The sequence below is a fragment of the Paralichthys olivaceus genome, chromosome 2 (assembly GCF_024713975.1).
Source record: "Paralichthys olivaceus isolate ysfri-2021 chromosome 2, ASM2471397v2, whole genome shotgun sequence".
Lineage (NCBI taxonomy): Eukaryota > Metazoa > Chordata > Actinopteri > Pleuronectiformes > Paralichthyidae > Paralichthys > Paralichthys olivaceus.
Genome location: NC_091094.1, coordinates 29,190,342 through 29,244,255, shown reverse-complemented (window position 1 = coordinate 29,244,255; position 53,914 = coordinate 29,190,342). Strand labels below are relative to the sequence as shown.

Below are 53,914 nucleotides of genomic sequence, written 5' to 3'. Positions count from 1 at the left end.
CTTGTATCCCTTTGTCCTGTTCCAGTTCGTCTTGTGCCTTGTGCCAGAGTTCCAGCGTCACCGGTCATAGTAAGAAGTCAAGTTAAGTAAGTTTAGAGAATTCCATAGACGGTAAAGTATAGTTCTAGGTAGGTTCAGGTTAGTGTGTGATATAGTGTTTTGAAGTCCTTGTACATGTGTTTATTTGTGTTTTTGACTGTGTGTAAACCCATTTTCTCATCTGTAAACTTTTGTTTTGTCCACTTTACTGTGTCCCGAGTCGTGCATTTTGGTCCTGGGTTTAAGAGATCGTGACAGGAACCCGGACTTAACTCCAATGATTTAAAACATTTAACACCCATCTCTTAACTTCCCTTTTAGCTTTTATATCAGAAAACTCATTGTTTGAATCCCTTCAGTCTGGTTTCAGAGCCCACCACAGCACCACAACTGCACTTTTGAAAGTAATGAAGGACTTTTAGCTTTTAGCTGCTGATGCTGGTTGCTCCTCCATTTTAATACTCCTGGATCTTAGTGCAGCATTCGATACAGTCGATCACACCACCCTCTTGTCCCGTTTAGAGGAGTGGGTGGGCATCAGTGATACAGTCCTTAAATTTCAAGTCTACTTCAGTTATAACCCTAATAACTCAAATTAAATCTCTTAACTTCTAATCTGTTCACAGATATTCAACACTGGATAGCACAATTTCCTTCAGCTGAACCCCAAAAAGACAGAAATACTTCTGATCGCTACCAACTCCTCACACAACGAACTTACAAACATGCTATGTCCCTATTCACATATTATTACGCCTCAGTGTAGAAACCTTAGAAACCTCACTTCAAATCTATCACAGAGTTATGCTTCTTTCAACTCCGGAAGATTTCTAAAATGAAGCTTTTCTCCCTGCCAAAAACCTAGAAATGCATGCATTTATATCAACATGGTTAGGGGATCTGCATCTCTAAGGGATCAGACAACTGAGGTTGGCTTGCAGAGGACTAGGGGAGAAAAAAAAATGCTTTTGTGTGTAAAAGCAAATGCAGTACTGTGCCAGTAGTGAGGGAGGTGACTGTAATTTAAAAAGATGAAGTTGGTTCTTAAACTCTTCAATCTGTTCAGGCAGATTTGCCAAAGTTGCAACCTTACTGGCCACCTTTCTCCCTCAGAAATTCTTCATATATCTGGGTACAGTTCCTTCACAATTTTTGTCTATATGCTTCTTACTCTTACTTATAAGAACGGAGGACAGTGGCTTTCACATTGCCGTAATTGAAGTTGCCTTCAATTGTCAAAGCAGTGCACACTTCTTGAGCATTTCTCACAAATTCACAATGGATTGGAAGAGGCTGCACACTCTTTGGCCAGTGTAATATGGCAGCAACATGTTCAAATGTCTTGAAATATGAATCTACATCAGATTCTCTGAATGGTGGGACTAGTGCAATGTGCCTTCTCACATCAAATCTATTTTAGAGATTAGGAGTGTGCTTGTGTATTTGTAGGACCAGTAGCTGCAGCGCCTCTGTGCTTTATCTCCAGCGCTTTTACCCTTAAATACCTGGCTTCCAACTCATGGTGTCTCACCTCCACTGACTTTATGCGCATGCCTGCTTGAAATAGGAGGTCCTATTATAATAATTATATAACTTGGCGCCGAGGATGGCTGCCGTGTCTCGAGCTCCTCACCAACTCCTCATTTCTAGTGTCGTTATGTTGTACTTTTTCAGTCTATTTTTACCGGCAGAGACTGAAAAGAGACCGACCTGTGATACGAACAGTCCAGCGCTGGACCGAGCAGTCAGACTCTGCTCTCCAACACTGCTTCAGCACCAAGGAGTGGTGTGTGTTTGAGGAGGAGGACATAAACACACACACAGACGCGGTCATTTGCTACATCAGCAAATGCATCGATGACGTCGTACAGCGGATTACTGTACAAACATTCCCAAATCAGAAGCCCTGGATAAATGGCGAGGTCCGAGCCAAACTCAAAGCTCGGGCTGTCACGCACAGTGCTGGTGATTTGGATGAATACAGGAACTCCAGGTATGCGCTCCGGAGAGCTATTAGCAGTGCTAAAAGACAATACAAGAACAAAGTGGAGTCTGACTACAAGGGCTCCAACGCTAGAAACATGTGGTCTGGACTAAAAACTATAACAGACTATAAAAGAACAACAAGTGGTGCCGAGGAAGTGTGTGCATCTCTCCCAGATGAACTGAACACCTTTTATGCACGCTTTGAGAGACCCCCGGCTGTGGAGGTACACTACCGCCCAGTTGCACTCACCCCCATCATCATGAAGTGCTTTGAGCGGTTAGTCAACAGTTCATCACCTCCTCCCTCCCCAACTCACTGGACCCCCTACAGTTTGCTTACAGAGAGAACAGGTCCACAGCCAACGCCATCACCCTCACCCTCCACACTGCCCTCTCCCACCTGGACCAGAGGAACAAGTATGTGAGGATGCTGTTCATTGACTACAGTTCAGCATTCAACACCATTGTGCCCTCCAAGCTCGTCATCAAGCTCAGGGACCTCGGGCTCAACAGCGCCCTCTGTGACTGGATCCTGAACTTCCTGACGGGCAGACGCCAGGCAGTGCGGATGGGGAACATCACATCCTCCAGCCGGACCCTCAACACCGGAGCCCCCCAGGGTTGCGTGCTCAGCCTTGTCCTCTACTCCCTGTTCACGCACGACTGCGTGGCCACATACAGCTCCAACACCATCATCAAGTTTGCTGACGACACAACCGTCATCGGCCTGATCACAGACGGCGACGAGACGGCCTACAGAGAGGAGGTCAGAGCCCTGACATCTTGGTGCCAGGACAACAACCTCCATCTCAACGTCAGCAAAACCAAGGAGCTGATTGTGGATTACAGGAAGAAGCAGAGAGAGGGACACGCCCCCATCACCATCAACAGGACTCCTGTGGAGAGAGTCAGCAGCTTCAGGTTCCTCGGGGTTCACATCACTGAGAACCTGACATGGACTCATCACACCAGAGTTATCACAAAGATAGCTCGTCAGCGGCTCTTCTTCCTCCGCAGGCTGTGGAGGTTCAACATGGACGCCAGGATACTCTGCAACTTCTACAGGTGCACCATCGAGAGTATCCTGACCGGCTGCATCACGGCCTGGTACGGCAGTTGCACCGCACTCAACCGTAAGACTCTACAGAGGGTGGTGAAAACTGCTCAGCACATCACCAGGACGGAGCTACCATCCATGGAGGACCTCTACATCCAGCGTTGTAGGAAGAAGGCTTACAAGATACTAAAAGACCCCCATCACCCCAGCAACAAACTGTTCTCTCTGCTGCCGTCTGGCAGACGGTACCGCAGCATCCGGACCAAGACCACAAGACTCAGGGACAGTTTTATCCCACAGGCTGTAAGACTGCTGAACTCCTGAGCTCTTTGAAGGTCACTACATCTGTTTATAGCAACATATTTATTTACACATTATATTATTCATAAGAAAAATTTATATTTATTTATTTAGTTTACAATAATTCTCATTCTGTCATTATCATTTCTATTCATCATATTTACAACCAATATAAACTTAGTAAACACTACTACTGACATTTGTACTTATTGTTTCATTTGCACTAGTGTATGTTATTTGTATTTTTAGTCTTATTTTATGACACTTGCATGTTGAGTTGCTTGAGGTGCCTGGGATTTAAGATTTTCATTGCCAACATGTACGCTGTATCTGTTGTGCAGATGACAAATAAAACCTTTGAAACCTTGAAACCTAGGGTGGGGCAGGAATACCAACCAGATCACCTAGCTAATAACCCTTAGAAGTTGGGTCAAACAAAGTTCTTTCACACAGCTTATCAAACAGGAGCTTTTATATCTCCTTTTTTCTTTGCATCTAGTTGCATTTGCTCCTCAAAAATTAACCATCAAGATCAGATCAGCTTTTCTGCATCTTTTTAATTTTTCCACCATTGGATCAAAAGTACATTTATCTAACTCCAGAGGAGGCTATCAGGATGTGATTTTTTTTTTCTTTTTTCGTTTGAAGAATGGGTTACCATTAACTTGGATTTGGCTGCAATGCTGTTTACCCCTGAAGCTCCTAAAGTGTTTTTGGACTCAACCACTTCACCCACTCCTCCATCAGCAAAGTGCTGAGTAAACAATGAGTGCATTTTCATTTTTTGGTGAACTATCTCTTTAAAAGAATGCATAACAAAAGAGACAGGTTTAGAGCACTCAAGCTCAGTCTATCTAAACACAATTGGTCCTCACACCATCTGCAAACACCTGCTACTTACAACACTGACATGGCTGTCAGCTATGGTGTAAGAAGTGTGGTGAAAAACTAAGTTTCAAAGTTCCAATCGTGGTCCAAAAAAGTGAAGTCGAATAAAAAGCAGGAGAAGTCAACTTAAAGGCAACAGAGTTTATTGTATACAAAAAACCTGAGAGCATTCAGTAGTGAGCCTGGAGCAGCACCAGAGAAAATCTCAGACTAACAGTGGTGTTGTTCCGCTTTATATATCCTTAAGGACCACACCTGCTACTCATCTTACTGGTCTATCATTACGTCTATCATTTATGGTCTGACATTGTGACCTAAGCTTATTGGTTATTGTGGATGGTCTGACATCGTGAACTTCCCCCTGGAAAGTCTCCAAGCACCGGGGTTACTTTGGTACTTTGGATGGCCTTGGACTTGAGTTTACCCCTGGAAAGCCTCCAAACACCTGGGTTGCTTTGGACGGCCTTGGAACTGGGACTTTCCCTCTATCTTGCCCTGACATGTCTCTTTTTCTTTTAAACAGTTTTTCTTACTCTTGACACCATTATATTCTGTCCAAACCGTTTACTATTTTTTACTGAGATATTTGTCTCTGATTTGACACCATTATGTTTCCCTTTTGTCAGATTGCCTTTTTTTTTTAAAGATTACTATTCTTAACACAAGTTATACATACACATCATACTGCTTGAAACACACTGAGTATATTGTTTGATCCGTCATTATTGTGTTAAACTTGTTGTAATCATCAGTAAATTATGTTTCTCTTTAACTTCAACACACATTAGATTGTTGTGCAGATTAATGGTATATAGTGACATACATATGTGACATTGTATAGTGACCAGAAATTACACTACAGAAGGCTACTGTCCTTGATTAGTCTTATCCCACAGCCAACACTTCCTTGCATTGGCCAATCACAGGGTCCCACCTGTTTCCTAATCAGCCCAAACACACACACACACACACACACACACACACACACATTCTCTCGTCAAGTTTGTCTTTATAGATGCCAGCGTTTGCATGAAAAGTGGCGTATGCCAAAATAGGGTCTGAAAGATGCATATGCAACATTTATAAATGAGGCCCCAGATCATTAGTTTGACAGGGATAATGGACTAATCGCTCATCTTGCTTCAGTTTTTGGACCTGCTAGGAGTCTTTGAGACTAGCGACAGGCTTTTTATAGATTTCACACAGAGATTAAAAATAATTTCATCAAATGGAGTTATGTAATTATAAATATCACAGCTATGATTAAGGTGTCCTGCACCTTATGCAGGTTTTCTTTGGGAGGTGTACATTTTACTTGTGTTGGTTGGGGGCATGTGGCAAAACTAACAAATGACTGACTAAGTATATTTATTTTAATTAGGTATGGCTCACTAGAGGCTACCTACTGGCTTATGCTATTGCTAGGCCTGGGCCGATAATCAATAAATCAATTAATCGCACGATAAATTAAAATGAACTCGATAATTTTTCTGGCCTCGATATATTGCCATGTGCATGCGTGTTTGTTTTCCTCGTCTCTCGCCTCCAAGCAGGCTGGATGACAAGAGTGTTCACTCTGTGCTCGGTCTCAGCACCTGGGGGCGTTTGTTGCGGAATGAACGGAGTGAACCCTCTTGTCAGTCATCCAGCCTCTTTGTCTCTGTGGGGAGAGGCGGGGCCACTAGCATTAGCTACACATGCTACACACACAGAGTGCAGCGAGTGAGCGTTGTGCGGAGCAACGCGAGGAGAAAAGATGATTGCTAAGTCAAATGCCACAGCCCCGGTGTGGGAATATTTCGGCTTAAAACCGAATGAGCAAGGTGAGCCCATCAACACGGACGAGCCAGTTCAAAAGTGGTGGCAACGAAAAAAGGCAACACAATAAAGTTGCGTGCCCACCTAAAGCATCACCACCCAACCCAGTTTAACCAGCTGGGGAAACAAAGTGCAGCTCGAGATGCAGAGCCTTCGTCCCAACAGTCAACACTCACTGAGGCGTTCGGTCGACAAAGTAAATATAAACGGAACAGTGCAAAATGTTGTGCGCTCATTGAAAGTTAAGTTTGCTACATCGCAAAAGGTAAAAAACACTGAGAAATAAAAGTGTATTGTTTTTGAAAGGGTGTGCATTATTATTATATATTATCATGTTGACAATAATATCGTTTATCAGCAATAATTCGTGTGACAATATATCGTCCAGCAAAATTTGTTATCGTCCCAGGCCTAGCTATTGCCAGTCTAAACAACATACCGATCTCTTACCCATGAGACTTTGCTCTATTCCAGCACACATACTAAACAACAGGTCTATAGTGACCTCTTGCTGTTTTGAATCTCGCATAGGTTTGCCACCGCCAGTCTCTGAGTCTAGGAGTAGAAGCACTCTAGAAAAAAAGAGACTGATCATTTAAAATATGTGGAAAAGATTTTTCAGAAGCAGGACTATTTGCATATACTCCCACTAAGTCAATCTGTGGAATTGTCTTTTATATTTCCTCTCCTCGTTTTGTCCGATTGATCTCCCTTTAGATCCTGTTTCTGACTGGCTTGACATTCATCATTGGCTTTAGAAGAATGGCCTGCTTCTTCTGCCAAAGACACAAGTTTCGAGGTTCTTTTTTCTTCCTAGGAGGTGTGTCTCTGGTGCTGTGCCATTGGCCAGTCATTGGAATGCTGGTGGAGAGTTACGGCTTTGTGCTATTATTCAGGTGAGTTCAAGTAGGAATTTTGTCAAATACAAAACAAGGCTGCAAATTAATCTTTGTCCCTAATAATTGTGATGATGCTGCTGCTTTAATGCAACACTATTTGTTTCCCGCTTTAGGTCCTTCTTCCCAATGGCCTTGGGACTTGTGCTGTCAGCTGTAAATATCCCTTACCTCAGAGCAGTATGTTTTGTTCTTTCCTCGGTATATTAACACTTGAACATTTTGAAATACCTCATGGATGCCACTGCTGAAATTTGACAAATAATGTCAAATTTTATTTTTCTTTCAGTTCTTTTCCAGCAGCTTCTCCATGGTTTGAGCAGAATTAAGCAACAATGGAGTGTGTGTGGGGTGAATTATTTTGTTGATAACCAGCAAGAATATTGTTTTTACAATATACTGTATCTTGTACCCTTTAGGGTTACAATTAATACGCTGCTTAAAGGTCCAGTGTGTGAGATTTAGGGGAAAGGGAACTATTGGCAGGAATTTAATGTAGAATAATTCTCATGATGTTTTCTCTAGTTCATTTTATCTAAATTGTATGAATTGTAGTTTTCTTTACCCCAGAAAAGGCCCTTTATATTCAACTACTTTATATTTACATCAAGGGGACCCTCTCTACAGAGGCTGCCATGTTTTTTACATTAGTCCAGACTGGACAAACTAAACACCTTTTTAGTTTTTATGACAACTGAAGGCTGCCACAGTTTATTTTTCATGTTTGGAAGGAGACGGTCAGGTGAGGGGTGTTCAGCTGCAACATGCAATTTCAACATTAGATATCACAAAATTCTACACACTGTATCTTTAAAGCTACTGTAACTTAAAACCCTATCAAATTGTATGGGATCTATTTATAATGTTTTTTTGCAATCACTTACTGTTTTTCAACCTCTTAATATCTTGTTGTTTTGCTTTATTGAGAAATTAACTTTATTGTACTTGTACTTTTATTGTTAAATTTTCATTAGAAAACACAATCTTACTCCATTTTTACCATTTAATGAGTTTTACACTTATAACACAGCAGTGCAATGACAGTCACTTAATTATAGAGATTACATATGTTGGGATAAAAGCCAGGTAAAGAGAACAATGGAGGGGCCTACATGTAACCCCAGATTCCTGAGCCAGAGTTTTTAGCAGTCAAAAGTGTGCCAGAATTCCTTTGTAGACCCCTGAGTTGCAAACCGCTGTCTGAATTCAAACTCTTGCCTCTCATTGGCTGAAAGCCAACAGACTCCCCGTGACCCCCCAGGACCTGCCTGTGATCTGTCTCCGCAGCTTTGTGCTTTTCTGGTGACCAGATAGTGTGATTGAGTGATGTCCCCTCATAAATTTTCATTCTGTGACTAGAGCCACGACTTAGGTCACATTGTCCTTTGTTCTCAACCTCCCTTTGATTAAATCATGCAGTTCAGCTGTCATATTGAATTTGGTGACACAACATCACCAAGGTGACCTTGTGCGCCATCTTTAATCCCACCTCCTCTCTCTCCCCCTTCACACACACACACACACACACACACACACACACACACACATACACACATACCAGCATATTCACATGTGTGTTACAATCGTTATAATTGCTTGTGATAGTAGTGTCTTTAGTATAGTGGACCTTTGTTGAGATAGTATTATTGATTTGAATTGATGTTACTATGTTTAATCAATTCTATTTGTAATTAAAGAAGTAGCAATTATAATAATTAGCCAATTATCAAATCTGCCACCTCATGTGCACAACACATAAGTGAGGAACACTCAGTGCCGGGTAAAATGTCACATTGCCTGTGGTGAGTTGCCCTTTAGCTCCCTGCATTGAAGATGAGTTCAAAAAAAGATCTACAAACAGACTTTAGATCCTGTGTCAAGCAGATCCTTTGGTTCAGCTAACCATAGCTTTGTGATTACAGATAAGAGCCATGATTTTCAGCAGGATCTTACTCATTAAATAAGAATAATAATAAAAGTTGAAATCAATAAATGTAAAAATATCTAAATACTTGAATGAATAAATGTAGAAAATACATAAATGTAGAAATACATCAAAAGCCTTGTGGCATCACACACATATTATTTCTTGTGTATATTTGTGTACATATTATTATCTCGCAAGTTAATTATAATTATGTTTTCGCACTGTTTACTTATTATTGTGTGTGCAAGCACCACTAGGCAATGCATCGCACACATACTATAATTGCTTGTGTTTATTTGCATGTGGAGTTTTTACTGCTGAAATGCCGTCCCTACTATCTACCAAAGGAATTCACTGCTGTGTTTTTGGCCGCTGTTTACATCCCCCCGCGAGCCGACTCCACAGCAGCGCTCAGCAAACTCCATGACGTCATCAGTGTGCTAGAGACGGCTCACCCTGATGCCGTCCTTATCACCACTGGAGACTTCAACCAGTGTAATTTACGGACTGTATTTCCCAAATATTACCAACATACGCAGTGCATACAGGGCAGCCCCCACTTCGGACCACATCTCATTGTTCCTGTATCCAGCTTACAGACAAAAACTGAAACAATCAAACCCTATCACAAAGTCAGTTAAGCTTTGGAGCACAGAGACTGAGGGCATCCTGCAGGACTGTTTTGCTCAAACAGACTGGGATGTGTTCAAAGCTGCAGCCACAAGGGAGGACTCTTCTTTCAGCATACAGGAGTATGCTGCTGAGTATGTGACTGGGTACATAAGCACTTGTGTAGACAACATTGTGCCCGCCAAGTCAGGAAGTTCCCAAACCAGAAGCCCTGGATTAACAGTCAGGTACGTCAGATGCTGCATGCTCGCTCTACTGCATTCAGATCAGGCAATGAGACTGAGTACAAAGCTACAAAGTACCGACTGAGAAAAGCCATCACAGCGGCAAAGAAGCAGTACAGAGAGAAGCTGTATGGCTTCTACTCCACTGCTGACTCCGGGCGGATGTGGCAAGGCCTACAGCACATCACAGACTACAGGACCACCACCAGCACCATCAGCTCCACAGACAGCCTACCAGATGACCTCAACATCTTCTACTCCCGCTTCGAGACCTCCAGCTCCAGCACAGAGAGGCACACACACACAACAGGTCCACCTCAGACACCACAGCTGCTGCCCTCAACTACTCCCTCTCTCACCTAGAAAACAAGGACTCCTACATAAGGATGCTCTTTGTCGACTACAGCTCCGCTTTCAACATGGTCGTCCCCCACAAACTCATCATTACACTCTCCACACTCGGTCTGCACCCCACCCTCTGTGACTGGCTGTTTGACTTTCTGACTGGCAGGCCTCAGTCTGTCAGGGTTGGAAACAGGACTTCAGCCAGCATTATCACCAACATTGGCACCCCACAGGGTTGTGTCCTCAGCCCCGTTCTTTACACCCTGTTTACCCACGACTGTGTCACCTCCCATAAAGACAACATTGTCCTGAAGTTTGCGGATTACACCGCAGTGATAGGACGCATCACTGGGGAAGACGAAGCGGCCTACAGGAGGGAGGTGGCCAGTTTGGTGTCATGGTGCGAGGATATCAACCTCACCCTCAACACTGACAAGACCAAGGAGCTGATAGTGGACATGAGGAAGGAGAGGAGACCTCATCAACTCCTTTTCATCCAGGAGCTTGAAGTTGAGAGGGTGAGCAGCTTTAAATACCTCGGGGTCCACTTCAGTGAGGACCTCACCTGGGCATTAACCACAACCCAGCTAGTCAAGAAGGCTCAACAGCGGCTGTACTCCCTGAGGAGGCTGAGGAAGTTTGGGATGACTCCTAAGATCCTCAGCAACTCCTACAGCTGCATCATCGAGAGCATATTGACCAGCTGCTTCACCGTGTGGTATGGCAGCACACCTACGATGGGCCACAAACGCCTGCAGAGAGTGGTGAGGAGAGCAGAAAAAGTCATCAAGACCTCACTGCCCTCTCTGCAGAGCATTTACCACCGCAGGGTTCACAGGAGAGCTGCCTCCATTTTTAAAGACCCCACCCACCCCCAACATGGACTGTTCACACTACCCTCAGGCAGGAGGTATAGAAGTGTTAAATGTAGGACCACCAGACTTAAAAACAATTTCTTCCCCACTGCCATTAGACTCCTAAACAGCTGACAGGAGTCTACAACCTACCTCACAAACTGCAACACTGGTCTGCACTTTAACATAAAGTATTCCATTTGTACTGTTTAAATTTATATTACATTTTTATTCAATTTTTTACTGTTACTGTTCAATTTGCACTGCTCAGTTTTGCACAATCCTCACCTTATTCACCTCATTTGCCTTGTTTCTGTCTTACTTTTAACATGTTCATATCCTTATTGTATTTTATGTAAATATTGTATTCTAATGTAAATTTTAGTCGGCTGGTATTCCAGAAAGGACAGCACAAGAATTTCAATTCACAGGGAAACGTGTGTTCTCTTGTGTATTTGACAATAAAAATCTTTGAATCTTGAATCTTATTTTCATTATGTGTGCCTAGTACAAGCACTGCAATGCATTGCTAACATTATTATTGCTTGAAACATCTTCCATAAATGTTCAGTTTGCCACAGACACAACAAACAAAAACATGCAGAATTATGGTGAATGGTGTGCTATGACTTTTCTAAGACTTTTGTCAAATAACTTTCGTCAAATGATCAATGGGATTTTCAGCTACTTTTTGTGTGCTTAAACTGCTCTCATAGCCACAAATGGAAAATGGAGGAAAACATGTTGGCTTCACAGAAATGTCACTATGAAATCTATCAGAGGTAAACTTTTGGCTGTATCAATTTTTATAACTGTAGTTTTCCATTGGCTCTCTTCATTGGGTCTAATTTTAATTTTGAGAGAACATCTCTGGAAGGAGCCCCAAAGTCAAAAAATATCTGTGTGTTCAGCAAAGTCTTGGGAATAATCAGAAAAACCCTGTCTTAAACGGATGCTGAGAAATTAGTTCATGCTTTTGTTACCTGTCCAAGTAAGTCTTTGAAAATCCCCCCAGTTAAACACTGTAGCATGAGTACTCATAGGAACTGGAAGAAGAGATCATATTATGCCTGACTTGGCTTCTCAGCATTGGCTCCCTGTAAAATTTAGAATAGAATTTAAAATCCTGCTCCTCACATACAAAGCCCTTAATAATCAAGCCACGTCATATACAGTATCAAAGAGCTGATGGCACCAGATTATCCCCAGAGATCACTTTGCTCTGAAAATACAGGTTTACTTGTGGTATCCAGAGTCTGTAAGAGGTGAATGGGAGGTAGAAACTTCACCTAAAGGCTCCACTCCTCAAATCAAATCTTATTCCTGTAGCCTGTGTTACCGCCTGGCTCAAGGCCGGCAACAGAAAGGGAGGCCACACACAGAAATAACAAGCAAAAAATAGTTTATTTAAGTAACTAATGGATGGGGTGTGTAAGTAGGAAGGTCATCAGTCATGTTAGGAGTGTGTGGATGGGTGAGAACATGGTGTAGTGTGTGTTGTAAGGTGCAACAAACCAAACAAAGGACATGTGGCTGCAGCAGGCCCAGCTGAGAGAGACCTGTCACTCCCTCCCGGCTCCTCCTACCAGCCAACTCCCAGCAACTGCAAGAGAGCAGAATGAGACAGGCAGGCATACTGGAAAGGGTCATCACACCCCCTCCCTTAGAATAGGGGCCTAACAAGGATTCCCAAAATTCTGCTACAGCCACTAAACAACAACCAACTTCCAAATAAATAATTAGCTCAAACAGCTGAAGACATCAAAACACTCTGGTATATTAACATCAACATGTAAACAACCTTTCAACCCATGTTAACTGGTGAATATCCATATAACTCATGTAAAAATCCTTACAACCTGCAGGTGAACTACTTCCTTGACCGTTGAAGCCACCTCCCTCGGCAACCTTGGTACCTAGGAAGCAGTTTAAGAGAGAGGAAAGCCAGACAGGACAGGAAGAGACACTGCAGGGAGGAAGCACACAAGTGAATTTAAACAGGCATAGCTCGAAAGATGGCATCAGCCACCGTGTTCTCAGTTCCCTGTTTATGACGAACGTCTAAATGGAATGGCTGAAGGAACAAACACCAATGCATAAGGAGCTGATTTGAGTTTTGGAGTGAATGGAGAAACGTTAGAGGATTATGGTCCTTGTACACCACTAAAGGACTTACTCCACCCCCCACATAAACCTCAAAATGTTTCAGTGCCCAGATGAGTGCCAATGCTTCCTTTTCAATGATGGAATAATTTAACTGGTGTGAGTTGAACTTTTTAGAGAGGAAACTCACCAGGCAATCAACACCATTTTCATTCGTCTGCATAAGTACAGCCCCAGCTCCCACCTTACTAGTATCCACATAGAGAGAGAAAAGCTGGGATTCACAAATTAGTGCTTAACAAGGTGCAACATCCTCTACCCTTAACCCTCAACAAGATTAAGGAAAAACTATCAATGTAGGAACCTCAGAGAGAGCCACGCATGAGGAATCCCTTTCCCAGGACCGACAGAAGTGCAATAGATGCCATGTGTAATATTTACAACAATGATTAGAAACAAACTGTTTGTGACATAAAGAAAGTGTGTCTTTGTTTAAAGTATTTTTACATAAGAAAATGTCTGATAGAGATGAAGGGAGCAATGACAGATGAATTGAAGAGTTATTGTCAGTAATGGTAGAGTATGTGAGTAAGCATCTTGTATATTATAGGCATGGATGTGGCTGAGAGAGAGAGCACCTTCACCTGCACCAGAGGATCAATCAGTACAGGTGAGAGCTGTTAGCTCAGTCCAGCTCTGTCTCTCATGAGTCTCTGAGTGTCTCTTGTGTGTCCGTGTCTATACCCCTCGGGCAGCTCCACTACTGCCTTTTAAACCTGAGGATCGTTCAACTAACAGCTCTCACCTGCACTGATTGATCCTCTGGTAAAGGTGGAGGTGCTCTCTCAGCCCCCTCACCTCCACAGTCACTTACCTGTATTTATATATGTACAGTGTCACCGTATAGGGGGGAAAAGTTAGGACAATTTCAAGGGCCCCTGACTGACAGGGGCCCCAATAAATAGGTCGAAATTAATATAAATTATGAAACCATCATCATTGAGAATATATATATATTTTTCAAATATAATAATAAAATTAATGATCTCTTTGGTTTTACTTGTTTTTGGCAGTAAAAGTTAAATGTCCCCATTGACCAAAAAGTAAACATCCATATTGACTGACCACCCCCCTGTATCTACATGGAATGGTTTGGTCCTGCCTTAGCGCACTCGGTGACAGTGTTTATTAGCAGTCACTAGATGCGCCAGAACTACAGTGATCGCCATGCTGCCTAGGAAAATAAAATCTGGTTTTCAAAAAAGGAAAGAGAGAAAAGAGAGAGAGGTAAGAAAAAAGAAAGGGTATCAATCTGTAACCCAGTTTTTCTCCAAGAGAGGTGGGTAGCCTATAGTCTGTGAGTGGTATTAACCTGTTGGCTTAATGTGTCACGTTAAGGTATTTTCTGTAACGGGTATTGTATTCTGTCACTTAATGGTATTTTCTGTCACAGGTATTGTATTTTGTCACGGGTATGGTGTTTTCTGTCACGGTTATTGTATTCTTCTCCTCTTGTATAAAGAGTGTTTTCAGTTAAAGTTTAAACATTGTTTTTTTACGTTTTGAATCCATGTTTTAAGTTTGTTCTTTGTGTCCATCTCTTGTGTCCCTCTCCTGTGTTCCCCTCTTTGTCCCTCGCTATGTTCACCCTGTGTTCCTCTCATGTTCCCTTCTGCCTTCCTCTGTGTTCCACCCTGTGCTTCTCCTGTGTTCATCCCTGTCATGGTTATTGTATTTTTGTCCTCCTTCATGAAGACTGTTTTCAGTTCATGTTTCAACAGTCTTTTTGTTACGTTTTGAATTCATGTTTTAAGTTTGTTCAGTGTTCCTCTATTTTCTGCTTCATTTTGTAGTTCCTGATGTGATTTCCCCAGTTGACTTCCTGCCCTCATCATGATCACCTGTTTGTCTTGTGCCACCTGTCTCCAGTTACTCATTAGTTCAAGTGTGTATTTAAGTCTTGTTGTTCCCCCCATGTGGTTGTTGGTTCGTCGTCGTCCCTCGTCATGTTCTAGTATCCCGTTGTTTATCATCATGTTCGTCATTCCTCGTCATGTTCATGTGTCCCGTCACCTCTCGCCACGTTCCTCGTAAGTTCTTTCATGTCTTCCCTGTGCAATTTCCCGTGTTTTGCCTGAGTGCATCTTTTGATTTATTAAGTGTTCTTTTTGTTACATTTTACCTTGAAATAAAGGACACTTTTTGTTAAACCATATATAGTTCTGCGTCCTTGTCCACCTGTTCCCTTTTTCCTACCACACCCCCCCCCACTCTACCTGACAGTACGAACCAACCGAGATATGGACCAAGCAGAGCTGAATCTTTTTTGTAGCAAGGTTTTTTATTTAGACTCCTTGGTGGACGAGCTGAGCACTGCAGGCACCCAGCAGCGAGCAGTGCTCCTGGGGAGGATGGCACCGGTGCAGGACTGGCTAAAGGACAGACCCTGGGTCAGCCACTTTGTCCCGCACCTGGTGACAGTCGAAAAAAGACTCAAGGACATCCTCACAACCCCAAACCCCCCTGCTAATCTTTCATTAATGTTAAGATAATTTTCCATTTTGAAATTTTACAATAAAAAGTACATTGAGACTGTAAAAGATGGCCTTTAGCACATTTTTTATGGCGGCTTTTAATCTTGCATCAAATAGTGAAATGCATACTGTATGCAGACTGTTGCATGTACAACTCACTAGCAGTAAATATTGTGCTAGTACTAGTATTGAACTACAAGAAGCAAGACAGTTGCACGCCCTTAAAGTTAGAGTTATGTAAAGCTTTTTATGGGTCAGTTAGGTCCTAGAGATGTGGTGACAACAGCTGCGCAGGGGGGGCCCAATTTGATTTTTTTATCATGGGGTTCAAAATTCCTGGCAGGGCCCCTGTATATGTATGTGTGTGTGTGTAAATGGTCTGTATTTAGATAGTGCTTTTCTAGTCCTGATGACCACACTGCGTTCTTCCCTGCCAATCTTCTATTTAGAGGACGACAGTGCTAACTCTTAAGTCGCCTCCCCTGTGTGTCAGTGTATGTGTCAATATATGTTCTATGGTGTGTCCCTACTGCAGATCTAATTGAATATATTGCCTTACTTAGGTCTCCATTGATTGATTCATAAAAAATCCTTTCCTCTGAAAAAAACAGTACATTTAGTAAACTTTCACTGTTTTTTATTGTGTCTTAAACAGTGACATTATTTAGAGTCTGAAAATACAAACTGAATTAAAATACTATCATAAAAATTAACACATCTAACACAAAAATGACAAACATAAGGTTTTGATTCATTTTCCGTAACGTAGACCAAAAGAGTTCAGGTTGTATGAGGATACATCTTGAGATTTTTTTGTAGTCTGTTGGAGGAACAACTTTGGGATCCACCATCTTGTCCTGAGAAACTTTACATCAGTTGAATGGATCATATATGCTGGCAAATTCGTAGGATTCTTTGCTGATGGTGGCACTGCTGCATTGCTTAAATCTCTCAAGGCTTTGAGTATTGCCTTATCTGAAGGACAAACAAGACAATTATTTCAAGCTTCCACTCTCACTTCCACATACATATCAATAATATTTTATTTGTATAGCCCATTTTCACAAATCACAATTTGTCTCATAGGGTTTTGACAAGGTGTGACATCCTCTGCTCTTAAACCTCAACAAGAGTAAGGAAAAACTACAAAAAAAAGAGAACCACTTGTGAGGGATCGATATGTGTGTCATCATTGTCATCATATGATAATATGACATATCTAAATTGAAACTGAAATATGAAATAAAACAAATGTGTATTTGTTGATTTTACAGTGTGCCAAAAAGCTATAACAAACTGCATTATGTTATTTCAGAGAAAATAACATACTCTTATACACTATTACACCAAATTTCACTTTTAAACTCTAAATGATCAAAATACATTTTCAGGTCACCCTCCCTCAATAGTAGAAGGCATTTTGTTGAGACAAATGTCGCTCACTGAACACCATAGTTACTGTGAAAGTGCTACGTGTTACTGTTCTGCCGTAAAAAAGATTTCAAAGTTAAAACATTAGTTCTGTCACAACATCAGTTCTACATCAAATGTCCCCCTCCCTGTGAGGAGTGATGACAGCCAGATCAGTGATCACTGAACTGGCTGCTCCTTCATTAAAATAGTTAGTATCACTGTGCTCAGACAATAACCCAGGACAACCAACAGAGGTGACTGTGCAGTACAGCAGAGATCAACTGAGTTTGGCAGATCAGACTTCTCTGTCAGAGCCACAAACTACTTTAACTTAGTTTGTTTGATTTGCCCCAGACTTTATGAGACTGCATTTAAACATCATAAAAAATTACTTGTCATGTTGTGCTCAGTACAACATGAGACCAGATGCTCACAGTCAAGACTCAGTGTTAAAATGACCGGAGCGACACACAGACATAATCCAACACCATCGATTGATTTTTTTAACACGTGATCTTAAGTTTGTTACTAAATCATCCTGAAAAAAAATTATTAAAACAAAAAAAAAATATGATTAACATTTTATTGGCAATAAAAATGAAATATGAAAGTGAACTAGTTAATTTACATCTGCATGAACTGAACTTTGAACTAGTTATTTTTATGTGTGAACTGACACAACACTGCAAACAGCAACGCTACTGCACAACTGTCTGTATTGAAAGGCAAAGGTAGTATAACTGGATTAGATTAGATTAGATTAGATATACTTTATTCATCCCACTGGGAATTTACTTATTACAGCAACAGAAAGAAAGTTTAGTATACACTACAGAAATTAAAGTGGAAGAGGCAAAACCACAAAAAAAACAGACAGAAATATCTGTAATCTACACAATAAAGTACTGAGGATAAAAAAAGTGGCATGGTATAAAAAGTATTTTAATGTAAAGTGACCATAATATAAGTAATATTGCAAAAGTAAGTGACCATGATATAAATAATATTATAAAAGTAAATGACCATAATGTAAATAATATTGCAAAAGTAAGTGACCATGATATATATAATATTGCAAAAAGTAAGTGACCATGACATAAATAATAATGCAAGGCATAAATGAAATAAAATGAAATAAAAAATATTGCAATGTAAAGTGACTGTGATATTAATACTATGGTAAGGTAAGTGTATCCATGATGATATAAATAATATTGTACATTATAAGTGATCTAAACATTGTAAGTGGAAATGTAAATATTAAAAATATTAGAAATATAAATACACTGGTGAGGGAGGAGGAGTGGGCTGGTGGGGGTCAGGTGTTTGAAGGTGGCAGGCTAATAGTAAACCTAAAGTTGCCTTTTTTTTTAACAATTTGGTTAGTCTTCCACATACACCTCTGCTCATATCACATTCACAAATGACAAAATTTTCATTACAAATACATTACCATTCATATACATTTCAGTAAGACTTACAGAACAAGAGTATACTTTCATATGAAGTATGGCTTGTTAAGCAAGCAGCTTTAAGCACACTCATGAAAACACATCTGCTTGTTCTAAATACAGTTCAGTTACTGCATATAATTAGTCAACAATTGACTCAAAGGGTTAGGGGTTAGGTTACTTTGAACTTCTCTCTCTAGCTCTCTTTTTAATTTCTGATTCTCTTCTCATGGTCAATCAATGTGAATGTCTCCTGGAAAGGTGTTTCTGCCCTCTCTTTAGCTGTTTTCAGACATGACCTGTGAAGGATTTCTGATCTCTCACTGGGTCTGTACTTCTGTTTACTTTTCACATGCACAACACAGCAGGAATTCTCTGCTTAGACACATTCACAACAGAAACAAAAAAATGGCAGTTGCCACACATTCATCAATCATGTTAAAATCGTCTTTAAGCACTGTTATGGCTCTGAGTCAGCTTCTCTTTGACGTAACTTCACTATAGGGTCATATTTTTCAGACAAGCTCCCTAAACCATTCATAGCTCCTTGCTTCATTTCCTCCAGCACCATGGCCCACCATTTTTTGGGTATGTTCTTTCTGGCTTTCACATCTTCCTTTGGTCCTTCCATGACCATAGCACCATTGTCTGGATGGTCCAAGCAGTTGAACCCCAAGTCATTGATGGATCTTCGCACCCACGGTGACAGGTCATCGTTGCCTCTATCTATAGGGTTATGCTTCTGTAAATATTGCAATACCAATTGCTAGGTGTGGATTACATCCCCCAGCAGGATGGCAATACAGCCTTGGCTGTGCGTCCCCACCGGCTGCTGGTCTGTGATAGTAGTTTATTGTTCTGACTCCTTTGTCCCTCCTGGGGCAGTAGAGGTCGGGGGCTCCGGCAGTTGCCTTTTCTTTCAGCATCCTGGACAAGGTCCTCTGCTTTTGTGGATCTCCGTTGTCTCAGTGCCCACCTCCCCGTTGCTCCTGGAGCTCCTGTTTAAGCTGATGGCGAGGAGACACACCAAGCTTCTAACCGCCTTCATCTGAACTTCTACACTGCTTCCACTGGAAAGGCATTATACCAAACAGCCCTATGTGTAAAATAGTATTTCCAGCCACGCCTCATGGCAGCTCTCCTCTCATGGTCAGTGTACTTGGTAGTTGCTAGGAAATTAGAAAATAGTTCCCCACTTTAATGTTGCATTAAAAACATAAAACTAATGTCCACAACTTCTTAAATAGGTCCCAAGCATTGTTTTTGCTCTAATTCTTTTTCTTCTTCCAAATTCCACGGTTGTGTCAGGTATGGTATACATTTATGTATTTTAAGGGGATCAGGAATGTGTGTCCAATAATGGCTTGATAGTGCCCCTACAAATTTTCAATGAGGGTTTTCCTATTCATTTACTTTCACCTAATAGAAAGTAATGAATCAGCACACATGTATCATGCTCAAACTTACAAAAAATCCTCTATACATTCTTCTCCACACCCAACAGGAAGTTGGCCATTTTGGATTAAAAATTTAATTTGACTTGATTATTGGTGTTTTTACACCTGCCCTGCTACAAAATTGTACTCCTAGAGATTTCATGTGATCGACCTCACATTTGGTTTAGGTATACAGGTTGGTATGCTGCAGTTAGCCCACTCACATAATTTATGTGAAATTTGGTCAATAGAGCATAAAGGAGTAGATGATGTCATATAATCAAACTTGTACGTTTTCATCAGGGGCGTGTCCTTGCCATCGCGGCGAATTTTGATGACTTGCCAAGAGCAATCAAGTAGCTTTAACCTCCGTGTTTTTGCCCCAAGTATCATCGTCACAGGTATTATCAACACCCCCACCTGCTCTAGCGAGGATCACCTGCAGTGTTTTCTGATTGACTTCTGCAGACTTTGTGCAGACATTATACTAGGGGCCCAGGCAGAGAAAGTCCACAGAAAGCAAAACAAAAAAACTATGGAAGATGTCCTGAGTTCAGTGCAATTTCTGAAAGCAACTTATGACAGGCAGCTATTCACTCCACCTTCAAGGGTAATAATTTTGACCATGTCCCAGGATGAGTTCTAATCGAGCATTACCTGACCCTTACACTGAGTTTTACTCACAGCAGCAGTATAGCAGACTGTACCTGAATGATCATTTACATTTCTTCAAAGAAGTAGGCACTGTTCTGGTGACATACAGACAGAATGTGGTCCAAGTCACTGATATTTGTTACCATATATGTGTGAAGCCTTCATAACTGACCGTACCTTTGGAGGTGTAGACCTCTGTTGACAAAGCAACCATCATCAGAGCAATGAGTAGGAGCATTCTGACAGTCATTATATTAAAGTTGCTCACCTTCCTCTGCAAGAAGACAGAAATTAATCAATTCCTATTGATCATAGATTCAACAAAAAATGTATATCAGTATAGAGCTCTATAGATTTGTTACATGAATGAATTACTATGTCTTATTTAAAGTTGTTGCTTTAGAGGCTCTTATAAGTGTGTTCTTTAACTGAATTGAATACCTTTTTATAATAATTTATTCTTCTTCTAGCCTTGGATTTTTTTTGTGAAGCACTTTGTAACTTTGTTTAGATAAGTGCTATACAAAAACAGTTATTATTATTATTATTCGTGAAGTATTGTGCGTACTAATGACTGCATTTTCTCCTAGTTAACACAGGGTGTTCATCCCCAGTCTTCCCCATGAATGTGTGTGTGAATGGGTGAATGGCAAACTGTAGTGTAAAGCACTTTAAGTGGTCATCAAGACTAGAAAAGCGTTACATAAATACAGATTTTACTTTTTACATTTACCAACCCATTTACATCAGCCTTGCATAGAAAAAGCTAAATGATCACAACACATTCACAGCCTGATAAACCAAGTAGCTATGAAGCACAAAGACATGTTCTAGAGGTAGAAATGTTTTGAGTCTAACGCCCAGGGAACAGCAGTTGCAGAACAGCCGCAAAATGGCTGTGGAACAGCTTGCTTTTCATTTCCGCAATTATGTTATGTTTTGATTGATGTTAACAGATTAGAGCTGGTTCACTGGGTGCAGTTCAGCCGCAGAAGTTGTGCTGCTCTTCTGGAGAATGGAGAGGGAGGCACCACTGTACAGTTTTCTAAGAGAAGTCTTTCTGCTGATACCAAAGCACTGTGCTTCACAAAGCATATCAGCTGTGTCATCGCTTGACAAAGTCCCAAACATTTGTCCTCCCAAATTATTGGCAAACTCAGCACCATATTCACATGTCTATGACATATTTAACCGTTGACCCTGCCGAAATTGCTTCATAATTTGAACTTCAATTGTCCTATTGTTGTTATTAACTTTCCCAGTATTACATTAAAAACACTCAAATGATGAACACTATTTTACATTACATTTCATTTAGCTGACACTTTTATCCAAGGCGACTTACAATAAGTGCATTCAACTATGAGGGTGCAAACACAGAACAGCAAGAATCATATAGGTACTGTATTGGAAATTTGTCTTTTGAGTATGTATAAATGCATGAACAGACGTTTATGTGGAGGACTGACCTAATTGTTTATCTAAAAGGGCAACTTTAAGGTTTACGATGAAGGCTTAAGAGACTTTAATTTTATGGCCTCCAGAAACCAGAACTGTATGGTATTTTGTGGTATCTCTGGTTGGGATCTCACACCTGGGGTCTCACAGGGGCGTTCTCCAAAGAACATGTAAGCACATAAGGACTGGATGTCTCCTCCACTACAGGAGGGTAATAAACACCTTTGCATGCTTAGTGGGAGGGGGCTGTGAGTTATAAGCACACGGATTCTCCTATGTTCTTGGCTCATTTGTATATGTCATTCAGGTGATGTGTACTGTGAGTCCATCTGTAGATGCTGAATTAAACTTATCAAATTCAAATTCAATCAAATGTATTTATATAGCATGGTATCACAACAAACAGTTGTCTCAGGGTGCTGCACAAAAGTCCAAGATCTTAAGAAACACAAAATCCAACTTGTTCAACACCGAGCAAGCATGAGCAACAGTGGGGAGGAAAAACTCCCAGGTGGAAGAAACCTCCGGCAGAACCGGGCTCGGTGTGGATGGCCTCTGCCAGGACCGGTTGGGATGATGGAGAAATAACAAGTAATACAGGAGAACAAAAGGAAATGAAGGGGGGGGTTGAGTCAAGTGTCAGGTCAGGGGCTTGAATCCAGCCCGGAAATCTCCACATGGATGTTGGCATGGTCTTCCAAGGGCGCGTTGGTCCCCCCGGGCAGTCCTGCTTCCCTCATGGTTCACATGCGCAGTAATAGGACCCATGGCTCCAGAGGTGGGAGGTCGTCAGGTGGGAGTGCTGGTGGTTGCGTGACCCTCCATGTCAGCCCTGCGAAAGACCGGCGACCTCACTAGGTCCATCCCTCATCAGGACCCGAGCCAGGACAGGCTCCGGAGAGGCGAACAGTATGAACCAAGGAGGGGAGGAGAAGACCCAAGGAGTTAGAGATATGTAATAAGATATAACAAAATAAACCAGGCAGAGAGTGAAGAAGAGAGAGGAAGATAGATGGTGCTGGTGCCTGATGGGTGATCCCCCAGCAGTGTACCTTTTCCCTCTCATTTCAGACCCTGACTTCCTCCCTTTGTGTGATTTCCCGCCTTCATGATCGTCTTCCCCCCCCCGATTGGTTTCACCTGTTTCCTACTTCCTTTTGTATAAATAGTCTTCGTCTCCCTTTGTCCTGTGCCAGTTCATCTTGTTCTGTCCCCACGATCAAGTGAGATATTTTTGCCAAGCCAAGAGTAAGCCTCGTTCATGTTTTGTATTTCTTGTTTCCCTCTTAGTTTTGTTAGAGTTTTGTTTTGCTACTTTGTTATCCTCTTCGAGAGCACTTTTGGCTATACACCTTTTGTGATTGGAAATAAACCTCTTTTTGTTATATCCACGTCTTGTCTGAGTCGTGCATTTGAGTCCACCAGTTTTTGTGCCTGAGGTCGTTACAGAATGAAGTGGCCACAAAATGGACTCAGCCGACTCAGAGAATCTCCGATCTGCTTTTGAACTACTCCAAACAGCCAAAGTTTTTACCCAGTTGGACCTTAGAAAGTATCAGGATCCGAGAAGGTGATGAATGGAAAACTGGTTTTAACACTCCTAGTGGCCATTATGAGTATTTAGTCATGCCTTTTGGACTCTGTAATGCACCAGCTATTTTCCAAGCATTTGTCAATGATGTTTTGAGAGACTTTTTTGATGTTTTTGTATTTGTGTATCTGGATGACATTTTAATTTTCTCCCCAGATGCAGAGACTCATACATATCATGTTCGCCAAGTACTTCAGAAACTGTTAGAAAACCACCTCTATGTAAAAGCAGAAAAATTTAATTTTCATGCTAAAACTGTCTCATTCCTGGGCTACATCATCTCTCCCAACCAGATCCAAATGGACCCGGCCAAGGTCAGTGCTGTGGTCAATTGGCCCACTTTGGACAGTAGAAAGAAGGAAAGAAGGTACAGCAGTTCCTAGGGTTCGCCAACTTTTATAGAAAGTTTATCCAGAACTTCAGTTCTGTGGCCGCACCTCTGCATGCACTCACCTCTTCTAAAGCACCTTTTCAGTGGACCCCCCAGGCCGAGAAGGCATTCAATTGCCTTAAGGAAAGGTTCACCACGGCACCGATACTTGCTGTTCCTGACCCCCAAAGGCAGTTCGTGGTAGAAGTAGACGCGTCCAATGAAGGCGTAGGGGCTGTGTTATCACAAAGATCTGCCAGGACAACAGAATGCACCCCTGCGCCTACCTATCACATAAGTTGTCCCCTGCCGAAAAAAATTATGATGTTGGGAACAAGGAACTTTTGTCAGTAAAGGTAGCACTGGAGGATTGGAGGCACTGGTTGGAGGGGGCCGAACAACCTTTTTTAGTGTGGACAGACCATAAGAGCCTGGAATATATCAAGAGAGCTAAGAGACTCAATTCATGTCAGGCCAGATGGTCTCTGTTTTTTAGCAGATTTAAGTTCATGTTATCTTTTCGGCCAGGCTCACAAAACACAAAGCCAGATACTCTGTCTCGCTTATATGACCCTGAACCCATTGCCAAAGAACCTGAAGCAATCCTTCCACTGAACTATGTGGTTGGAGTGGTCTTGTGGCAGATATAATCTGATGTGAAGTAGGCTAATGGTGTGAGTCCGGTACCTAGTGGATATCCTGACAATTGTTTGTTTGTCCCCGTGTCATTACGTTCCAAGGTAATCCACTGGGCTCACACGACCATGCTCACATGCCATCCAGGTGTCAAGTGTACCATGTTCATGATCAAGCAGTGGTTCTGGTGGCCGGCCATGGAAAAGGCCATCACTGAATATGTGGCGGCCTGCCCAGTATGTGCCAGTAATAAGATCTAACCTCATGATGACCTCTGCTGATATCGTTTCAGACAGATGACCACAGTTCATTTCACGTTTTTGGAAGGAGTTTTGCCAGCTCCTCGGCGCCACTGTCAGCATGTCCCCTGGCTACCACCCACAGTCCAATGGTCAGACGGAACGCCTCAACCAGGAGCTCGAGACCTGCCTCGGATGCCTCATCTCCCAGAACCAGCCCACCTGGAGCGACCACTTAACATGGGTGGAATATGCCCACAACACCCTTCCCTCATCTGCCACAGGCCTCTCACCCTTCCAGTGCGCCAACGGCTACCAGCCTCCCCTTTTCCTAGCCAATGAAAAGGAGGTCACGGTCCCCTCGGCTCACGCCATGATATGACGCTGCCACTGGATTTGGGCCAGTGCTCGACGGATTCTACTCCGGAGCTCGGTCCGGATGAAGGCAGTGGCAGACAACCGCAGGCGACCGGCTCCTCCTTACAAGCCAGGCCAGAGGGTGTGGCTTTCCACTAAAGACTTGCCCCTCCATGTCCATTCTAGGAAATTGGCTCCAAGGTTTGTGGGACCTTTTCCTATTTCAAAAATCATTAACCCTGTTTCCGTCTGTCTACGTCTTCCCAGGTCTCTAAAAATCCACCCTACATTCCACGTCAGCAAGGTCAAGCCTGTAAAGGAAAGCGCTCTGGTCTTTGTGTGATTTCCCGCCTTCGTGATCGTCTTCCTCGCCCCTGATTGGTTTCACCTGTTTCCTACTCCCTCTTGTATAAATAGTCTTCGTCTCCCTTTGTCCTGTGCCAGTTCGTCTTGTTCTGTCCCCACGATCAAGTGAGATATATTGCCAAGCCAAGAGTAAGCCTCGTTCATGTTTTGTATTTCTTGTTTCTCTCTTAGTTTTGTTAGAGTTTTGTTTTGCTACTTTGTTATCCTCTTCGAGGCTTTTTGTTATACACCTTTTGTGATTGGAAATAAACCTCTTTTTGTTATATCCACGTCTTGTCTGAGTCGTGCATTTGAGTCCACCAGTTTTCGTGCCTGAGGTCGTTACAGTTTTTCAGAATCCTGTTTTGACAGGATGTGTCTGATTCTCTTTATATTACGCAGATGAAAGAAAGTTATTCGGAGGTTTGACTAATGTGTTGGGTAAGTGACAGATCTTCATCAATGATAACTCCTAGGTTCTTCACAGTGGAGTTTGGAACCAGGCGGATATCATCTAGGTTAACCGACTGGTTAGACAGAGTTTCTCTGAGATGCCTAGGCCTCCTGCAGGTAATTTCTCTGGAGGTGATCGAGCAGCTGATTTACAACAGCTCTTTCTAAAAGTTTAGAAGTAAATGGGAGGTTTGATATAGGTCTGTAATTTGCTAAGATACCTGCATGTAAGCTAGGCTTCTTAAGCAGAGGCTTAATTACTGCTAGTTTAAAAGCCTGTGGTACATAGCCAGTTAATAAAGAGCTATTTATAAGTTCAATACAGTGCTGCGACTTCTAAGAAAACCTCTTTAAAGAGCTGGGTAGGAATGGGGTCCAGCGAGCAGGTTGAATTTTTAGAGGATGAGACTAAAGAAGATAGCTGTGAAAGGGTGATCTGGGAGACCTGAACTAACCATGAGTCTAGGTCTACACTTTTTTCATAGTTGACAGTTTGTGAGGAGTAAAGGTTAATTTTCTCTCTGATAGTTTCAATTTTATCAGTGAAGAAGTGAATAATTATAAAATAATCAAAAATCATTGCTGCTCAATGACAATGGGATTTTTGGTTCAATAGAGCTGTGGCTCTTGGTCAGCCTGGCTACAGTGCTGAAGAGAAACCTGGGGTTGTTCTTATTGTCCTCTATTAGTCTAGAGTAATATGAGGTTCTGGCACGTTGAAGAGCTTTTTTATACACTTCAAGGCAACTCCTCCAGGAAGTAAAATTAACTTCAGAATGGGCGGAGCGCCACTTCCTCTCTAACCTCTGTGTTGCCTGTTTTAGGGTCAGAGTTTCAGAAGTAAACCACGGAGTGAACCTCCTCTGATGAATTAACTGTTGACAGTTTGAAGTGATGAGGTTGTATTATCCACTAAGTTATCGAGTTCTGCAGGAGCGAGGTTGAAAAGATTATCATGCGTTTCATTTATGCATGGCTGCAGAATAGAGGGAATTTATCAATTTTGTTATCGGACAGTAACCGACTATCGGAGAATTTTAGACTCGCCTGAGTACAGTTGCTAGTCATAAATTCAAATGAGAGAAGGAAATGATCTGACAATAAAGGGTTGGAATCACATACTACTAGATTCTCAACATCAATGCCATGTGTCAGTATAAGGTCTAAGGTGTGGTTTAAGTTATGAGTTGGTTTATCTACGTGCTGACTGAAACCAAGTGAATCTATCAGAGAGTTAAACGCACCTCTAAGGCTATCATTTGCTTCATCAACATGAATGTTAAAGTCACCCATGATGATGATTTTATCTGCACTAAGGACTAGTTCTGACAGAAATTCTGCAAATTAATTTAGAAACTCTGTATAAGCAGCAGGTGGGCGATAAAGGATGGTTAAATAAAAAGGTTTATGTTGTTTGAGGGTTGGGTGGGAAAGACAAAGGGTGAGGCTTTCAAACAATGTAAAATGTTCTTTAACGCGAGGGAAGGTAAGAGTTATATATTGCTGCTACCCCTCCACCTCTACCTGTACTTCGGGGAATATGTGTATTACTGTGGGTTGGAGGTGTAGCTTCATTTAGGATCACAAATTCGTCCTGTTGGAGCCAGGATTCTGTTATACAGAATAAATCAAATTTGTGATCACTAATCAGGTCATTGATCAGTAGAGATTTGGACCTGAGTGATCTGACGTTTAGTAAGCCACATTTAATTTTACTATGTTCTGTGGCATGGGTTGTCTTGATTTTTACTAGGTTACTGTGCACTGCTCCTCTCCTTCCTATTTGTCTAATGGGGACATTATAAGTTTTGGGGGCAGACACAGTCTTTATCATAGATGTAGGTGACTGATCCAGAAGCGCAGAGAAGTGTGTAGGACTGCAACTCTGCTGCCTGGTCTCGACTCTGAATTGTCAAGTTAAATAGGTTATAATATTTCTAGCCATAAGAGAGGCTCCATCCAAAGTGGGGTGGACGCCATCTCTCCTCATGACACCAGGCTTTCCCCAGAATTTTGGCCAATTGTCTATATAGCCCACATTATTGTCCGGGCACCACTTCGACAACCAGCTGTTAAATTGATGCATGAGACTAAACATGTCATCACTACTTATATTTGGCAGGGGGCCAGAGAAGATTACGGTGTCAGACATAGTTTTGGTGTATGTATAGACCGATTTAACATTCATTTTAGTGACTTCCGACTGAAGCAGGCGGGTGTCGTTACTGCCGACGTGGATAATAATCTTATTAAATTTACTGTTACATTTAGCCAGCAGTTTAAGATTTGACTCTGTCTCCAGCTCTGGCCCCGGGGATACACTTAACTATGGTTGCTGGTGACGTAAACTTCACATGTCGTACTACAGAGTCTCCAATGACCAGAGGTGTGTTCTCAGCTGGTGCATTGCTGAGAAGGGAAAATTTATTGGAACCACGAATGTGATGGTGGTGAGTCGGGGGCTTTGATTTAGCGCTATGCTTCTTTCTTTGGAGAGTCACCCAATCACCCTGACTTCCCGGCTGCTCGGGAACCGCTGGGGGGGCTGAGGAAGCTAACGCTATTGCTACTGGGCACGCACCATCTACTGAGGACAAGCTAATGCTAGCCGCTAAAGGTTGTGCCTCAATGGTGCCGTGCCTCGAGCTGACTAAGCCTCGCCTCCAACTTAATGAATAAACTACATTTAATACACATATCTTTACCACTAAAGGAGACAGAGGAGTTGCTAATCATCAGACACACCGAGCAAGAGAGGGCAGGAGAGAAAGAGGGGGAAGCCATGGCTACCGCAAAAGCTAGGAGCTAAGTTTGCTAACCGGCAAAGAAATTACGCTTCACCGATGTTTAGCGTGAGAGTGGCAGGCATGGAGCAGGAGATTAAGGTCATGATTGTGTATAGATAGAGAGTTGATACGGAAACGTTTTCAGAATAATATAAATATAAGAGTGAAGGGAGCAGTATTCAGAACAGCGGCAGACACAACAGCAATAACAACAACCGGAAATTACTCAATATGCTCACCGCAGTACGTCAGCTTGTCGATAATAAAACGTGGGTTGGGATGAGTTGACAATTGGTTGTGTATCATTTACATTACAATGGCTTATAGAAAGAAGTGTTTGACTTTGTGCTTGTTTCACAGAAATTGCCACCACAGTACATTAACTGAACACCAGAAAACTGGTCCTCAGTCACATACTCATTCTATATAAATATACAATTTAAAAACTGCTATAACTGTTGCTTCAGATGTGACAGTGAAAAGTTTATATCTTAAGTTTTACTCTGACAAGACCACACTCAACATGCATCCATTCCTGAAGATGCCACGTTAGAGGGATCATCCAATCACAAGAAACTGCCGGCTGCTGTTTTTTGCAAGGGTTCGATGAATGACTCTGTTTTCAGTGTAAAAAACTGCAAATGGCAGGCACCATGAACCGGAGCAAGGGTAAGATTAAACAAAGAGCCACAAGTTTGGAGAATGTATTTTATGACACAAGAAGGCAGTTGCTGCAGATTTGGTCAAAGCTCTCTATCAGAACCAAGAGATGGAGGACCCAAGAATGCACAGTTCAACAGGCAGAGTAGCAAATTCGACAATTAATTACAGTCCATGTCGATGCACAGGTAGTCAAAAACAAGGCAACAGTATCCAAGGGAGCAGGCGCAGAGAATCATGACAGGAAAAACAGGCGATGGTCATACACAGGAGAACTCACAAAGATATTACGCTGGTAAGTGGAGACACGAGTAACACACGATGAGTTAAAGGCCCGGTGTGTAAAAAGCTGGTAACATCGTCTAGATGTTAGTCGACTAGACTAACCACATTGGAGATAGGGAAGGGACCCATGAAGTGGGGAGCCAGCTTAGGAGATTCCACTCTGAGGGGTAAGTCACGGATGGACAACCAGACCAGTTGTCCAAGTGAATAGGTCATTGCCACTGTTCTCCTGCGGTCAGCCATCCTCTTGTACTGCACTGACAATCGAAGAAGCATCTTTCTGATTCCATCTCAGATCTTGCGACAATGCTGGACAAGGGCTTTGGAAGGGAATGCTGGACTCTGTATCTAGGTGAGAGACCAGAGGATGAGCAGGGGAGTGTGTTGTGTGCATACTCTACCCAGATGAGATTGCTCCAGGAGGCAGGATTTTGGGCCACCAGGCAGAGGAGTCCAGTCTCAAGCTGTTGGTTCATATGCTGTGTCTGGCTGTTGGATTGGGGATAGTATCCAGAGGAGTGACTGACTGAAGCCCCAGCAGTGCGCAGAACTTCTTCCAGAACCTTGAGATGAACTGGGGGCCACGGTCCGATACCACATCTCTCGGGAATCCATGAAGACGGAACACATGAGACAGCAGAACCACCGCCGTCTTCTTGGCGAAGGGAAGTTTGGGTAATAGAATAAAGTGAACCATCTTCGAAAATCTGTACACCACAGTGCTACCTTCTTAAACCAGTCACAAAGTCCAGAGAGATGTCAGACCAGGGGCAAGCGGGACCAGAGGTGGACATAGGAGACCAAAGGAGGTGAATGAGACAACTTGTTCTGAGCAGAAACTCGGCAGGCAGACACGTACTCCTTGACATCCTTCTCCAAGGACTGCCACCAAAAGCTGTATGATAAAAAACATAGATTTGCGGACACCAGGGTGGCAGGAGATGGCAAGGAGGTGTGGCCCCAGTGGATGACCTCAGAGCATAGATGTACTGGGACAAACAATCTGTTAGGAGGACACCCAGGCTGACCCTGAACCCCCACATTAAAATCAGAGACCCTCTTTTCATTGTTCCATGTGATGGCCCCAATACAGACAGATGCTGGAAGAATGGGAGTGAAATTCTTGAACATGAGTCAGGTTCAAACTGTCTGGACAAGGCATTGGGTTAAACATTTTTAGAGCCTGGCCTGTATAAAAGTGTAAACTGGAATCTGTTAAAGAAGAGACCCCACCTGGCTTGTTTGGAATTGAGCCGTCTCGCAATCTGGATATACTCCAGTTTCTTATGGTCAGTCCACACCAGAAAAGGTTGCTCTGCTCCACTGCCACTTGGTGACAGCACTGACCTTAGCAGGGTACATCTGGATGCCAGCTGGGGAATCCACAAATCCAAGGAAGGGGATGGTGGGGACACGAAACTCACATTTTTCCGCCTTCACAAAGAGATTGTTCTGTAGTAGCCTCTCCAGAACCTGATGTACGTGCTGCACGTGGGATTGCTCGTCAGAGGAGAAGATTAGTATATCATCCAGGTACACAAAGACAAACTGGTTTAACATGTCAACTAAGAATTTAATTTACTAATGCCTGGAAAACTGATTAGTTAATCCAAAAGGCATAACTAAATACTCATAATGGCCACTAGGTGTGTTGAAGGCAGTCTTCCACTTATCCCTCTCCCTTTTCCTCACTAGATGGTAAGCATTACTTAGATCTAACTTAGTAAAGATCCTAGCATCATTCAGTAAGTCAAAAGCGGAGGACATTAATGGAAGGGGTTACCTGTCATGTCATTTAGACCACGATAGTCTATGCAGGGTCTGAGTGTCTTGTCCTTCTTTTCGAAGAGGAAAAACCCCCACTCCAGCAGGTGAAGAGGAAGTCCGTATGAGACCAGCCACCAGGGCGTTGTTAATGTAACTCTGCATGGCTTTTCTCTCCACCAGAGAGAGGGGGAGTAAAGATGTCCTTTGGGAGGTGCGGTACCTGGTAGGAGGTCGATGGCGCAGTCATACATGTGATGAGGTGGCAGTAAAGTGACTCCGGATATGTTGAAAACTTCCTTGAGGTCCATGTAATATGAGGGCACTTTGGACAGGTCTGGAAAGTCCCTATCCGATGAACAAGGAGGTGATAGATGAAAAGCATTTCTGTGGTCAAGCTTGGAGAAGATGGTGGCTCCCTGCAACAGTTCCAAAGCAGAGGCAATGAGTTGGGGGGGGGGGGGGGTACCTCTTCTTAATGGTGACATCGTTGAGACCTCTGAGAGGTTGGAAGTGGAAGGGCAGGCAGAATTAAGACAGTCAGAATGACAGAAGTTACTCCACTGTAATATAGCCCCAGTCTTCCAGTCAATATGAGGTTGTGTTTCCTTAACCATGGATAGCCCAGAATAACTAGGTTGTTGGGGAACATTGATACCCTTGGCTTACCTCCGACGGTGTAGAAGGTAGGCTGCCCTTATCCAGAGCCTCGCTATACACCTGCAAAAGTAAAGGGGAAAGCTCCTCAGCATACGCCTTACAAAATTCTACCGTGAAGCCGTCTGGGCCTGGGGCCTTGCTGGATGGAAGGCCTCTAATAAAATGCACAATCTCTTTTTTAATAATCGGTGCATCCAGCAAATCCACCTGATCCCCTGACAAAGTGGGGAGACTGAGGGTCAGCCTGTGATTCTGATGAATAAAGTGATACATAAAACTCTCTAATAAATGCTTTAAATACTTCCCGTGCCACACCAGCAGAGGGTACTGACCACAAATTAGTTTCTAAAAAGAGATTGACCTGAGCCCACAATGATTCCTCTAAGCCGAGGTCAAGCAAGAGGCTGGAATTGAGCCTCCTCCACCTGGGAGACTTGGGGATATTGCAAAAAGGGACCATACGGCGAAACACAGGGGCATGGTCGGAGAGGAGAATGCTACCAATAGAGCTAGACACTATTGAGGAGATGGCAGAATTATGTATAGCGCACATCGTGTTCATTTGTGTTTTCTACTGAGTGTATTCCTTTTTCACATCAGTAAAGGGCCCTGGTTCAAATCCCACATCGACTCGCTCTTTACTGCATGTCATTCCCCCCTGTCTCTGCCCCCTGCTTCCTGTCTCTCTTCCACTGCCCTATCATTAAAGGCATAAAAGCCCCAAAAAATATACTTAAAAAAAGAAAATTCACACTGTGTTTGCCCCCCGAGCGCCTAAATTCATTCAATCAAAAGTAAACAGGAGAGGAGCAATACATTCAAACCTAATAAAAGTTAACACAACCAATAAATGAGTAACAAAAAACAGAAGTATAAAATATGATTGATCTGATAACTGATCTTCAAATTGATCTACAATGTTTAGCCGAAACCTGGCTGCAAAGTGGTGAATATATAGGTTTAAATGAAGCGACGGCCCTCATCCATACTAATACTCACATTCCGCGAAGCACAGACAGAGGTGGAGTGGTTGCAGCAATCACTAAATCTGACTTATCCATCAACTCTCGACCGAAAGATAGTTATAACTCCTTTGAAAATCTTATAATCAGCCATATCCATCCAAGCTTGAAATCACATAAACCAATTCATCTAGTTATCATACTGTATATCGTCCCCCTGCCCCTTACTCCAAATTTTTATCTGAATTCTCTGAATTTATATCAGAACTAGTTCTTAAGATAGATAAAATCATTATAGTAGGTGATTTCAACTTTCATGTCGATGTTGCCAACGACAGCCTTAGTTCAGCATTCAACTCAAAAATAGACTTGATTGGTTTCACTCAACATGTGAATAAATCCACTCACTGCTTAAATCACACTATTGACCTTGTTCTGACATATGGCATAGACATTGAAAATGTAATAATAGTTCCCCAAAACCCTCTTTTGTCTGACCATTTTTTAATTACATTTGAATTTAGAATTTTTGTCTACACGGATTCTGGACAGAAATTCTATTATAGTCATTGTTTATCTGATAAAACTGTGAATACATTTAAATAACTGCTTCCTTCTACACTTACGTTACAGCCATGTTTCAGTACAATACAGAAAGGTTATCAAAACTTTACAGTCTTATTAAAAACAACTCTTGACGCTGTCGTCCCGCTATAATAGAAGAAAGTTTATACCATGGAGATTAGCTCCATGGTATAATTCTCAAACACTTGTTTTAAATTTTGATAAATGCATGACTACTGTATGACAGTATGATTGCTGTTAGTTTAGGTTTTTCTCATTCCTTTCTTTACAGCATTGTGTATTTTTATTTTTTACTTTTTTTTTCTTATAGACCTTTTATCTATTTATTTTCACTTTTTTACCTGCATATGCTTTTGTTGAGTGGCTGTGTCCCTTATAGTGAGGGAGCAGCAAGCCGATTTGCCGATGCAGAGCGGAGTGGACGGGCTGGGGTTTAAGGTTTAACCATGTCCTGGATGTAGACTGGGCTCGATTCCTTCGAAGCATGGTACGCAAGTGCAAGTATCTTAAAGTGAATGCGGGCAGTATCCTCGCTGGTAGTTGTTTTATTTTACACTATAAATAGCTAACAAAGTTTATCAAAACTCATACAGTACAAATGAAGTTAACATACCTGGTTAAATAGTGCTACACTTAGTCAGTATGCAGTTATTTGACACTTAATGTACTACTATGTTAATTCTTAAACAATACCACTATACATACATATGCGTTCCAAAATATTTGCTAATAGGTTGCGCATAGAAACAGGTTAAGATTTGAAGAGATTTATCAGAGGTGTAAGCAGCATTGGTACTACACCACTCAAAATTTTACTTTGAAGAACTTCACACATTGACATTTTCATATTTCATGTTTGAACTATTAATAGAAGAGTGCCTGGCTAATTCCACAGATACTCCCTTCTCTCTCTAAGTAGTACCAGGGTCAGGTTATAGATAAAGGACCAACCAACAGTGCATTGTAGTGTCTATGCTCTAGTGACTTTCATATCGAACTCAGATGCCCCAGACAGAGAGGCACCAACTCTAACTCTCACCAACATCAACTCTTTTGCATATTTCATCAGTGGCACAATGTGATTTAGGAATGCATATTTAGACTTAACTATCCAACAGGATGTGAACACAAACATGTTGCATAGAGAGTGACAGCAATTCTAGCCATTCATGGATGTGCTGTTAGAATGGGTGACACAAGTAAAAGAAGAGGCTATGGGAGACAACTTCAGACTTGGGGGTGACAGATACTCATGTTACTCTGTTAGCATTTGTATATTGTTGCACCTTCTGGTCTCTTTGATGCATCAAATCTACATTAAAATATTCTGCATAAGACATCAGCTGCCTGAGTTCTCCTTTCACCAGCTTCCAGAAAACTTACATAACAAATTGTGGTCACAAACAGGATCTAAACACAACAAAGACATGGTAAGCTGCAAATTTAAGTTTACAACTTTATTTTTAAAATTTACATTTAACTTGCCTTACCGTTTCAGAGCTTGATGAGATCATAAAGAAAACATGAAAATTTCTGCTATTTTGATTGTAAATCAAAACAATCAAAGGCGTGTGTGAAGAAGAGTTGCCGGCCATTTTTCTTAGACGACTGGTTTCATGTCGAGAGTCGAATCCAAATTGATCTATCTGAATCAAAACAGAATGAGCAGAAATGAAAGGAAGTGAACCTGGTTACACCCTAACTTTGTTTGGTTTGGCAGTTTGTGGGGGGGCCTCTGTCCATTGGTAAAGATAAAAAAGACTGTATAGTGTTAATTGAACCCCACAGCCCCCAAAGGAGGGGATGTTTTCTGGGGCTGGGGGCTTCACTCGACACAGAGGGACCCAACTGAGGTTTAAACTATAGAAAAGATGTTTTTGAAGTAGTGCTAAGAGGCCTATTTAGTTAAAATCATTAACAGGATTTATCTACTCTGTGTCCTTTGAGAAAAGTAGAGGTTCCATTTAGATTTCTGATCCCGCAGTCTAGGCGCTGATAGTTTTGAGTGTGTACACAAGATGGAATACTTTGTTGAGTTTTCATTCAAGATCCTTTAACTTTGCCACCACTGATGTAGTAAAGCAAAATGTAACTGTGGAAGCTCTGATGCTGCAAGCAGGGTTTAATGAATGTATGAGTGAATGTTTTTATTTTTCAAATTGATGTGAATATGCCAACAAGGGACATAATCAGTCCACAGCTGAGGTTAAACCTAAACTGTGAACACTCTGTAAGCAAAAGTTTCCAATCAAGTACGAAGCAATGTTTTTGTTTTGCTAATGCCAGCTGGAGTCATAGGCAAATAAAAAGACTTACAGAATGTTGTGTCTTTAAATGCACTCATGTGTGAGTGGACTGATGGTGAATTGTCAGTCGCTGGGTCATTTGACCCAGAAAGTTAAAAAGGTTATGACTGAGATTAAAGAAACTAGAGCAGATGAAGCCTTATGCTCCCATATCCACAAATATCAGTGATAAAATGTGGATTGAGAACATTCAAGTGTTGAAGGCAGTAGTGATTTCGCCGCGCCTGAGGAACCCATGACAGCAGTGTGCACTAAAGGCGAAGAGCGTGGAAGGCGATTATCATTGCTTCCTGGTTGTTTTTTTGTAAGGCCATTGAGGAGGAGACAAATGGAGGGATTCCTTAGCAGGCTACATACTGAAGGATCGTTGCGTCTTAAATTACTGAATACCTGTAACATAAGCTTTGGTGAATAGAGGTTGCATATTTCGAGATTTGAACATAGAACAATAAAAGCATGGTTGCTTCATTATCACAGAAACGAATTTGTTTCCTGGACCAAGATTTGCCCCAGAGATGCAAGGAATGATAATAGGATATCATTCTCACAAGCAGTGGGTTGACATGAGAGGGAAGATCAAGCAGTTCTTTGGGCCAAACATAGGCAAACTGCTCATTATTGTAGATCCCCCAAAACCGATGCAGGGAGCAGCATCAGTAACAAATCTGATGGCAAGTGATGTCTCTACTTTGTTGTTGAAATCTGTATTTATTTATTTATTTATTCTTAATGGATCAAATCTACATTCTTCTACAAAATCACGTGGTTTGTCCACAATTTGTCAGAGGTTCAATAATCTAGAGATAAGTGATCTGCCTTGGGGAATGATATGCATGGCAAAATTAAGATGACCCAATTAAGACAGAGTTCCAGTTTGGAAATGAACACTGCATCCATTCACACTAGCTTTTATAGGGGTAGTGATCCTTGCATAATGTCACTGTCTTAATAAGATGCCTAAGAATTATTCTCTCTTTTTGAAAGAGCCTTGAGTTTTCTTTTCTGAGAGTGGGACACTTAACAGCTTAAAAAATGTTTTTGTCGCGTTAATGAATGTAGTTGGCTGGGACTGAGGATAATTGAATACTAGGTAATAGTCGTGTATGTAAATGACAAATGCAAGTTTCAATTATTATTGAGCAATATTCTACGATAGCTTCTTAAAGAACATTGAATATGCAGGGCTGGTGTACTACGGACGTAAGCACCATTGTCGTGGAGGGGCTGACAGATATATGTAAGGACCTCAGACACGAATGCTGGTGGACTCAAATGCACGACTCGATGCAGGTAGTGAATATAACAAAGGTTTATCTGTAGTCAAAAAGGTGCACACACAAAAGGCACTCTCTTGGAGGATCAAAATTAACAAAACAAAACACTTGCAAAACAGCGAATCAACCAAAAGATCATAAAATTGAAAAAGCACACAAACTTGGCGGCGATACTCTGATAAACTCTCATGGGCAGAACAAGACAAACTGGCACAGGACAAAGGGAGATGAGGACTATTTATACATGAGGAAGGGGGAAAACAGGTGAAACCAATCAGGGGCGGGAAAGACGATCACCAAGGTGGGAAAATCACACAAAGGGAAGGAAGTCAGGGTCTGAAATGACAGGGAAAAGGTAAGTACGAAACAAAACAAAAAGTGCACAACGAGACTAGACAAGATAAAAAAGGAAATGCTATTTTTCTTGGGAATGGTGAACTATTCTAGACACTGAATCTACGAGTAAGTTGCCATGGACTCCATCATGTGCACTGCCACGGTTCAGACTGTCAACCACAGCACAACAGATGAAGGAGATGGACAAGGCTTTTAATGACCTCATAAGGGCTCTCTCCAGTGCCCCCTGCCTTGGTTTCCCTGACTACAGGCAGCCATTTTGCCTGTAAGTTTGTGAGAAGAACAGTTTTGCCACAGAAACATCCTGGTGCAGAAACACAAGTCTCATTACCATCCTGTTGCATACTACTCATTGCCTGTTGTTCTTGTCTGTCTCACGGCAGTAGCCGCTATTGCTCTCAAGATTTAAAGAAAAAAAGAAGAAAACAAATTTCACCCATTGTTTTGGATCATGATTATGTGGTTTGTGTTCCCCATTCAGTTTTGAGTATCTTGAACATTTGTGCCACTCAGCACATGACAACAGCTTGTCAAACTGGCTATCAAATGATCATTCACAAGCCCCCACCTAAAATGAATGCGCTCACCACTTCTAAACCCAGATACTTTTCTTCCTATGACGGATGAAAAGACCAGATTTTTTGCAGACACCAATACCAAATACTGATTTGATTCTGACGGGTCAGTAAGCAGACCGTCTGTCACAGTCTGCTCTGCTCCTCCCCTGCTCTGCTGCTCAGCCACACCCCTCTCTGTCACAGTCTGCTCTGCTCCTCCCCTGCTCTGCTGCTCAGCCACACCCCTCATCAGTCTAACAGCTTTCACCTGCTCAAGCCAGGTATATAAGCAGCCTCACTCCACTCACTCTTTGCCAGATTGTCTTCGTTCTCATGCATGACTCTCCAGCACTTGCTCCCGGATTGCTTCCCTGGTATCGACCTGACTTGCCTTCGACATCGCCTCTCGTCTCAGCCCCAGTAAATCCACCAGCCTTCTGTCCCCGACCACGAGTTTGCCTGCAGCACTTGGCCTGTTCCTGCTCAACCAGAAGATTCACCAGATAAGCTTCACTTCTCCTGCTCACATCCTCTGGTCTGCTGCTAACCTGCTAACCTGCTTAAACTGCTGATTAATATAGATTGTATTTCCGCTGGCCGCCACGGGTGGCCCTTTGTCATTTGGAATAATTAAAGAACTCCTTTGTACTGCACTTGGGTCCCGTCCTGATCTGTGACAGTACAATCTGGCCAAGAATGGACCCAGCACTCAATCCCTCTCCACTGAGCCGCCTCAGAAGTATTGAGGGCGTCCTCCAGCAGCATGAGGCCATGATGTCTTCTGCCACCATGGAAGCCAGACAGGCAGCAGAGACTAATGCACAGGCGCTAGCTACTTTAACTGCACAGGTGCAACAGATAACAGCGCTGCTCATGAATTCTTCTCCACCCGCACCAGAAGCTCCACCACTGGCACCGGCTCCTCCACCACCTCCCCATGATTCTCCTGAGCCCCGGGTGGGCACCCCTGAGCGCTATGATGGTGACCCAGAGACCTGTAACCCCTTCCTGACAAACTGTTCCTTGCTGTTCTCCCTCCAGCCTCGCACTTTTGCCTCTGAACAGGCAAAAGTTGCGTTCACCATCAACCATCTCACAGGCAGAGCTCGCCTGTGGGGAACCGCTGAGTGGGAGAGTCAGTCTCCAGCCTGCTCCTCTTTCCAGTCGTTTGCAGAGGAGCTGCGCAAGGTTTTTGGCTTGGTGGCCGCCAGATCAGAGACTGCACGAGGACTCATGGGCATGCGGCAGGGAGACTGCACGGTGGCGGATTATTCTATCGATTTCCGCACCAAGGCCCGCCAAAGCAGGTGGAACTCTGAGGCTCTGGTAGACGCCTTCCTGCACGGACTGGCAGACTACATCAAGGACGGACTGGTCTCCCACCCAGTTCCTCCGACTTTGGACGGGGTCATCGGGTTGGCAATCCAGATTGACCTGCGGTTTCAGGCACGTCGTCGGGAGAGACGCCAGGGTCCCTCTCAGCGCCAGCCGATTTTCCAGACCAGAGGGGGAGCCAGCCACTCCTGTGAGAGCCCACCGGCGGAGCCTGAGCCAATGCAGCTGGGCCGTGCTTCTCTCACGCCAGAGGAACGCGAACGACGCAGGCAGAGAAACCTCTGTTTGTACTGCGGCAAAGCTGGACATTACAGACTGACCTGCCCAGCAAAAGATCAGGCTCACCCGTAATCAAGGAGGTACTGGTGAGCCCTACTACGATGAAGTCTCCTCTTAGGCCACGACTTTCCGCCCGCCGGCGGAGAGGTTGTGGAGAGGTTGTGGGTTCCGGCGCGGCACATTCTTGACCCGGACCTCATCACTGACTTCCACCGTCATCACCCTGATCAGCCTTCACGGTCCGTTGCACCACCTGCTGAGCAGATGGAGTTGTCCGACTCGGGGGAGTCTTAGTCCCGCCGTTCCTGTTTCCCCCTCCTCCCACCCGATAGGCGGTTCTGTGTAGGACGTCAGGAGCCGTCCCTTGAGGGGTGGGTTCTGTCACAGTCTGCTCTGCTCCTCCCCTGCTCTGCTGCTCAGCCACACCCCTCTCTGTCACAGTCTGCTCTGCTCCTCCCCTGCTCTGCTGCTCAGCCACACCCCTCATCAGTCTAACAGCTTTCACCTGCTCAAGCCAGTATATAAGCAGCCTCACTCCACTCACTCTTTGCCAGATTGTCTTCGTTCTCATGCATGACTCTCCAGCACTTGCTCCTGGATTGCTTCCCTGGTATCGACCTGACTTGCCTTCGACATCGCCTCTCGTCTCAGCCCCGGTAAATCCACCAGCCTTCTGTCCCCGACCACGAGTTTGCCTGCAGCACTTGGCCTGTTCCTGCTCAACCAGAAGATTCACCAGATAAGCTTCACTTCTCCTGCTCACATCCTCTGGTCTGCTCCTAACCTGCTAACCTGCTTAAACTGCTGATTAATATAGACTGTATTTCCGCCGGCCGCCACGGGTGGCCCTTTGTCATTTGGAATAATTAAAGAACTCCTTTGTACTGCACTTGGGTCCCGTCCTGATCTGTGACACCGTCTGATAAAATTAAAAAAATATTGCTACACTGCAATAACTGAACTGACCAAAAAAGAATTGGAAGCATGAGCATTAACTTCTGGTACCTCTGCTCAAGCTGTGATATTGTGCGCTCTTACTCTCTAAGTTGCAACCATTTACAATGATATGATTTTGGTGTTGTTTGAAGTAAATTATAAAGATAAGATTTTGTCTGCAGTCTGTCCGTGATCCCTTTTGTCCCGTTGCCCACTGATACGCACCGTTCATCCCGGGTGAGAAAAGGAGGAGGAGAGTACAGCACAGTGAAACACGATCATTTGTTGCATTAGTCGGGTACATTTATAAATATGGAAATAGATTTTGTAGATATACGAAGCTATTAGAGCTACAAATACTTGGTAGTAATTGTAGACCAGTTTTTTCAAGAAGGTTGAAGCTTTCCCAACTAGACTGGAAGAAAAAATATGTCGTGCCCTTAAGAGAATGCTGTTAGCTATAAATAGCTCAGGTCAGGTTGAGAGAATGAAATAAAAGAAACACTGACCACTGATTAGACATTTCATAGGAAAGGTAAAAGTAAACTAGAAAATCTCTCCTGCCGAGACATTTTGAATGGGTGCCTTTTGGACGCAGCTCCTCCACACAGAGAGACATTTCATTTAAGAGGAAGGACAGAGACCCTGAGAGAGAAAGACATATATAAAAGCTGCATTTTGATGGCAACACAGGGACTGTACCAATTTCAGAGAGAGAGAGAAACCATGTTGTAAGGTTGTAAGGTCTTATCACCATCCATGGGATTTCATTAAAAAAATTCAGCCTCCTTCAGGCTTCCTGGGACCATCCCGTAACTATCTGGGGATTTTATTTGGAAAATCCAACATCTTTCAGGCTTCCTTGGAACATTCTGCAACTATTCAGGGGTTTTATTTTGAAAATCCAGACTCCATCGGGCTTCCTGGGAACATTATGTAACTATTTCTGGGTTGTATTTTGAAAATCCAGTGTCCTTCAGGCTTCCTGGGAACATTCATTAACTATTTGGGGTTTTTATTTTGAAAATCCAGTGTCTATCAGGCTTCCTGGGAACATTATGTTACTATTTGGGCATTTTATTCTGAAAGCCCAGCCTTTTTTAGGCTTCTTAGGAACTTCCCTTAACTATCTTGGGATTTTATTTTGAAAAACCAGACTCCTTCGGGCTTCCTGGTAAGGTCTTGTCATCATCCAGCTTTTTTATTTTGAAAAACCAGCATCTTTTAAGCTTCCTGGAACCATTCTGTAACTATCTGGGGGGTTTATTTTGAAAATCCACTCTTTTTCCGGCTCCCTGGGAACATCCTGTAACCATCTGGGGGTTTTATTTTGAAAAACCAGGCTCATTACATGTTTCCTAGTAAAATTCTATTATAATGGGGGGGGGGGGGGGCTTATTTTCAAAATAAAGGCTCATTACATTTTCCTGGTAATATGTAGTTAAATGAAGCAAAATGTCCCACCCTCACCCAGTCTTGAACCCAGACCTTAAGTGCCTTAACCACTAGGCCAAAGCAGAGCATGGTGAAAATTTTTGTCTATGGGGTTGCCATGGATACTCACTGATTTGATGAGAAACACCTGTTGTCCCCTCACTTTAGAGAGCCGAACGGGCTTCAGACCACCCCTCAAACAAATGCTTCTAACTCAAAATATATATAACTCCTATCTGAGAAATAAACACATTGAAAATCCCAAGAATTTTGCTGACTTCCACATTTGTTTTTTATTGGTTAAAGTTAAGAAATGAGACAGTGAGAGCGATTTAGAAATTTAGTTTTCTCATCAGGAATCATTTTTTGAGATTAACATTGGAGTCAATGGGAAAGCCAGAGGGCTGTGCTCTAGCGCCAGTCTTCAAACAAGTGCTTGTGTGGCCAGATGCGTGCGCCCTCCCTGCCGCTTAGGGGCGCTCTTTTCTGCAGGTGCCCTCCCTGCCACTGTGGGGCGCTTTAGCGCCAACTATTTAAGGAGCAGCAAAACGGTACTCGTCCTCTCGCTCCCCACTTTGTTTCTGGACTCTGGAGAAAGAGTAGGGAGCGTGTTCGGACTCAGCCGCGGCACGGAATATTTCCGCCGGCTACCGACGGGTGCATTAGCGCGCCCGAGCGTGGTAAGTTGACGTTGTCTGCCGTTCTCACGTTGTACCTTGCCTGGAGCTAACAGCATGTAACCTTACAGCACAAACAAAGGAATCCCACACTTTTGCGGATACGATCCCTTCCACCGGGTCACGAGGACGCGTCTTGGCCTGACACGGTGGTGTGTATGGTCCCATATTTTAATCTTATTGTGAAATTGTTATGGGCTCATCACATTAATTGTTTGTTTAGGGCGAGGCCCTGCCCCCCTCATTGGCTACCATCAGCTCCTGTGTCGTAGACGAGGACCTGCTGTTCTGGCACCACGGGAGTTTGCGGCTTTGCTGAGGCTTCGGATTTTTAAATAATTGTTCTGCCACGAGGACATTAACTGTGGTGGCAAATCCAACTGGATTGTTGTGGAGCCCTGGAGGGAGAGACCCCATTGGATCTGACGGCTCATCTCTCTCTGTGAGTTTATATACTTTGGTTCTGCGCTACGCCTTCACGGCACGTAGAGAGAGAGAAGAGAGACATCCATATTTTATCATCTTTTTATATTAGCCCATGTTTAAATAGCCTTTCTGTTTATTTTGTTTATCTAGCTTTGTGTTGTGTTTGTTTTAATGTGTTTCCCAATCATTTACTTGTTTTAACCTGTTGTTTATTGTGGACAGGTGCCGTGACCCGAGGGCGGCGGCCCAATTCCGGTGGTGGGAGTTTGTCACGACCCGTTTTCGTTTGGTGTGCTGTGTCACGGGTGGTTTGTTTTATTAATCCCTCCCTCGTTTTGTTGGTTTTCGTCGCCGTGGTAAATCCAAGCCCTGTCCAGTGTTTGTTATTTTAATTCAAGTGTTTGGTTGGTTGTGTTTAGTGTGTTTTTGATTATATGCATTTTGTTTATTAAAGTTTCTTTATTGATTTAAGCACGTCTCTTGCCCCAGTGATTCGAACGAACCTGTGCTGTCGCACACCTCACATTAATTCATATTTCCTGAGGTGAAACTCCTCAGGTGGCGTTGTGGCAACAAACAAATAAATTAATTCCCCGCCATACCCTCGCATCGCTACATTTTGGCGTTGTTGGCAGGATTTCACATTTAAAGGGGCAGAGACGTGTTTTAGTTTAATTTTTGAAATTGTTTTGTACTATTTAAGGATGGGTGTCTCTTCATAAAATTGAGTGTTGTGTATTCAGTGTGCCAGAACAGCAGTGTTTGAGTCTGAGTTTAATTCCACGTACCACTTTGTCAGGCCTTGGTGCTGTTTTACCTCATCATGGAGGGGGAGATTCAACAGCTCAGGGAAATCGTGTTACAGCTTAAGGCAGACAACGAACAACTTCGCCAGGCGCGTGCTGCATCTCCGTTGGACCCCGGTGGGGCTGTTTTCTTTCCCTCTGCTGCAGCTAGTCAGGCACCGACTGCAACCATAGCCGCCGCTGTCACAGAGCGACTGGTTGTGGTTCCTAGAGACCGTAAGTGTCCCATGTTCAATGGCAGGGCAGGCATAGGAATTACTGAGTGGATAGAGGAGATACAGGCATGTGTGCGTGCTCGCCATCTTCTTGCTGTTGACCAGGCCCTCTTTATGTTTGACCATTTGGAGGGAGAGGCAAAGGAGGAAATTAAGTTTCGCCCTAGTGTGGAGCGGCGAGACCCAGACCAGGTTCTCGCTATCTTAAAGGAGCTATATGGTTGTGCTCAGTCTTATGTGACTTTACAGCAGGCTTTCTTTTCTCGACGCCAACTCGAAGGAGAGACGTTGCAGGAGTTTTCCTTAGCTCTCATGGCCTCAATGGCACGGGTTAAGCAGCGTGCACCTGATGGGATGCCTAATTCTGATGTCCTCCTCAGGGATCAGTTTGTGGAGCATGTTCTTGATAGCTCCCTTCGCCGGGAACTCAAGCAACTAGTCAGACGCCAGCCTACTGTCACCTTGTTGGAGCTTCGTGGTGAGGCAATTAGGTGGGAGAGAGAAGGTCTTCCAGGGGGGGATAGGGGGCGTAGCTCCTCCTTACCATCAGCTTATGGTCTCCAATATGGAGTACAGGGTCGCTTTCAACCCGCCCCTCCTGTTGCTTCACCTGGGCCAGGGTTGAGTGAGTTGATGGACCTTATGAAGTGTCAACAGGAGCAGCTTAACAAGCTCACCCAGACAGTAGCCTCCCTACAGGCCCCTCGCCCCCAAGGTCAGACTTTTCGTGGTGGTCCTTTAATCTGCAGAAGGTGCCAGCAGCCTGGACATTTTGCCCGGGAGTGTGAGGGTGAGCGGGCTCCGTTTCGACGCCTTGCTAATTCAGCAGCTGGATCGAACCCACGCACCACTGCACCGTCCCATTTCTCCCGGCACTCGGAAAACTGAAGCCCACTGAGCTGCAGAGTCACAGCACAGTTGGGGAGCCCACAGACTCACGGGAAAGTGTAACTTCTGACTTAATTGCTGCATGTCCAAATATTAATATCTGGATTGGAGGAGTCACTGCTTTATGCTTGGTGGACACTGGTTCCATGGTGTCCACCGTTACTGAGAGCTTCTTTCTGGAGCAGTTTGCACCTTGGGGCCACGATCGCCTTCGGTCTTGTCACTGGCTACAGCTCCGAGCAGCGAACAGTTTAGCTATTCCGCATATAGGTTACTTGGAGCTTGATGTGGAACTATGTGGCAAGGTGATGCCCCGTTGTGGGATTCTGGTTGTTAAAAACCCCCCTGATTTTGTGTCTTCTGTCCCGGGCATCTTGGGAATGAACGTGATAAATAAATGCTATCGAGAGCTCTTCGGCACATTCGGGTCCTCTCTTTTTGATTCACCGTCTGTGTTACAGGCACCTGGTCCCGTTATTGCGGCCTTGCAACAGTGCAGTCAGTCTGCCGCCCAGGATCCAGGGGGCCACACTGGCATTGTGAGAGTCCGAGGCAAACAAGCGGTGCGTATACCTGGAGGAGTGATGAAATTAGTTGCTGGTACCTGTCCAGAAAAGTTTACTAGACAAAGTGCTCTCTTTGAGCAACCTGAGTCAGGTTTACCAGCTGGGTTGCTAGTTTCACCATGCCTTTTACAGGTTGTCCGGCGTACAGTGTACGTCCCAGTGGTCAATATTGGGACAACGGAAATTCTCCTGTACCCACGGACTAGTTTAGGCGTCCTTAACACTGCCCAGGTTGTCAGCCTTCCTCCAGGTGTAACTGAGGAGAGCTCAACCCTAGCAACTGTATCTTCCCATACACTTGCCCCCTCAGTGTCAGATAGGTTAGAGTCAATAGACCTGTCTGAATTGTCTGAGCAGGAGAAAGCCAATGTAAACTCCCTTATTCGCAAATATCAATCTGTCTTTTCAACCCATGAAGGCAACTTGGGCTGTACTAACCTCCTCTCCCATGACATACCTCTCCTCGATAAGGTTCCTGTCCGTCAGAGGTACCGGCGTATCCCTCCCTCAGAGTACGAAGAAGTGAAGACTCACCTTAATCAGCTGTTGGAGTCCAGGGTCATTAGGGAGAGCTGTAGTCCATATGCATCACCCATAGTACTAGTCAGGAAAAAGGATGGGAACCTGCGCTTGTGCGTGGACTATCGCCTCCTTAACAGTAAAACCAGAAGGGATGCATTCCCTCTGCCTCGCATCGAGGAGAGCTTGGATGCACTCTCTGGGGCTTGCTGGTTTTCCATAATCGATCTGGCCAGCGGTTACAATCAGGTTCCTATGACAGAACAAGACCGACCCAAAACTGCATTTTGTACACCATTTGGCCTTTTTGAGTTCAACCGCATGCCTTTTGGCTTGTGTAATGCCCCAAGCACTTTCCAGCGGCTGATGCAGAGAATATTTGGTAAAGAGCAAGGTCAGTCCTTGCTACTTTATCTGGTTGATATTATTATCTTCTCCTCCTCTGTTGAACAACATCTGCAGCGGCTGGAAATAGTGTTTGATCGCCTCCAAAAGGAAGGTCTAAAAGCAAAACTAGAAAAGTGTGCATTCTTTCGACGGAAGGTTGACTATTTGGGGCATGTCATCACAAGCCAGGGAGTCTCCACCGATCCCAAGAAAATTGAGGCTGTGTCTAAGTGGCAGCGCCCCCGTCACATATCAGAACTGCGTTCATTTTTGGGTTTCGCCAGCTACTATCGTCGCTTTGTAGAGGGTTTTGCAAAGCTGGCCGGCCCTCTGCATAAACTTGTGGCCGAGCTGGCAAGTACCAAATCCAAGAAGGGGCCAGGCCTAACTTTAGGCGCTGCGTGGACACCTCAGTGTGAGGCGAGCTTTGAGGCCTTAAAGTCAAAGTTGGTCTCGTCCCCAGTGCTAGTATATGCCAACTTTACACGGCCTTTCATTTTAGAAACTGATGCCAGCTATAGTGGTCTGGGGGCTGTACTCTCACAGGAGACTGACAATGGCGTGAAACCCGTAGCCTATGCTAGCAGAGGCCTTCGACCCACATGTCAAATTATAGCTCCATGAAATTGGAATTCCTTGCACTCAAGTGGGCTATGACGGAGAAGTTCAGGGAGTATTTGTTGGGGCATAAGTGCCTTGTCTATACCGACAACAACCCGCTGAGCTACCTTCAGTCAGCAAAACTGGGGGCCACAGAGCAACGATGGGCCGCTCAATTGGCCGACTTTGACTTTACCATTAAGTATCGTTCAGGTCGCAGCAACAGGAACGCTGATGCGCTCTCACGGCAGTATGTTTCTGGCTCCAATTTAGTTGAGCATGTCTTGCCTGGCACCTCAGTCCCTCGAGGCTTTCAGCAAGGACCAGGCCCGGGGTTGTCCGCAACTCAGTCCCTAGTTTCAGCTCTCCCATCCCACTCTGCCACTGATCTCCGCTCCTTGCAGGAGGATGATCCATTTCTAAAAGATGTGTTTGTGTTTTGGCGACGTAAAGCGCCGCCCACCTCGGATGAAAGACAACATTTGTCCAAGCCAGTCATGGCGATTTTGCGCCAATGGGACCGCTTAGTGGAGAAAGACGGGGTTCTTCTCCGCCGAGTCTTCCGCCCAGATGGGGGAGAGGAGTCTCTCCAATTAATCTTGCCTGCAGTCCTCAAGCAGGAGACTTTGAACCAGCTTCACCAAGAGCACGGCCACCAGGGTATCGAGCGAACTACAGAATTGGTCCGACAGCGCTGCTATTGGCCAGAGAGTGTGGGCGCTGTCAAGTCGCTAAGGACTCAGGGCACGTGCCACATAGTTTTATGGGCCACCTGCTTGCCTCCCGACCCAATGAGATTGTGGCCATCGATTTCACGCTACTGGAACCGTCCCGGAACGGGTTAGAAAATGTCTTAGTAATGACAGATGTTTTTAGTAAATTTACTGTCGCCATCCCTACACGGGATCAACGAGCCTCCACTGTGGCTCAGGTCTTGGTTCAGGAGTGGTTTTATAAGTTCGGTGTTCCGGGCCGCCTCCACTCGGACCAAGGAAGGAACTTTGAGAGTTCTTTGATCCACCAGCTCTGTTCTTTGTATGGTGTAACCAAATCCCGTACTACCCCATACCACCCTGCGGGTAACGGGCAATGCGAGCGGTTTAATAGAACTCTTCATAACCTTCTTCGTACCCTGCCAGTCTCACAGAAACGGGATTGGGCCTCCTGCCTGTCGCAGGTGCTCTTTTGTTACAACACCACACCTCATCAGGGCACTGGTGAGTCGCCGTTCCTTTTAATGTTTGGGCAGGAACCTCGGCTTCCTGTGGACTTCCTCCTGGGTAGAGTTCAGGACCCAGTACCTGGCGGGGTGCAGGACTGGGTGGTCGAACACCAAGCTCGACTCAGAGTTGCTTTCGAGGGTGCTCGGGAAAGGTTGTTGTCTGCTGCTAGCAAACGGAAAGAGTGGCATGATCAGCGGGTCCAAGACCTACCTTTTACAGTTGGCCAATTAGTGTACCTGAGGGACCACGGTGTTAGAGGGCGACATAAAATCCAAGACCTTTGGAGTTCCGTGGTCCACCAGGTTGTGAAGGCTCCCTGCGGTGATGGAACAGTTTACACGGTCACCCCTGTGAATGACCCGCATAAAGTTAAAAACGTACATCGGGACATGGTAAAGGCCGTGGTTCCGCAGGAGGCTGCAAATCCCTCACCCAAGATGCCCTCTCCAGCGTCCCTTGCGGTACGGGATGATTCTTCTAATGCCGGAGACTTATGGGTTTTGGTTCCGGATACCCTTCTCCCACAGTCTGTGGTGGTTCCAGGTACCGGGCATCTTGAAAGCCCTCCTGTCCCGATCCCACTAGAGACCAGGCCCATCCTGGTAACACCTCGTGCTTCTGTGAGGTGCTCCCCACCAGCTCCTTTGTGTTCACCAACTGAACCGTTCAATTCCAGTCAGCTGGCCCTGCGCAGATCTGCTCGTTCCACGGTGGGTCACCATTCAAATGTCCATCATCTTCCTTGCCCTGCTGATCGTCAGGAACAGCCAAATAATAGACCTTTAGGCCCGATGTCGAATGCCCAGTTGGCCATTTTTAGGCCTTGGTGTTGAGGCCATTTTCTGTTCATCGTCGGGCCGACGATCCAAAAGGGCCAGATAAATGTGGCCAGATGCGTGCGCCCTCCCTGCCGCTTAGGGGCGCTCTTTTCTGCAGGCGCCCTCCCTGCCACTGTGGGGCGCTTTAGCGCCAACTATTTAAGGAGCAGCAAAACGGTACTCGTCCTCTCGCTCCCCACTTTGTTTCTGGACTCTGGAGAAAGAGTAGGGAGCGTGTTCGGACTCAGCCGCGGCACGGAATATTTCCGCCGGCTACCGACGGGTGCATTAGCGCGCCCGAGCGTGGTAAGTTGACGTTGTCTGCCGTTCTCACGTTGTACCTTGCCTGGAGCTAACAGCATGTAACCTTACAGCACAAACAAAGGAATCCCACACTTTTGCGGATACAATCCCTTCCACCGGGTCACGAGGACGCGTCTTGGCCTGACACGGTGGTGCGTATGGTCCCATATTTTAATCTTATTGTGAAATTGTTATGGGCTCATCACATTAATTGTTTGTTTAGGGCGAGGCCCTGCCCCCCTCATTGGCTACCATCAGCTCCTGTGTCGTAGACGAAGACCTGCTGTTCTGGCACCACAGGAGTTTGCGGCTTTGCTGAGGCTTCGGATTTTTAAATAATTGTTCTGCCACGAGGACATTAACTGTGGTGGCAAATCCAACTGGATTGTTGTGGAGCCCTGGAGGGAGAGACCCCATTGGATCTGACGGCTCATCTCTCTCTGTGAGTTTATATACTTTGGTTCTGCGCTACGCCTTCACGGCACGTAGAGAGAGAGAAGAGAGACATCCATATTTTATCATCTTTTTATATTAGCCCATGTTTAAATAGCCTTTCTGTTTATTTTGTTTATCTAGCTTTGTGTTGTGTTTGTTTTAATGTGTTTCCCAATCATTTACTTGTTTTAACCTGTTGTTTATTGTGGACAGGTGCCGTGACCCGAGGGCGGCGGCCCAATTCCGGTGGTGGGAGTTTGTCACGACCCGTTTTCGTTTGGTGTGCTGTGTCACGGGTGGTTTGTTTTATTAATCCCTCCCTCGTTTTGTTGGTTTTCTTCGCCGTGGTAAGTCCAAGCCCTGTCCAGTGTTTGTTATTTTAATTCAAGTGTTTGGTTGGTTGTGTTTAGTGTGTTTTTGATTATATGCATTTTGTTTATTAAAGTTTCTTTATTGATTTAAGCACGTCTCTTGCCCCAGTGATTCGAACGAACCTGTGCAGTCGCACACCTCACATTAATTCATATTTCCTGAGGTGAAACTCCTCAGGTGGCGTTGTGGCAACAAACAAATAAATTAATTCCCCGCCATACCCTCGCATTGCTACACTTGTAACTCAAAAACTATAAGTCCTATTTGTGAAATGAAAACACCGGAGAATCCCAAGACTTCCCCTTTTTTTATTGGTGAAGGTTTAGAAATGAGGCCGTGGGAGCAAGTTAGAATTTTTTTTTCTGTTTTTCTCCTTTCCTGACTTTTTTCCAAAAATAAACAATGGAGAAATGAGACCGGAAAACATTTTTCAAAAAAATGTTCAAGCCTAAACTACTGCACCGAGAGATGTCAGAGTGACATGTGTGCATAGGAAACAATCTCTATTTTCCCCTGATGTAAAAATCATGTCTGTCGGACTCCGTTTGTGGCTAGGAGAAGTGTTTAAACACAAAAAAAGTGGCTGAAAAACTGCTGTTTTTGCCCATTTGCTTTTTAGGGCGAGAGACCTTGAGTCTCATTCGTCGGTTTTGGCCGCGTTTTCGCGATTTTTGAGCGAATTATTGGACGAAATTCTTAGAAAAGTCATAGCACAGGATTCAACGTATTTCCGCATGTATTTTTAGGGGCGGAGCCCCCAGCTGGCAAGGCACCCATAATTAATTTAATCTTTCTAAGATGATGGAAATTGCTTGACTTCCCCCCCTGTGGGTGGGGCCATCCATGTTTGTTTCCGCCTGTAGACAAATCTCAAATGCTTTCCATGTTTTCTGTTACAAGTGATTTCTAGTAATTGATTACTAGTGTGTTTCTGTTACATGAATTCCCTTTAAATAATTAAGACACTCTAAATGATTTAAAGGACTGTATTGGAAATTTGTCTTTTGTGTATGTATAATGGACGCAGACATGTATGTGGAGGACTGACCTAATTTTTTATCTAAAAGGGCAACTTTAGGGTTTACGATGATGGCTTAAGAGACTTTAATTTATGATCTTGAGAAACCACAACTTTATGGCTTCTCTTGGTATCTCTGGTTGGGATCTAACCCCTGGGGTCTCACAGGGGTGTCCTCCACAAACATGTGAACACAGAAAAGTCAGGATGTCTCCTCCACTACAGGAGGATAATAAATACCTTTGCATGCTTAGTGGGAGGGGGCTGTGAGTTATAAGTACACAGATTTTCCTATGTTCTTTGCTCATTTGTGCATGTCATTCAGGTGACTTGTACTGTGGGTCCATCTGCAGATGCTGAATTAAACTTATAGAAAGAAGTGTTTGACTTTGTGCTTGTTTCACAGAAATCGCCACCGCAATTTTGGTGTTGTCGACAGGATCACTCGTGTGAGAGGACACTCTGGATCTCAGGGCTGAAAGGTTAAACTGCGCAGGGAGTCTGGGACTCAACCTGAAAAAAGAGGGTAGAGAAGTGAGGGCCTGATGCCTGAGAACCTCACTGCCGTGATCCAGTGGACTGAGCATGGCAAACAGCACTGTCTTTCTAGGAAGAGAAATTCAGAGGGGAAATGATTCACTCACGCTTGGTGTTAAATGACAGATGTGTCAGCAGGGCAAGGTTTGGAACTGATGTAGAATCAAGGAAGCTTCAGGTTGGTGATCTCAGAGAAGGCCAGATAGTTAACTGGGTTAACTAAGGAGTATGGATATAGAATATGAATATATGGTATAAGTGTTTGACTTTGTGCTTGTTTCACAGAAATTGCCACCACAGGACTGTTACCTTTTATATGATAATTTGTATTCAATTCAAATATTTCATTCCCAGTTTAACTTTATGTTTGAGCTCGTCTTTTGTTTTAATAAATTTTAGTGTTCCTATTTGATGTAATTAGTGTTCTTATCCCAAGGTTGTGAAGGTCTAAAGCTCTGGGTCAGTTGGTAATTGTCCCGTACAATATAAGTGTTTGGATTTTAAAGATTCAATTAGAGCAGCGGTGGGGAACATATGGGAATACTGTTTGATCCAGCCTGCATGGCAATTCATAAACATTGACACACAATGGAGGAAAAGCTTGAATACTAACCTAATACATCCCATCAATGTTTACTGAGCTGGAAACATATATTCTGTGCCAAATGTTTTATGTGTATTCAAGAGCAACTTTTGTTAATAGAGCTAGAGAGTCCATTTTATCTGTTGTTTTTGTTGAGTGTTTTTTTCATTGACATTTTATTCATTATATTGGTATAATTACTATCTATATAAATATTTATTATATTATATTATATACTATATATATACTGTACTATTTTTATATACTGTCTAACAATAACATTACAATCATATCATCAGTACTATTACCATCATATTGCCACTGCACGTTATCTTATCTACCTATTCATCTTGTGTTTCTGTTTTTATTCTTTCTACCTCAATATTTTATTTTATTCTATTGTATTGTATTTTATTGTATTCAAATATACCAGCTGCTATGATGACTTACTTTCCCTTCAGGGATGAATAAAGTAATCTATCTATCTATCTATCTTGATGCACTGGTCACCACTGTCTACATCCCTGGTGGGCTGGATCAACTCTGTTAAAATTAACATCCTCCCTAAATTTTAATATCTCTTTCATCTATACCATCTTCATTCCCAAATCTTTATTTGATCATTGGACTCAATCATAGCTTCCTATATATGGAGGGGCAAGCGCCCTAGACTAAATAAAGTCTATCTTCAAAAGTCCAAAAAAGATGGAGGTATAGCGCTGCCTAATTTCTGTCTTTACTACTGGGCTGCTAATATACGCTGCATTACTTTCTGGTCGCACTTTCTTGATCGAGCTGACTATCTGACATGGGTGAGGATGGAGTTGAGTTCTGTCCGAAATGTTTCCATTTTAGCTCTGCTTGGGTCCCCGCTCTCTCTCCCCCCAATGAGGTTGTGGGCTCAGTTCAGGAAGCATTTTGGTTCACATGATTTCTCTCTCTTTAGTCCTATTCTGTCCAACCCTTTCTTTCAACCTTCACTATCTGATTCTTCATTTCAAGAGTGGCACAAGAGGGGTATGAAGAAATTTTAAGATCTGTTCATTGGTAATAGCTTTGCATCATTCGCACAACTGTCCGAAAAGTTTAGTCTACCAAACATTCATTTTTTTTAGATACCTGCAGGCAAGACACTTTCTCCATTCTCAGATGGCTAGTTTCCCTGAGGCAACTACTGCTACCACCGCCGATATGTTACTTGGTCTGCATCCATCACGCAAGGGGTTAATATCAGTCATTTATGACAAACTGATGGGCATAAAACAGGCTCATCTGGACAAAATTAAAACTGCTTGGGAGCAGGATTTAAACGTTCAACTGTTAAACGATGTATGGGATACCATTTTCAGGAATTCTA

At 43.6% G+C, this 53,914-nt stretch overlaps 2 protein-coding genes and 1 pseudogene across 2 annotated transcripts in view; 1 reads left to right on the top strand and 2 right to left on the bottom strand.

Annotated features, from left to right (window-relative positions):
- Nucleotides 1–7,437, top strand: part of golt1a (golgi transport 1A) — a 20,833-nt gene extending 13,396 nt beyond the window's left edge. The window contains exons 3-5 of the mRNA XM_020104682.2: nt 6,806–6,984; nt 7,101–7,164; nt 7,274–7,437. Coding sequence (XP_019960241.1) covers nt 6,806–6,984; nt 7,101–7,164; nt 7,274–7,303 — 273 coding nt within the window. The 3' untranslated portion in view covers nt 7,304–7,437. The remainder of the gene's footprint in view (nt 1–6,805; nt 6,985–7,100; nt 7,165–7,273) is intronic.
- Nucleotides 7,438–16,352: 8,915 nt separating this feature from the next.
- kiss1 (KiSS-1 metastasis suppressor) lies at nt 16,353–20,793 on the bottom strand. The gene is made up of 3 exons (XM_069517555.1): nt 20,724–20,793; nt 19,616–19,634; nt 16,353–16,578 (listed from the first exon to the last, which is right to left on the bottom strand). Exons 1-3 carry the CDS (start codon nt 20,791–20,793, stop codon nt 16,353–16,355), a joined length of 315 nt encoding a protein of 104 aa, XP_069373656.1.
- A 7,008-nt stretch (nt 20,794–27,801) lies between these two features.
- Nucleotides 27,802–28,788, bottom strand: LOC138406060 (uncharacterized; annotated as a pseudogene).
- Between the last annotated feature and the right edge of the window lie 25,126 nt (nt 28,789–53,914).

What these genes read in the sequence shown, in the direction of transcription:
- kiss1 (XM_069517555.1), bottom strand. Translation starts at nt 20,793, where the DNA reads ATGCTCCTACTCATTGCTCTGATGATGGTTGCTTTGTCAACAGAGGTC.